Source organism: Budorcas taxicolor, chromosome 11 (assembly GCF_023091745.1).
Source record: "Budorcas taxicolor isolate Tak-1 chromosome 11, Takin1.1, whole genome shotgun sequence".
Lineage (NCBI taxonomy): Eukaryota > Metazoa > Chordata > Mammalia > Artiodactyla > Bovidae > Budorcas > Budorcas taxicolor.
In genome coordinates, this window is record NC_068920.1 from 19,644,687 (window position 1) to 19,716,775 (window position 72,089).

Genomic DNA, 72,089 nt, shown 5'->3' on the forward strand with positions numbered 1-72,089 from the left:
CTTTTCCAATGAGTCAACTCTCTGCATGAGGTGGCCAAAGTACTGGAGTTTCAGCTTTAGCATCATTCCTTCCAAAGAAATCCCAGGGTTGATCTCCTTCAGAATGGACTGGTTGGATCTCCTTGCAGTCCAAGGGACTCTCAAGAGTCTTCTCCAACACCACAGTTCAAAAGCATCAATTCTTAGGCACTCAGCCTTCTTCACAGTCCCACTCTCACATCCATACATAACTACTGGAAAAACCATAGCCTTCAGGCAAAGGTAGACACCTTTATATGTAGTCTGAGGCTGGGAAAAAACTGACCTTAACCATACAATTAAAAAAATTTTTTTCACGTTGTAGAATAAATGAATTTGATTAAACCATGTGAAATTATCATCTGTGACCTTAACAGATTCATATTGCTCAAACTAATATTCTTATTCATCATCATGCTTAGTCACTCAGTCGTGTTTGACTCTTTGCAACCCCATGGACTGTAGCCCACCAGGCTCCTCTGTCCATGGGATTCTCCATGGAGTGGATTCAACCCATGGAGTGGGTTGCTATGCCCTCCTCCAAGGGATCTTCCCAACCCAGGGGTCGAACCCAGTCTCCTGCATTGCAGGTGGTTTCTTTACCATCTGAGCCACCAGGGAAGTCAATATTCCTATTGAGTAGTGTTTAATCATATTGGTTTTACTTACTGCATCAATGAAAGAAAGAGGAACTTGTAAATGTAAACACATCAGATGCAATGGTCCCCAACCTTTTGGACACCAGGAACTGGTCTCTGGAAAGACAATTTTTTCATGGAGCAGGGTAGTGGGGATGTTTTCAGGATAATTCAAGCACATTACATTTATTGTGCACTTTATTTCAATTATTATTACGTCAGCTCCACCTCAGATCACCAGGCACTAGATCCCAGAGGTTGGGGACCCCTGAGTTAGAGGATGTTTCTGACTCAAGGGAATTATTAGTAGAATGACCTTATAAGTTGTAATTGTAAAGTCAGACAAAGCAATACAAAGAATCTGTTCAGTCAAATATAATGTCGTATGGTCCTAAAACATAAAAGACTGAAAGACTTCATCAGTTTCCAAGATCTTTAAAATGACATTTCTTGTGATTGCATTAAATCTAAGGTGTAGAGTTAGAAGGAGAATGACCCTTATTTGTCTTAAGGACTTACCAGCTTGAGTGGGAGCGGCAGGCTCTTAGGGTTGACAGAAGAACAATCTAGTGGAGGGGCAAGTGATCACCCCCCTCTTAAATTTAAGGTACTATTGACAAAACAACTGTAAATAGGTTTAGGCACCTTACCTTGGTGTCACAAGAGAACTAGTCAGCCTTCCACCTAAATCTCTATTAGCAGATATCATCAGTTGCAACAAAACTGGCTGCTAGCAGCCTGAGGCCCTTTCCTATATGCTGACCAAGAGGGCTACCTTTCAAAGAACTCTGGAGCTCAGCCCAGAAGGTTTCAATTCTCTTTTAGCTATTGCCTTTCAACACCTGGTGGGCACACACTATTATCATCAGCATCACTTCTATTCCAAGTATTTTCTCTGCAAAAGTGTGGACTGCCAGGCTGACAATGGACTCTCAGCAACATAGCCTTATGGGCCAGGAGTGCATGTATGCAGTCTTCTCCAACTCTTTGCTAACCCCATGGACTAGCCCAACTAATCTGCCAGGCTCTTTTGTCCATGGAATTTTCCAGGCAAGAATACTGGAGCAGGTTCCAATTTCCTACTCCAGGGGATCTTCCTAAGCCAGGAATTGAACCTGCGTCTCCTGCTTTGGCAGTCAGATTCTTTACCACTGAGCCACCTGGGAAGTCCACCAACCAGCCAGAAGATATGACTACAAAGATTCTGGGGAAAGATTGTCTTGGCCCCAGTGAACTGAGACCTGTGAAATTACCTTGACCATCCTCAAAGGCACAAGCATGTCATTGTGATCTGTTTCTACGCCGCTTTCAGAGACACTTGAATGATAAGCCCCAACTACATCCAATTTACCATCAAACTAGATGGGGCTAGTATTCCAAAATATTCAAAAAAAAAAAAAAAAGAACAATCTGGCCTTTGGTATAAATAGGCTTATTTATTTTATTTCAGTTGAGAAGATAAACTGACACACATGCTACCATTAAGGGGTTAACAAACCCTCCTCAATTTGTAATACATGCTTAGAACATTTCTCAGTAATCTGTGAGGTCCGTACCAACTGGAGCTAGAATGTCCGGCACATCAGCTACCGATTTTGAAATAGACGAGCAATAATTTTGTTAAGGCTTTTTTCGTTATTCCTGTACAGAAAAAAAGATGAGGCTGATTTATACAAATTTTGAAGATCATTTAAGACCTCAGAAAAGTCCCAGAGGATCTTCCACAGCCCTGTGGCAGCTTCAGATAAGAGGCAAAGTGACTGAACAAAGACCATAACCAAACTTTGAAGGACTGGGTAAGAAGGCAGAAGGCATGATCTCAGGGCTATTAGCATGAACAGGAAAATCAGCAAGCTGATACCAGTGGTGGGTGCACAAGTCTTGCTTACAGCTGTAGTTTGCTCTTCCCTACGTGGAGGATCACGGAGAAGGCACTGGCAACCCACTCTGGTACTCTTGCCTGGAGAATCCCTTGGATGGAGGAGCCTGGTAGGCTGCAGTCCATGGGGTCACTAGGAGTCGGACATGTCTGAGTGACTTCGCTTTCACTTTTCACTTTCATGCATTGGAGAAGGAAATGGCAACCCACTCCAGTGTTCTTGCCTGGAGAGTCCAGGATCTACTTATGCACATCCGTGCCTGATTAAATATGCAAGGGGTCTCCCAGCATGTGCAGGGCCACTCAGAGACACACGGTTCTGCTTCTCACTGTTCAGGGATGGCTGCTTCTTAGACAAGCCCATAGGTGTACAATCTGTATATCTATACACATGGCTTCTACCTCTTGGCTTCACTGGCCATCCTGCAAGGATCAAAAACCTGTGTTTTAGCATCAGTCAAGTTGATGGCTCTTTAAGGCCAAACTAGGAGTTCCATGAGAGGTACCAGACCATTTCACGACAGCAAAAGCACAGAGCCCCCCAAAACGTTCAATGTAGTTTTAGACTTACTTGTTTTACATGCATTCACTGACAAGGGAGCCTCTTGGCTCATTAGTTTTAAGTGCTCCAGCTAAATCATTTACATTTCACAGAAAATGTAATGTGTCATTTAAAGTGTCACCAGAAAAAAGATATGCAAAAATATCACCACTGCTGTCTCCTTTTTATTCTTTTTTTTTTTTTTTTTTACTGAATTTAACTACTAGTTTCCTTTATTACCTTTCCATTTTCTCTGCAATACCCTAAAAAATGAAGTCAAAGAAAATGTTTTTAAGGGTCATTGGGTTAAATTTCAGACATGCAAGGAAAACATTGCCACCTGCTACCCTCAGAAACCACCTCCTTGTTTCTCCATGTAACACACCGTCAAATATTCCAGTAGGATTGCTAAGGTGATGGCAGTCTTCTTCGGAAGAGCTGAGTCAGATTCCCTGTCCCAGCTTCTCATCTATGAGCTCTGTGACCAGGTTACTAAGTTACTGAATCTGAACTCCAGTTTCCTGTTCTGTGAGATCCGGGCAGCCTCGCAGGGTTGTTGTCTTAAATAACACATAGAACCCTCAGACAGAGCCAGGCATGGAGCAAGCACTGTGGCTGTAGCCTTGGGGTAGGAATACATGCCAACACAGACTTGACAACCCAAGCCCTGCTCTGCAATCTTTAAGTAACAAAGCAATATGGCTGCTCCCATGGAAGAAAGGGAGCAAGCTGAATGTGGTTACTCCCTTGCCGTATGGCAGGGAATATTCATTTCCTGCAGCTACACTCAGTGGTAAAGAAATTGCCTGCAACGTAGGAGATGTAGGTTCGATCCCTGGGTCAGGAAGATACCCTGAAGGAGGAAATGGCAACCCATCCCAGTATTCTTGCCTGGGAAATCCATGGACAGAGGAGCTTGATGGGCTACAGTCCATGAGGTTGCAAAGAGTTGAACATGACTGAAACAACTTAGCACGCATGCACCAGAAGCACAGACTATCTTTTATAAACATCCTTCTAAGTTAGGAGACTTGATGCTGTTTTGTCAAAACTGAATTGCTCCTTCTTTTAGTCTAACATATTATTGAAATGTACAGCTTTATCCTAAAGTAGGACTGATTAAAATTTAAAATAAGCATTTAAATAAGCATTTAAAAATCTAGGCACTGAGAAATTTCTGAGTCAGATATTTCACTATGGTTAGGGAGTTAAACAGTAGGCAATGAGGGGAAAACATTCCAAGGTAAGTTCCGGGTGATATCTTATTTCCTCATTGGTTTTAAGCAAACGTGTGATGTATAAGGATGAATTTTTTCCGTTCATTTGTTTTCATCATGATAATATTTTCCATTATAGTGCAGGGAAGGGTGGAAGAATGTCTTATTTTGGCAGGCCTAAAATGCCAAATAGTATCTACAGTCAAAACTTGTTGTGGTACAAGTATACAGATCATAGACACACAGTGTGTGGTCTCTTCTATTCTTATTTTGTGTTGTAAAGGAAAATAACAGACTAGACGGTCTGGCCTTTACCCCCACAGATGCTCTGCTAAAGATGTCTGAGACACGCATGGTAGATTAGTTACCTATGTTGTTGTTCGGTCACTGAGTCATCTCCAACTCTGTGATCCCAAGGACTGCAGCATGCCTGGTTCCTCTGTCCTCCCCTATTTCCTGGAGTTTGTTCAGATTCATGACCACTGAGTTGGTGTTACTATCTAAACATCTCATCCTTCTGTCCCCTTCTCCTTCCACTTTCAATCTTTCCCAGTATCAGAGGCTTTTCTAATGAGTTGGCTCTTCACATCAGGTGGCTAAAGTATTGGAGCTTCAGCTTCAGCAACAGTCCTTTCAGGGTTGATTTCCTTTAGGATTGACTGGTTTGATCTCCTTGCTGTCCAAGGGACTGTCAAGAATCTTCCCCAGCACCACAATTTGAAAGCATCAAATATGTTACCTAGGGGTTAGCACCTTTCTGGTGTTCAGTATTTCCCTGTGTTCGTGGCCCTGGGTCTCTGAATCTGATGACACTGTGATCCTATTTCAATCGGTGGATGCTGGGAGTGTCCCAAACTAGAGGTTTTGTGAATTGCCATAGCAGATGGTACATGCCTCAGTCTTCCCCAACAGGGACTGAGTTCATTGCTGGCAAACTGAAAACAGAGATCAATGATATCATCACTGACAAGGAGCTTCCTCCTCATTCCAGCCACTGTTTATTCCAGCATCTGTAAGCATTCGTTTCCTTCAGCAGACTGAGAATTACTGGTTATGGGTGGCAGCAGCAATGATAGAAGAACTTTGTTGACTCCTTTGGATCCCTTAAGGAAATCCAATGAGAGAAAACTCCTATTGTGTCCTTAATCAGTGCTCTTTCTCCCTAAAGAAGCAAAAAAATTCATGCTAATTTCTGCCTTATTGCTGCTCCTAGAGGAACATCAAGTGGATTAAGTATTTTTTGTTGTTGCTTAGTTGCTTAGTCATGTCCGACTCTTTGCAACCCCATGGACTGTAGCCCGCCAGGGTCCTCTGTCCATGGGTTTTCCAGGCAAGAATACTGGAGTGGGTTGCCATTTCCTTCTCCATGATTGGATTATAACTATTTTTTGTTGGAAAGGCACTAGCCTGAGCTGATAGAGTAGGAGGAAAAATGAGATTGATTCTAACATGAAACCAGAGGTTTGCGCCGAAACACACCAAACTTTTGTAATAAAAGGCTCATTTTCAGGGATTTCCCTGGTGATCCAGTGGCTAACACACTGCACTCCCAATGCAGGGGCACGGGTTCAGTCCCTGGTCAGGGAGCTGGGTCCCACATGCCAGAACCGAAGATCCCGCATGCTTCAGTGAAGATGGAGGACCCTGTGAGCCGCAGCTAAGATCCAGCACAGTCAAATACATAAGTAAATATATTTTTTTTTTCTTAAGAAAAAGACTCATTTTCTCATTTACAGCTGAAGCTAGAAATAGGTTCACATTCTGCTACACTGCTAAGGTTGTGCTCAAAGAGGGGGCTTGTACTCACCAGGTACAAGGGAAACAGAGGCAAACTTTGAATGCCACCAGCCATTAGGGCCCCAGCAAAGAGTGGACTAGAGATTCTGTTTCTTGCTGCTCTGTAGGGGGGCACTGAGCATGCAAGGGGGTGAGAGAGGGAAATATCACTGCAGGCACGTCTCAGAAAACACACAGCACTCCTGCAACAAGCCCTAGCTGTGGCTCTGACTGGGTAACTGCTGTGCCACACTGGCCTGCCCCAGAGAGAAGGGGCCACCAGTTTCTGTTTATGGAGTCATTGAGAATGCCACTAACATCCTTTAGGCTTTAATATAGCATTTGCAAGTAAATTAAAGCTACCATTCTAAATTCAAGTGGCCTGGACCAGTTGTTTATGTTAGGGTCACAGGCTTCAGCTAACTCAGGAAAGTCAGCCAACTAAAGGAGGGAAGGAAGTCTGTTACAAATTCGTATTTGTTTGAGAAAAATACAGATTCCCCTACCAGAGTTCCAGGATTCTTCTGCCAAAATGCAGCCTTTACATCCACGTCGTCTGAGTTTCAGTGGACATTTGGAGAGTACCAGTTTCCATGGCAAATCCAAGGAAGATATAGTTTCCCCAACTGTTTACTCTTTGAGTACAACCTAAAAATGGCAGCACATAGGAAAGCCTGACCCACTTATGTAAGAGGCATAAGTTCACTTTCTGATGAAAGCTATAGTAATTTAGAACTTCCTATGCTATAGTATACATAGTAGATAATTAAGATTTGAATTCCTTTCCATAGAGACTAAAGGAAACAGTAGAATATCCTGGAGAAAATTCTAGGAGTGGAAGCCAAGAGTTCTTCTGCTGGCCCCCAAATTTGTTGTGTGATCTTAGGCAAACGGCTTTAAATCTCTGGACCCAGTCCGCACGGTGAATGTTATGTCTGGGCCTCTAAGATCAGACTCAGTGCTAAAACTAGGAATGTCTAGTTGTGCTAAAGCCTAGAAAAACCATTCAGCATTCATTTTCAAGTCTTATATCTAGAAATACACCTTCCAAGTTTCCCTTACTTGCTGAATCAATATTTGCATAGGAGAACTTCCACAATAATATTTCAGAGATAGTCACTCTATGAAAAATTGCAGAACTCTTTTAAGTGTTTCTTCATATTACATGTTTGTGTGTTTGCATTACATTTTTCATAAGACTGTTTCTTCTTTTCACTCTTGAAGATTAAAATATTAATAACTGTATCAGCCACAAGGCCACAACTGTGAACCAGAGTGGAGTTTACCTTCATGAGAAGGGGTTAATGTTACCCCTCAGGAGAGAGTGTTTTACTCTCTGCTGTCATAATATTGTGAAGAGTTGACTCATTGGAAAAGACTGATGCTGGGAGGGATTGGGGGCAGGAGGAGAAGGGGATGACACAGGATGAGATGGCTGGGTGGCATCACTGACTCGATGGATGTGAGTCTGGGTGAACTCCGGGAGTTGGTGATGGACAGGGAGGCCTGGTGTGCTGCAATTCATGGGGCTGCAAAGAGTCGGACACGACTGAGCCACTGAACTGAACTGAACTGTCATAATATTTGGATTTTTCAACAAGGTAGGATTAAGTAAACATTTTTAACCACCATGGGATATTAAAATACACACACATGTATGCATGTAGGCACATAAATATATATTGGGTTAGCCAGAACTGTTGTTCAAGTTTTTCAGTAACATCTTACAGAAAAACCCAAATGAATGTTTTGGCCAAACCGAAATGTCTATGTATGTATAGAACCATGCTAATTTTCATCAGAATTTAAAAGCTAATTACCAGGTTTCACTTAAATAATGCTCTAGAAATATCTATCAGGCAAAACATAAAATATTTACAAAAAGAAGCTTTATTGAACAAAGTTCATAAGCCACAAGATATCATATTCAAATAAAGACTAGAAGTACATTTAAATCTCTACTTGTCTCATTTCAGATCACAGTAAACCAGCTTTACTCTCGCTGGTCTTTACAACTTGCAAAATGATTTGGCTTAAGTTTCCTTGGAAATTCTGTCCTGAGAAATCTCTCCATGGTCTCACCATTACTGTGAAAGTCTCACATTTTAGAAGGCTGCTGCAAGCAAGTCTCCTTCCCCAAACTCACACAACTCCAGACAGTTTTTAAGGGTGTTTGCATGCACATGTGTTTCCCCCTCTCCTTTTAGCTTGAGGAAACAAAAGCAATACATGCCAACTATTTATTTACAATTCCAACATACCTAAATAAGATTCAATAAAAATATTTGAACCTGTTTTATCACAATAGCTATAATAACCAGTCTTCAAATTGTATTCAGCATCTGTCACAAATTATCTCAAATAGAAGTTGAATTTTACCTACATGCCCATAAAACAGAACCATTTTAAATATTTATGGTAGTATATTTATGCACTAAGCAAATATTTATGTAGCTTTTTGTTTATGCTAGGTACTTTGCTAAGGATTGAGCGCTCAAAAAGCAAAAATCAAATAAAATAAAGATACTATACTAAAGCTATTACACATCCTGACCCTGGATCCCTGGCTCAGGAAGATCCTCTGGAGAAGAAAATGGCAACCTACTCCAGTATTGCTGACTGGAGAATTCCGTGGACAGAGGAGCCTGGCAGGCTACAGCCCGTGCGGTCGCAAAGAGTCGGACATGACCTAAGCACACACTTAGAGGCATCATCTCACAGATGCTCACTTCATCTAGAGCTTGCTTCTCATCCCCTTCAGAAACAGACCTTTAAGTGTATAGGATCCAAGCAATGCTTAAAGTTCTAACCATATCTCTTTCCATGCCAGGCTACTTTAAAGATATGCAAACTGTGTTGAGAAATATAAATAAGCTCACAATCTATTCAATGGGATTCCAATTTGCAAAACTAGAAACTTTACTTTCTTTACTGGATCTTATCTTGCTCTTGAGCTCAAAAGTGCTCCATGTTTGGTCAATTAAAAAGTAACAGATCATTATAACATACTGTTCAGGAAGAGTTAATGTGGCAAGACTGAGACTGCTCTTTAGAAAGGATAACTTGCAAGGCTAGCCCTTGGCTTGGGTCTGGGAATTTGGATTTCAGAAGGGTTCCCACCAGTCCTGGGTTTCCCCAGTGGCTCAGCAGTAAAGAATCTGCCTGCCAATGCAGAAGATGGAGGTTCAATCCCTGGGTGGGGAAGATTCCTCTAGAGAAGGAAATGGCAACCCACTCTAGTATTCTTGCCTGTGAAATCCCATGGACAGAGGACCCTGGTGGGCTACAGTCCATAGGGCCAGAAAGAGTCAGACACAGCAGCGACTAAACAACAACTCACCAGTACTAGAATTGACAAGAATGATTCATGGTGCCCAGGCTGTCTACACAAACAACTTGGCTTATGCTGCACACCTGCTTTGCTTTAGGGAGTCTGAGATTTTAAATTTTTTTGCCATGCCGCACAGCATGTGGGATCTTAGTTCCCCAACCAGGGATGAAACCCACTCCCCTACAAGGGAAGGATGGAGTCTTAACCACTGGACCTCAATGGAAGTTCTGAGTCTTTGGCACTTGCCAGGCAGAGAGTCGGAGAAGGCAATGGCACCCCACTCCAGTACTCTTGCCTGGAAAATCCCATGGATGGAGGAGCCTGGTGGGCTGCAGTCCATGGGATTGCTGAGAGTTGGACACGACTCAGTGACTTCACTTTCACTTTTCACTTTCACGCATTGGAGAAGGAAATGGGAACCCACTCCAGTGTTCTTGCTTGGAGAATCCCAGGAACGGTGGAGCCTGGTGAGCTGCCATCTATGGGATCACACAGAGTCGGACACGACTTAGCAGCAGCAGGCAGAGAGTGCTTATGTGTTGCTGCTGTTTAGTCACTAAGTCGTGTCCAACTTTCTTGCGATCCCATGGACTGTAGCCTGCCAGGCTCCTCTCTCAATGGAATTTCCCAGGCAAGAGTACTGGCATGGACTGCCATCTCTTTCTCCAGGGGATCTTCCCCACTCAGGGATCAAACCTGCGTCTCCTCGATTGACAGGTGGATTCTTTATCACTGCGCCACCAGGAAAGCCTGTGCTTATGTGACCAACTTACAATAAAAACCCCTGGCCCTGAGTCTCTAATGAAGTTTCCTGGTAGACAGCAGTGTGCATGTGCTATCATGACTCACTGCTGGTTGAATTGTGTTCTGTGTGACTCCACAAGGAACAGACCCTGGGAAGCTCGTATCTGGTTTCCCTAAACTTCATGCCCTGTGTTTTTTCTCATACTGAATGCACCAGGTAGCCTTTCTCCGTAAGCAGTCTCAGCTGTGAGTGCTGCCAGTCATTCCAGAAAATCACAGACCTGGGAGTGGTCTTGAGGGCCCCCAACACACATGAAATTAATGAGTATCTCCTCTCCGCCAAGTACTTTCTAACAGCTGAGGATATTTCAGTGAGCAAAACAAAAGCCCCTGCTCCAGGGAGCTTACATTCTATTTGGAGCAGTTAGAGGGAAGACAGGGAGAGGAGGGAGGAGTCAGGCAACTGAAAGAACAAACAAGCAAATTATATTAATAAAATATGCTTGATGGCAAGAGGTGCTATGCCCAACAAGAAAGCAAGAAAGGGCTTCCCAGGGGGTCCAGTGACACAGAATCTGCCTGCCATTACAGGGTACACAAGTTCGCTCCTTGGTTCAGGAGGATCCCACCCACCACAAGGCAACTAAGCCCAAGTGCCACAACTACTGAAGCCCACACACCCTAGAGTCTGTGTTCTTCAACAAGAAAACCCACCATAATGGGAAGTCTGCAAACTGGAAATACAGAGTAGCCTCAGGTCGCTGCAACTAGAGAAAACCCCTGAGCAGCAAGGAAGACCCAATGTAGCCAAAAACAAATTTAATGAAAGAAAGCAAACAAGAAAGAAGGTATGGAGTTTAGTCATGGAAGGCTTTGAGTTAGGAGAGAAAGGAGGTATGGAGCAAGTCATGGAAATATTCAGGACAGAGCTTTCTAAGCAGAGGGGATCGCTGGTGCAAAGGCCCTGAGGCACGAGCATGTTCATTTCAGGAACAGCAAGAAGGGCAGTGCAGCTGCAGGGCAGTGAGCAACCCCCAGGAGTGGTAGCAGATGGGCTGGGGAATGTGAAGGCCAGACCAGGTGGGCCATTACCAGCTTTCTGGCTTTTATTCGGAGTCAGACAGGAAACCATCAGAGAGTTATGAGCAGAGGAATGATTTGATTTTAAAGCATCATTGTGGCTCTTTATGGAGGATACACTGTAGATTACTGCCAGAATTTGTGGACGACTTAGATGCAGAGTGTGTGAAAAAGAGAGGAACCCGTGATTCTCGGGCTTCAGTTCGTGAGGTTACGGTGTACTGAGGTGGGAAAACTGAGGACGGAGCGGGTTTGGCAGATGTAGTTGTAGGTCCGAATCAGACATGTAATTCTCTCCTCCAAAAGGAAATTTTCATTTCTCTTTTGTGCAGACCAGCAAGGGAGATGGCAGAGCTTCCTTCGAAAGCCACTGATGTTTCGATGGTCATCACACAGAGATCTGGCAGCAAGGATCCCATGTTCTACATGACTCTTATAAGAAAACACATGTGGCTTGTGATATCATTGCACAGCACATTGTTTTTATAATTTTATTTCCATTATGTTATATACTTTAATCCTTTGGACTTTAAGAAACAGAAAATTAAGTATATCTCCGATTGTACATAAAGGAAAATATATCTTGCCTCATATATTAATAGTGCTTTTATGTAACTGATCTCATTTAAATCATATAACAACCCATTGTGCCCAATGACACAAAGTCTTACCCCAACTTTACAGCTCTGAACACACTGAGCCTCGGGATGTGGCTTTGATGTGATTTACAAGGTCAGCATTAAAATTCGCATGAGTATCATTTTCTAGCCTATCAGTCTGAAGGCGGGTGATCTTCACTGACCATGTTTCCATTTTGCCTATGTGGATGTTGCATAAAGGACTCTGAATGAAAACTTAGAGCAGAATGATCTTACAGGGAGGAAGAGGAAATATTAGAAGTTGGTAACAAATGACCTACTGCTTAACTTAGCTCATAAGCTTTTAGAGACAGCATTGCTTTATTTCTCTCTGGAAGTATCTCAGACATTATCATATTAAAATATGTACTTGGTATATGTATATACACATAAAGACACTTCCTTATGAAAATCTCTTTGGTGTGGTACAGCTTGTTTCTCGTGTTAGATTGGCTGCTTCCTTCCTATCTGAAGCTACATGTTGGTGTTACAGGAAGCACGATCGGAAAGGTCTGCCTTAATAGTTGTCCTAGAGCAATGAGATAATATTATTATAATTAACAAGGTTCAAAGGACTTTCAGGTAATGAGAATGTACAGAGTTTTAAAAAATAAGAAACATGGGCTTCATAGAATTTAAAGACTGCAAAAACTCCCTAACTTCTTTTCCAGTAACCTACTTGTCCAAGCATACATATCCGCTAAACAGTATTTGGGGAAATAGCCTGAATAGTTAATGAGTACCTTGAATTGACAGAGTGGGTAGAATAATATAAATATTTATCCTTTGAAGTGTAACTAATGGAGCTTCAGTGTATTCATAGTGGAGCTCCATATCAAAGTTCCATTTCTTTGGTTAGTTTAAAATACCTCATTAATATTTTGAGTAATGCTGAGGAACTACAAGACTATTTCTAATACTATTTTTAGACAACAGAAACAGTGGTGACTCATTTATATAAAGTTCTAAACTAAAGAAAATTAGGTGGTTCTTTTACATCTCTTTTTATAAAATTCTTGCTAATTGAAACAATTGCAGCCAACACTTTGGTATATTTCCTTCCAGGTTATTTCAGTTCGTAGGTTTGGTGTGTGTTTTGCATTCTAGTTATATTACCCCCTGGGTTCTTTATTTATGTATTTATGTTTTTGGCAGTGCTAAGTCTTCATGGCTGCACGGGGGCTTTTCTCTAGTTGCAGAGAGCAGCAGCTTCTCATTGTGGTGGCTTCTCTTGTGGGGAATGGGCTCTGGAGCATTCAGGCTTCAGTGGTTGTGACTTATGGGCTTAGTGGCCTTAAGACACATGAATCCTCCTGGACCAGGGATTGAACCCATGTCCCCTGCATTGGCAGACAGATTCTTAACCACTGGACCACCAGGGAAGTCCCTCCCTAGTGCTTCTTACACTTTACTCAGCAGTGAAGTAAGGAGGAAGGGGGGATCCTAAAGGCTCTGCCACCCGGACAGATTCTGTCTGCCCTTTGTTCTTCTATTAATTTTTGCTAGGTATGGTGGATGCTGAGCCCCCAGTTGTTGGTCACCCTCAGAGGCCTGCAGAAGAATCTTCCCCTGGGGTGAAATATGCAGACAGAAGTTGAGAGTACCTTGAAGGTTAAGCACCTAAGGGCTAGACAGGACTGAGGTATGTGCTAAACCATTCACACAGGACTTGCCTGCTATGTGCCCCTTGATGCTTGCATACTTTTTCTTCTCCCAGGTGGACAGGACGCTCATTTTCCATTGCCACAGCGACGGGAAGGAAGGCTGAAACCAGGAGTGCCGGCGGGAGAGCTGCAGGGCAGGACGCAATGCCATCCAGTGCCTGGGGTCTCGTTATTAGGAAATGTGAAAAGGTTACTGAAACTGGTAAGCAGCCCACGGGAGCTGAATAGTCCCAGTGATGAGGGAGGCACTGCTGAACACTGAACCCTTTTTCATAGTTTGATTACTTTTGATGACAGCATCCAGTGAAGGCATTATAGTTTTGAAAGACCTCGAAATGAAGGTGAGTCTGGCAAGGGATAGCCAACCCCTCACAAAGCTATTAACCCATCTAATTGGAATTTGATCATGACAATTAAAGGCACATGTCAGTCTTTTCTTTTTATAACCTTCAAATAAGATCTATGTCTGAAAGCCCCATCTATGACGACAGTTGATTTAGAAAACCGAAAAGTGTGTGAGGGGCATTAAAAAGGAGGTCTGGCCTTCAGTAAACCTTTTACCCTTCTTTGGAACAAGTGTGTTACATTGTGTTATCTTTGCTTTTACTTTTAAAATTATTATTCTCAACTTGAGGCATAATCTACAAGATCTATGCTCTTCAAAATATCAATGTCATAAAAGACAAATAAAAGCTGATGAAGTGTTTCAGATCAAAAATGGGTAGAGTGACAAATGAATGCAAAGAACAACCCCAGGTTTTTCTTTTGCTATAAAAGACACTAATGGAAAAAGTGGTGAGATATGAATAAGGCCTAGATATTAGATAATCGTATCACATCAATATTAACTTGCTAATTATAATTGTGTGTGATTCTGTAAGATAATACCCTAATTTGGGACTATGTGGATATTCATTTCAATTAATACTTATCCTTGAAGTATTTAGGGTTAAAGGTAGCATCGTGTATGCAACTTACCCTCCAATAATTCAGGAAAAGATTACACACACAAAGAGACAGAAGAATAAAGCAGTGTGATCCATATTTGAGGATCTGGTGTGAAACTGTTTTGAAATCATTGTATTATTCTTTCCTGTAAGTTGAAAATTATGTCAAGTAAAAAATTTAAGTAATGAAAGATAGCTTTTAAATCTTAAAGCATGTTTAACATGGTCTCATTAACATTATATAAATATTGCAAGGCACCACCATACACACTTAGGATAGTGTTTTTCCCAAAGCTTTTTATTTTGTATTGGGGTAAATCTAATTAATGATGTTGTCATAGTTTCAGGTGAACAGTGAAGGGACTTAGCATGCACAGTCATGTCTGCATTCTCCCTCAAACACCCCTCCCATACAGGCTGCCATATAACATTGAGCCGAGTTCCATGTGCTATACAGTAGGTCCTTGGTGGTTATCCATTTTAAATATAACAGTGTGCACATGTCCATCCCAAACTCCCTAACTATCCCTTCCCTCCATCTTCCCCACCACCACCACCCCCTCAGCAACCAGAAGTTCATTCTCTGTTGGTCTGTTTCTGTTTTGTAAATAAGTTCATTTAATTACTGATAATATGTGTTTTCCTTTTCATGACATACACTAAAATCCTAATGGTGAAACATGATTTTGCATTTATAGTAAGAAATGAGCTAACTAGTCTTACTATTATATATATATCACCAGGAGCAGCAAATCCTGCCAATCATCCAACAGCAAGAATTGTCCCCTAAGAGAGCTGATTTACACAGCAGGACATCAAATAGATGATAAAGGCACAGAATATTGGTGAGCAATTTAAAGGAATACTATCATTTTTACCACTGTACATTTGAATATCACTTTTATTTTTTTCTAAGTATTTTTGCCCATATTATCTCATTGTATATCCTGCCTTATATTTAAAACTTGCCATTTTTCAAGTGGCCATTTTCACAGCTAGATGGGATTTTTAAAAAATCTATGTATATTTGAAGCTGGTTAAAAACAACTGTAATCTGAGAAAGACCTTATTGACTGGAGCTAGAAAAGGAAGAGGGGATTTTATTATTCTCAAAACACCTGGAAATTTGATGTTGCTTATTCTCAGTCTATATCACAATGCTGGTCTAGCACTTGCCTTGAGCAGTCTGTATATGATAAATAATTTTTAGTCATGAAAAGAATGGGCTTCCCTGGTGGCTCAGACAGTAAAGAATCCTCTTGCAAAGTGAGACCTGGGTTCAATCCCTGGGGTGTGAAGATCCCCTGGAGGAGGGCATGGTGACCCTCTCCAGTACTCTTGCTTGGAAAATCCCATGGACAGAGGAGCCTGGTGGGCTATAGTCCATCGGGCTGCAAAGAGTTGGGCACGACTGGGAGACTTACACTTTCACTTTTACCCTCACCAAGTTCTGTCACACCCATCCACACAATATATCATGTTAGCTCCCTTTTTCTTTTTTTCACAGAAGGGCATGTCCAGACACGGTGTGAAAGGCTGGGAAGAGGGGTGTCATTACAGATCAGCTGGTTGGAACACCTACCAGTTAGGGCAGGTTTGTGAGTATGAGCCTCAGGCACACTGGATCTGTTCTCTGTTCCACGGCTCCCAACTACATCCCCAGCATCTACCTACGCAAACTCAACCAAGATTAGAATGACTATATACCTTGTTGTGGGTGGATCAGCCCTTGCATATCACCAGACTTGAGAAGCAGTTGCCTAATCATCTATCATCTCCATAAATAAAGACATGTATCCAAAGAATGAACAAATAATTTTTGTTGTTACACAAAACTTGCCAAATTGGAAATTATCTCCCAGTTCTAAGCATCTCTCAACGAAATGATACATGCAATTCAGGGTATACTAGGAGTAAGAAGGAAAACAGAAGAAAGGGTAATATTTCAGAAAATTTTTTAAAAGGAGAAAGCTGAGAAAGAGTAGTAATTGGAATTTTTCATGGAGGTTATTCTTTCTGTTTATGAAAGTGTCAGTCGTTCAATTGTATCTAACTCTTTGCGACCCCATGGACTGTAGCCTGCCGGGATCCTCTGTCCATGGGATTTCCCAGGCAAGAATACTGGAGTGGGTAGCCATGCCCTTCTCCAGGGGATCTTCCCCACCCAGGGATCAAACCCAGGTCTCCCACATTTCAGGCAGATTCTTTACCATTTGAGCCACTTATAATTATTTATAATTTTCCTAATATTCATAACACTAGGTTTAGATTTGGAACTCCCCACCACAAGTGTCTCTTGATCTTTCTCCAGAACTTCATATGCAGTATTTGATTATACAACAATCAAAATTTAGAGCACATTGCATGCAAAGTACAAAAGTAAAACAGCAACACTAACTGGAAATGCCTGATAAAATACAGGTACTTCGTTCTTCCCTTGTACTTTTCAGTCTTTTCTAAGAAGAACACCATAAACATAAACTACTGTCACAACTAGGGAAAAAACCATTTAAACCACCTGCTAGTTAAGACAATGCCATTTTATATGTTCCAGAGTCTAATATGGGTGTTGCTTCTCCTGTCCTTCTACTCTTCAGACAGCCAGGTTTGGAGATGAGATGCTCTGCTTTGATGGCAGGCCAACATCAAATTAAACTACTCCTGAATTTCACAAATCTAACATTTCAAATGAGAGATTTCAGCACACTCCACACAGTTTAACACACTTGTGCTCGATGAAGCATTGATGATAGAATAATTAGCTTGAATAATGTGTGAGAGGGTAAAGACAGCTTTTTAGGCAGTCGCTCACACTATTCTTCCCTCTTGCTCTTACAAACAAGCATTCAAGAGGTAAAGAGGGAGAAGGGCCTTTCCTTTGACCCAGCACAGGATCTCTGCAGCAGTGTGTGCAGTGTTTAGAAAGGAATGCACACGGAGGGGTAGCCAGACAGCCAGATCAAACCTCGTGCTCATCCAGAAGCAATATTTTGAAGCCAGACTACCATCGTATCTTACAAATCTTACCTAGTACTCCGTCTTTAGCCTTCGTACCTGTGACAGAAAGAAAAGGTGTGGACGCTGGGTGTACTTGAAGAGCCATTTAAGCTATGGTTTCTATTAGCATTTTTAAAATCGACCTTCTTGCAACCAATCCTTTTACTCTGCTGGTTAATTTTAACACCATCTTTAAGAGGTTATGGCTAATGGAGAGCATAAGAGATCAGACACAAGTAAAACGTAGCACTTCTCTGGCTAATCCGGAACTGCCAGTCACAGCTCAATCCAATACAGTTACCACCCCCAAGCCCGGGTGTGCAGGCTTATTTTGGAGTTAGACCCAGCTGGGGCTTGAAACCGGCTCCAGACGTTTCATAGCATTGCCAGATGGTGGGATCCTCTAGGAAGCAGTTCTACTGTGGGCTTTTTACTCCCTAACCAGGTCTTTGAACATAATCTGCCTTCTCACCCAGGCACCAGCAAACTTAGCCTTCTCATTCCTAACTAATCTGCTCTCTATATCTCTACTCAAGGAAGAAATGAGGAAAGAGAAAAACCAGGGAGAGAGAGAGGAAGAGAGGGAAAGATTAAGGTCTCCTATTTCCCGGACATGCTGATAGAAGCCAGTATTCTTTTTCTTCTTGGTCATCATGATTTCTACCCCCACCCAAAGTGCTGCTTTTCCCATTTTTAGCTTTGTTTTGTTTTAAGAAACCCTTCTCCTCTTCAGTCTTATCTGATGATTCAATTTCAAAACCCACTGACATCTTTACCAACCATCCCACAGTCAAAGCATGGTCTGGGTTTGTATTAAGAAATATCCCTGGCAAGCCAAAAATATGCTATTTTTAAAGTAGTTTCTCCACAGCATGAGTATTTGGTTTCAGTGTTTGGTTGTTTGGGGTTTAGGTTTTGGTTTTTGATTTTTGTTTTTGGCCAGTTGATGTCTCCCTTTCCATTCATTTTCAAGCCTTGTCCCCACTGATTCTGTGAGCTCCCCCAAATTTTGTGCACTAAATTCTCTTTTGCTTTAGTTAGACAACTTTTGGTTCACTGGCATTGGTTTAGCCAGCGTGGTCACTCAATAAGCAAAACTGTTTACCAGTATACTTGGCCTCTGTCTTGCCCCTCACCTCTTCTCCCAGTTCTAAAATTTCTACAGATTAAGCACAGATTAGATGACAATTACACAAATGTTGTCTCCTAGATAAATTTCCCAGATCAGTAAACTGAAATTAAGTGAATCAGGAACAAGAGTTGATACAAGACAGGACTATTTCAGCAGCATATCCTGAGATGTATTATATATATATATATGTATACATATATATATATATATATATATATATATATATAAATATGGCTGTGTTTGGTCTTAGTCACGGCACAGGGGATCTTCCTTGCATCACATGGGATCTTTCCTTGTGGAGCAGGGACTCTCTGGTTTTAGCTCTAGGGCTCAGTACTTACAGGGCTAGGCAGCTGAGGTGCACTGGCTTCTTAGCTCCCCAGCATGTGGGATCTTAGTTCCCCTACCAGGGATGGAACCCATGTCCCCTGCATTGCAAAGCAGATTCTTAACCATTGGACCACCAGGGAAGTCTTGTGAGGTGTATTCTTAAGAGACACAAGGAAAGATATGCATGTGCGTGCCCTTCTGCAGCACTGGAGGTTGGGACGTGGTTTAGTTTTAGCCATCGTGAGCTTTAGTGAAAGACTGTGGTGGGATCCTAACCAGTAGTCTTCTCTTCTGATATTCTTACTTCTTTGTAAATAAATGTCAGCGGGACAGAAATAATTGGAACTCCAGGAAAGGGATAATGACAGAAGTCATCAGCAGGTGGTGACAGAGCTGGCAATATAGATCTCCTTACATATACCATAAACCGGGTCATTCAAATGCTTTCTTGAAAACTACCTCTGCTGCTCTTGCCAGCAACGCTGGGGGAAGGCAGGACAGACACTAGAGTCTCCGTCTGCCTGATGAAACACTGAGCTGCAGCGAGAAGTCAGTTTTTAAGGGTCCAAGGCTGAAAGCCACATCTCTGGCTTCTCCTATAAAGAAACCAAAGATGTAGGCTGAGTAACGTGTTGGCTAAGAGAAACAAGTGGTAAATGAGGGAAGAGTTGGAGACTTTAAAGTATTAATAGCTTCTATAGAGGTTCTGAGATGAGTCCCTTACCCTGAAGTTGAGGATAACACCTGGTTGTCTGAGAGAAAGGGCTGGCACTGGAGCAGGTGCTCAATTAATGTTTAATGAACAAATGAGACAGGGCGTGAGACAAAGATGCGCAACCTGAGAGAAGGTCTTAGTGCCCTGAACCGTGTTTTGATTCAGCACAACGGGTAAACAGAAGCCTTCGGAGAGGGTTCATAGAGAAAGCACTAGAGGAGAAACTCCTTGCCTTATTGAAGAGCAACTGTACAAACTTTTATACTCAGATTTTGTTTATTTTTGATTTTGTTTATTTTTTTCAACGACGAGATCTAAAATAATGAACAAGAATTCTGCCTTCCAACCAGTCACTGTGGCAAACCCCAGAGACAAGAGTTTTTTCAAGCTTTGGAGCTGCTCTGCCTTCACCCCTGAAACGTGCTATGGAAGCGACCCAAGGCTTCTAAAGAATAGCAGCAGCTTGCAGACGATTAATCACTGTAAATTCAAGCCCGTCAAAAAGGCTCGGGAGCTCCAGGCGGTCGCGGGCTCGGAGCAGCGTCGCCCAGCGGGCAGACGCAGCGGCTGCGCTCCGGGGCCTCTCTCTTCTGCACAGCGTTCTGGCGCCCGCGAGCCGCCAACTCCGGGGCGGCCGGCGTGGGGGGCGGGGGGACACTCCGCCGGCGCTGGGAGGGCGGGCGGCGGCTGAGCGGGCGCCGCTATTGGCTGGCTGGGCGGCGGCGGAGGGGCGGGGCCGCCGTGATTGGCGGGGGGGCCCAGCCGATGGGGGCGGGGCCGTTATATCTGAGGAGTCCCCCGTCGCGGCGCAGGCAGTCGGGCTGCTGGAGTGCGGCGCCGCCGCGGGACCCGGGAAGCCGGCTGACGCGCGGGCTGGCGAGGCAGGGGGGGGTTGGTGTGCGGCGGCTGCGGGGCGTAGGGCAGGGGTCTGCAGGGCTGCCGTCTCCCTGGGGCCAGCCTTGCCGATCCCGGAGCTGAGTCTGAGCCCCGCGCACACCAAAGACGAGGCGGCTGTGGCAGCAGCGGCGGCCCCAGCCATGCTGTGCTATGTGACGAGGCCGGACGCAGTGCTGATGGAGGTGGAGGTGGAGGCGAAAGCCAACGGCGAGGACTGCCTCAACCAGGTGAAGACCGGGGGGCCCTGCCGGCCCCCTGAGACCGGGGTCGGGGGGCCTCGCGTTGGTGCCGGCGGCGGCGGTGGGGAGTGCGCCTCAGGCGCCCGGCCTGCGCCCCCTCCTTCCCGAGGCCGTAGGGGCGCGCGGCCCCCTTCCTGGCGCGCGCGGGGGTGGCCCGTCGGTGGGGGTGGGGCGGGGGCGCGACGGGCCGCGGGCCTGCCACCCGGTCCCCCAGCCCGGCACTCTGCCGGAAGAAAGCGGCCCGGCACACCTGCTGCAGGTGGTGTGTGCACGAGGCTGCCTGTCGTCCCCGCGGGGCCCGGCGGCGCCACCTGCGTCCCGGGATGAGGTGGCCGGAGGCGGTCGCAGGTCCCTCAGGTTGCTGGCCAGACAAGCCGGGCCCCTTGCCTCTCACTGCTTCTCAAGCGGCCGGTTCACCTCCCTGCCTCTCCCGATTCGCTGGCGACGGTGGGTTTGGGTCATAAACTCCTTGGTTGTCTGTCAGCACGCGCGTTTCCTTAGGAGTAAAAACCGTTCCAAACAGCGCCTAGCGGTGTGGCAGACGTCAGGATTTGCTCTCAAGTGAAACGCTGTGCCTTCAACCCACCTCGACCTGAGATGTTTGGAAAGCCTTCTGTAAAGCTTAGCAGACACTTGTGGCGTGTTTCCTCAGTGTGTTTATTTTTTTGGAACCCAGATGGTTAAAATTGTCCAGATAATAAGCTGCCAAATCAGCTGTGCAGATTGTGCTGGTGGAGGGAATTCCAGTGATTGGAATAAGAAGGAAAATACCCCGTGGATTCCCCTCCTCAGGCTTTCTGGAAGGCTGCATTTTGAGAACTCCTTTTGTGCCTGCCTCTATACCACGACTAGTGGTTTAGCATCACTGGAGCCTTAGAACTTTGTTCTTATAGCCTACAACAGGAATTGTAACACCGTTGTTGAACTTTGTGGTTGTTTTTTTTTTTTTTAACATATGCAAGAATCTTAGATGGAGTCTTGGTTTGCTTTGACCACATGGACCGCTTTCTTATATATGCTGCATTCATTTTTGTTTTAGGTGTGCAGGAGATTGGGAATTATAGAAGTTGATTATTTTGGACTGCAGTTTACGGGTAGCAAAGGTGAAAGTTTATGGCTAAATCTGAGAAACCGGATCTCCCAGCAGATGGATGGGCTAGCCCCTTACCGGCTTAAACTGAGAGTCAAGTTCTTCGTGGAGCCTCATCTCATCTTACAGGAGCAGACTAGGTAAAATGATGCTAAAATAAACCAATGTCAAATAGACCTTTGATTCCCTTTAGGGAGAGCCACTGCACCTTCCCAGAGATGCTCACAGGCAGGTTTGTTTTGATACAGAGGTTCATAACTTAGAAGTTTTCCATAGCACAGTTCTTTTGTTGAGGTGAAAAGAGAGCAGCATAGTTGCCCAGGGGTACATTTTCCAGCTCTTGCGGTATTTTTCTTGTCTTTATAAACGATGGGAGAGCAGGGATGAATTCTTACAAACGTTTGAGATCAGCGACACAACTCAAAAAAATTCTTAAAAAGAAAGAAAGAAGACCCAACTGACTTCCTGATAACAGCATCTACTGCCCGATAGTAACCTCTGCCTCAGCAGTGTTACTGTAGGTCATTGCAGACTGTTCTAACAGAAAGCAGGAAACAGTTCCTCTTGGGTTACTTAAACTTGGTCAACTTCTTCAGCCTAGTGTCAGATTACAGTGTGTAGCAAAGAGCTCTTTTTCCGAATTTTTTAAGTTTTTCAGTTTCTTGCAAATGCAGTTAAGAAAACTGGTCTAACACCAGTAGTAACATGCTACCCCACAAACACATTACACATGATTGTTGAGTTTAGATTGCTAAATTTCTGTCTCTACTTCTAGAAAGCTACCAGTAGTACGAGACAATTGGAGTGTGTGGTTTCCTTTTTCAAACAGAAAATGGATTCTCCCCTGGACTAGACATAATACTTTCCTCAAGGATGAGCTAAGCTAGGAAACTGGTGTTTAGTATTTATTGCTGAAATGCAGGAGACCTAAATCTTATAGTGGTATATTTATTTTTTTTAAAAATGGAAAATGACTACTTTTAAACACAGCAAACTTTGGATCTTGGTTTTAGTGTTTTCCTACTTTGGCTTGGAAATTTGCCACGACCATAAAAAATGTGAGTGTGACAGTTTTGAGTAATGATGAGTGAGCCATATTCTTTAGCAATTTTTAGCATGTCATTTTATTTTTTTGGTCGTTTACCAGAGGATGGCTAGACACACATTTTGAAGTACTGTTTATTTGAGTTTGAAATCTCTGCTTTGCCTTGTTATGGAGCTTTAAAGGGTGAAGGAAATGTTCAATTTTGTATCTGAGAGAAGCTAGTATATTGAGTTCTTAGTGCTTCTAAAAATGTCTTGCAAAATATTCAAGTAATTCCATGTTTAAGAATGTCTTAGCTGTCTGTATGACATCAGGATAGGTTGCACTTTTTCTTTTTTAACTTAAAGCTGGTTTGTGAATGCTACTTTGCAGTTCAGTTTGATAACTTGCAATTGAGTAAGAAAAAAATATATGTAAATATATAAAACACAACCTCTTGGAATTTTCATTGTTTAGTTTTATCCTGATTTTGCAGTTATTTCAGGGCCTCCATTTACAAATCTATTTTGATGACACAAATTTATTTTTTTAATCTGCAGAAGCTTGGAGGACTAAATACATCATTAAATGATAGCAGTCATAACAGTGTAACATGTGCATTTGTATTATAAATGCTTACAGATTTTACAGTTTGCTACCAGACATTCTTTACCTGTGTTTTCTTATAATAGAGTTAATAACTATTATCAAATCCATTTTATTCATGTAAGAAATACATTTTATGAATTAGAATTGGAATTAAATTTCCTACTCTATTGACTCAATTGACTTTGACTCTTGAGATTCAAGCCTAATAGCACTCAAAGAATGCACATACCTGGTTAGACTCAGTAATTTTAATTGATTTTCATTCCATTTGAAATCATACCAAAAAATTCAGGTGATCAAAACTTTTGATTTTTAAAATATTAGTATTTTACTTTTCTGTGGGGTTGTCTGAAGTAACAGAATTTTAAGGAAATGCCACCTAAATTGTATATAGCATTCAGCTTTATAGATAAAGTGGTTTATAATTAGCTTTGTACCTTTTCATTAGGAACATAAGTTGTGCTGGGCCCAGTTTTGCTATAGTTAGCATTGTGTTTATGTGCCAGATACTACAGAACAGGAACACTTATTTCCCCTAATGTTAACATAGTAAAGCTGGTGATTAATGTTTTTGATGTTTAATCGTTTGTTATAAAATATTGGTATAAAATGCCATGGAAGTAAAATAGATCTATTTACATAGTGAGTAAGCTCAGCTTTGCCAGTCCAGTTATGAGAGGTGATATTTTAGCATCTCCCAGTCAAGTCATGAGGGTGCACTTAGTATACTGGAAGTGTCTGGACAGTTTATTAAATGGTGCTGAAATATCCTACCCAAGCTGTCCTCCATGGACAATTAAAGCAGCCTGCTTACAGTAGAGCTGGCCTAAGGGGCGGCAGTTCATACATTACTTTGCATCAAATTAGGGAGGCTGCTAGAGAATGACAGGTGGAAAGGCCTGTCTGATAGAGTCCTAGAGGCCACACGGAAGCCCTGCATTCTAGGTTGAGCTCAGCCACCAACCACTGGCGTAAACAGCCTTCTAAGACTTGAGACCTGCTGAATACCCTGAAAGAGTTTCTTTAAGATCCCTTCTAGCCGATTTTCTTTTTTTTCCTTTGGCTTCTATTTCTCTTCATATCACTTCTCTAATGCTTTTTTCTAGATAACATTTCTCTGAAGATAGAAAAAACATTTCCAGTGTCTGCTTAGACAGGGAAATAGAGTTAGTCTGGTCTCTGATGTGGCCTAATTTTAGATTTGATTCTTTACCCAGACTATTTTGTTTGCTCTTGAATGAGGAATTCTGGAAAGTAACCGGAGAGGTTTGTTTAGACTCAGCTGGAACATTTCAGAGAGGAAGACAGCAGGTATTTTCAGCAGATGTTTGCCATTCTGTGGATTAAAACGAAACGTGAGACTAATATATTCTGAAAATGGATCTGAAATCTCAGTGATCTTTGAAATTCTTACCTTTCAGAGGCTCTTGGTTATTCACAGCAATTCCGACCAGATTTTGTCATTATTTTCAAAACCAGAGGTTAGAGAATTATATGCTTCAAGGATAGTAGGTATTTATACCATCCACTGCCAATAAAACCTTTCTGTTTCTCCTGACTTTGCCACGTTTTAGCAGAGCTCTGTGTTCTTTGCTAGGGGGCACCCTTCTTAGTTAAGATTCACCAACACCTGAATCCTTTATCCCAGAGAACAATCCTCATACAAGCACTCCGTGAGTGCTAAAGTACATGTTCATGGAAATGTTGTAATCCTGAATGTCGCATCCCATTAGGGTCTTAAAGTTGTGAGCAGTGATGAGTGTGATTGCAGGCCCCAGCTCACTCATCACTCCTTGGAAAAGCCTTCTCTAGGCCCACTGAGGAGACTGAACTCTCCTTAATATATCATGCCACTTTCCTTTACAACGTTTAACGAATGTGTAGCACTCATTTACTTTTGTGACCATTTGCTTATCATCAGCTACTCTAATAATCTAAATTCCATTAAGAAGGAGCTGATCAACCATATATCCCCAGAGTCTAACAAGTACCTGGTGTGTAAATATTTGCTGAATCAATGAATTAAGAACTTGGAAGTCAGTAAAAATGGGGTTAACTGATACTGATAATACAAATTTTCTTGTAGATATTGACATGTTTTGCCAGTTTGCTTCTATAACCTGAAAAGTTTGAGATGATCTAAAAGAAATCTCATCATTAAACGTTTTCTAGCGGTTCTTCTTGATTAATAATTTGCTCAGTGTTTGGCATTCTTCTGTTTGCTTGCTTCCTTCGCCCCCTCTTCAAAGCCATTTGTTCATTGTAGCTGTTTGTTCTTATCAAGGATGAACTACCACCCACCTGGACCTTTTATGAAGTTGAGATAGTTTTCAAGCTGCAGGCCGGCTTTATCTAATTTCAGCAAATTTGTAGGTCCTTGATACTTATTAAATTCAGTTTTTCTCCATCTCCCAACAAAAATCACTTAGACATGCGAAAGTTCAGGAACGATGGCATCACTGAAACCCACAAAGCAAATACCACATATAAACTATAGGCAGAGATGAGGTGATAAGCTCAAATCAGTCCACAGCTGAATCACTTGACCCTAGCCCATGCCTGTAATCATGTTCAGAATCTTATAAAACATTGTCACGAGGGTAAATGTTGATTACAGAACTTACCTTTGTATGATTCATGATGGGTAAATTCCATAGGATGCATTGCAGGAATATTATGTTTTTTAAATCAGTTACATGTCTAAGAGTGGAACAACACATTCTTTTTTTTTTGATACACCCAAATATAACACTGGCCCCAGGAAAGTAAAAAAGGTTAAAAACAGACATGTATATTATTTTCAAAGAAAGTATTAATTACATTTCTGAATGCTAATTTATTAAGTCTTTCTGCTCAGAATATGGGATGTTTGTGTGGTTTTCTGTTTATTTTAGCCACAGGATGCCCACCTGGGCACCTTCATCTCTTTTTGAACTTCTGATACTTATATATACATATAAAATATCAGAGAACATTGAGAAATTGATTTGTAGCCAAAATGAACTTTTCATTTTGAATGTCATTATAAATAAAATCTGACTATTTAGAGGGCACTAAGGGTCAGACCCTGGAGAAAGCAATGGCAACCCACGCCAGTGCTCTTGCCTGGAAAATCCCATGGACGGAGGAGCCTGGTGGGCTGCAGTCCATGGGGTTGAGAAGAGTCAGACATGACTGAGCGACTTCACTTTCCCTTTTCACTTTCATGCATTGGAGAAGGAAATGGCAACCCACTCTAGTGTTCTTGCCTGGAGAATCCCAGGGATGGGGGGAGCCTGGTGGGCTGCCGTCTATGGGGTCACACAGAGCCGGACACAACTGAAGCGACTTAGCAGCAGCAGCAGCAAGGGTCAGACCCAGGGTGACCAGTGGGATTAGGTTCCAGGTATATTTATTCTGAGTTGTGTCCCTGATTCCAGGCTTCTAATCTAGATTGCTGAGGAAGAGATTGTAGTTGACACTCTTAAGCTCTGCGATTGCCTGGATTGTTATTTTCCCAGGGACAACTATCTCCAGTGAGTGAGTAATCATACCTTTTAGAAGTGAGATTTAATGCTTCGAGGTACTTTTTCTGGAGTGAGTTGTAATCAATTTGAAGTGAGGAATTTCTCTCACCTGTACCCTCCTTACCATTTAACTGCTTTGGAGCCTGAGGAGGAAGCAAATTTATCAGTGATTCCCATTTTACATTTTGGGCTTTGAGAAAGATTTCCTTAAGCCTGAATAGAGACCTGACTTGGTAATTACTGGCTGTGACAGTTTTCTCAGTTGCAAACTTTCCATGAAATGTGTTAGAGTTGATGGTTCATTTTAGTTATGGCTCCTCATTTGAATTCTGAACCTTGACCCTATTACTAGTATTATGTTCTCAACCTCTTAACTATAAAGATTTTCAAATGTACAGATATGTTGAAGATTTTTACATTGAACACCAAAAACACCTAGATTCTGCTATTAACAGTTTGACATTCTTGTTTTATCACATATTTATCCACTTATTGGTCCCTCTACCCATCTATCAATTTTTTTTAATACCTTTCAAAATAAGTTGTAAGTAGATATCTCCCTAAATACTTCACTATGCATATCGTTAACTAGAACTCAGTCTTTGCCTATAGTTCTTTTTTCTTTCAATATAAAATTTCATATGATGAAATGCATAAATTGTAATATTCCACTTGGTGAGTTTTGGCAAATAGATGTACCTGTTTAAATGAAACCCTTTTTAAGATTTAGAATATTACCATCACTCCAGAAAGTTCCCTCATGACCTTCTGCAGTCATTCTCTACTCTCCTTCCCTACTTCCACCTCACTCCACAACCAGGTTGTATGTTTTTCCAACATAGATTAGTTACGCCTGTTCTACCTCTTGTCAGTGGAATCACACAGTAGGTATTCTTCTGTGTCTGGCTCCTTTTGTTCATCATAAATTTTTTGAGACCCATCGTCTTGTTGTATACATTAGTGACTTGTTGCTGTTGATTGCTGAATAGTATTCCATTGTATTATGTACTGCTGATTATTTATCCATACTCCATTGATGAACACCTGTTTTCCAGCTGTCATGAAGAAAGCTGCTATAAACATTCAAGCACAAGTCTTTTTTTGTAGACATGTGTTTTCATTTCTCTTGAGTAAATAAGATTGAAATAGCTGGGTCATAGAGGAGGTAATTGTTTAACTTACAAGTAACTGCCAGACCTTTTCCAGAAGCAGTTGTACCATTCTGTGCTCCTGTCAGCAGTGTGCGGGGGGGCCAGTTTGTCCACATTCCTGCCCGCCTTCTGCTGGGTTTGCAGTGCTAGCGCATTGTGGTTCTAATTTCTACATCTCTATTGATTAATAACACTTTCTCATCAGCTTATTGGCCTTTCAAACATCTTTTGTGAAATACCTGTTCAGGTCATTTGCCCATTTTTACTTTAGTTGTTGCCTTTATTTTTGAGCTGCACACTTTCTTTGTATATACCAGTTTTTTGTCAGATATTTGTTTTATATGTGTACCTTTTTCTTGTGATTTGGCTGGTGTTTTTTTTAATGCATTTTGACTGGAAGAAGTCTTTAATTTTGGTTAAGTTTCACTTATGCACTTTTTTCTTTTATGATTTTTGCTGACTGCATTCTGAGAAACCTTTGCCTGTCTCCAAGTCATGAAGATACTCTCCTGTGTTTTGTTCTAAAACTATTACCATTTTGGCTTTTATATTTAGGCCTGGATCCATCTTGAACTGATTTTTGTTGCTCTGGAGTTTAAGATACAAAACAAACGTATAGCAATTCTGTTGTGGTTAGATAATTTTAAAATATAACCTGGCAGTTAGAGCTTGTGGTTTAATGACTCATTGAACTGAGGCTCGCGTTCAGGTGACCTCAGTGGGTGTCTCACTCTGTGAGGGACTAACCAGCTGTTAAAATGGAGAGCCAGGTTCAGTCAGTCTCTTGGGGAGAAATTCACTTCAGTTATTGGGACCGGAGAGTTTTTAAAAATAACTATTTAGTAGTTTGCCTGCAATGCAGGAGACCTGAGTTCGATCTCTGGATCTGGAATATCCACTGGAGAAAGGAATGGCAACCCACTCCAGTATTCTTGCCTGGAGAATTCCATGGACAGAGGAGCCTGGTGGGCTAACAGTCCATATCCGCAGAGCGTCAGATACAACTGAGCGACTAACACTTTCACTTTCAGCCATTTTAGAGATGTTTTAGTTGGTTACTTCAGTTTAATAGTGAATGTGGATATAGTTGTCTTATATTTGTGTCATGAAAAGCTTTTCACAATTACATAACCGGCAAGATAACCGGAGGGCAGTAATAGAGAGTAACTGTCCGTGATGAACAGATCCACAGCTCCTGATTGGTTTGCAGAAACTTCTGCTTTGATTATTAGATGATTTCTGTATGAGACGAGGCATGGTTTAGAGGAGAGTATTCTGATTACAGTTCTTAAAAGATAAAAGACCTAATTTTATGGCTTAAAATTGTGGAAAGGAATTCATTTTAAAAATAGAGGAAATTCTAAGTACATATTTCTAAACAAAACGTATTAAGGATGTGTGGCTCTTTTTTTTTAATTAAAATATATATCCTCATATTTATTCCTATTTTCTTTCTTTTTAATCTTCCCTAATGCTGCAGTAAGTGTGAATTCATGAATGCAAAAACATGAGTTAGCTGGTAATTTTTCACTTTGGGCTTCTAAGCCCCATCCTATGCTGAAAGTATCCAGTTTCTTAGTAACTGAGTAAAACTGGAAGAATCATGAATTTCAAGGTGCAGCCAAAGGAATGTTTAGAAAATGAGCTTGTCTGTTAAGATAGATTCATAGACATTTGCTTAAGACATGATTTTGTTCAAAGGCTTTCTTTCTGTTTATGCTTCTAGCATGTAGCCTAAATTGAATTAGATATGCCAATCACTTTTGATCTTTGGGGAAAAAAAAAAAGGCAGTTCACTGCAGGTCTGACTTCTTTGAACACATCTACTTATTTTGAGAATATTGGTAACCTTTAACCCAGCCTACGAAAAGGGAGAGGGTGAAATCCATGAACCAGTCAGTTACAGGCCAAATAGTTCAAGGGAAAATAATAGAAGAAAATACTTCACTCAGAACCACCCCTAACTGTTGAGCCATCCCTGGATTCCTTGCTGTCAATGGTTCTGCACGCCCTGTCATCCTCCATCTGGGAAGAACACATTAAATAAAGTCTGCTGATGGCCTGCCGCCGCTGTGACCTTTGCTATCGCTGCTCCACGTGCTCTTCTGGAGAGCATAAACTTGTCACCTAAGTGCCAGTTTGCAGCCTGAGTTATTTTGATAGGATACTTTCCTTCACACCAAAAGACTGTAAGTTCCATCAAAAGAGGAACTATCACATATATTCACCCTTGAACCCCAGAACTCCAGCACAGGGCTTGGCACAGAGACGATGCATGACGGACTTGTTGACTTGAAAAGGTTGCTTGATTGCCATGAAATGGCAAAATGCATGAAGCGCCCTACCAGAAAGGTTCTGTAAAGAGGGGGATTTTTGTACTTAAGAGGGTAGCAGTCGCAGTACAGCCTAGAATGTGGAATATATAGAAAAGGCTATTGCCCTCCACCCCCTTTTTAAAAATTCCAACTCACATGCCGAGAAAGGATCAGCGTTTCTCTCAGGCTGCTGGCCACCTGTTAATATTTTGTTATTGCTTCTCTGCCTTTGATTTTGGCAGTTGTCTGTCTAGAAGTTGGCATGGATAGTTTAGAAAAAGAAATTGGACTGATTTTGAACCTCTTCTTTTGCCGGCTATACTAGTCTCTAACTTAATACCTAGGAAATCAGTTAAAAGACACTTTCACATAAGCAGTGATTAAATCGAGAAGACTTAGTTGGGCTGATACCCTTGAAAATATTTCAGCACATGCTTTCTTGTTTAATGTAAGCATATACTGAGATTTTTGTTTGCTGCTAGCATGTCCTCTGATGACTGCAGAGACAGAGGTACATAAACCAAGATGAAGTTTACCGAATGGTTGTCTAAAAAGCCTTCTGGGGACTGAAGCAGTGTCGCAACACCAAGATTTTATGGGGCTGCTAGATCTCAGTCTTTCGATATTTCAGAACAAGTTATTTTTGTAGTCATTTCTTTCCCCAGTACGGACCCCCTTTTCAGTTTAGCAGTATGTCAGAAATACTTTAAAGACAAGCAGATGTTTGGTTTAATAAAAACCATGCTTGTGTTCTCTCAGTGCTATTATGCATTCTTACTGTGATTTCTTCATAGGGGGCTTTGAATGAAAAAAAAAACACTGCAGTGTTTGGCAGAGTCTGATAATTTTAAACATTTCTTTATCGTTGTAGAAGGCACAAAATGTTGAATTTAAGCATTTTTTAAAGGAGGATTAATGGCTCTTGTCAGCCCAAAGTTTTGAGACACTCAGCAGTGCCCCTCCTTGTTTTTTCTAGCCTCAGGTTCTCCTGCCTTGCATTGTTCTCATACCTTCTACCTGGATGTCAGACACAAGACTAACATAAATAAAAGTGACTTGAGGACTCGAATAAGGATATCCAGCTGAAGGGGGAAGCTGAGTTTAGGAGCCCTGTTCAGAGCTTTACAATGATGATCACAATTCATTTGTTAATTGAGGGAGTAGTGTGGCATTTCAGCATGTTGGAAAGGATGTATTGAGTCATCAGGGAAAGTTATACTTCTGCATTTGCCAGAGACAAATTTCATAACCCTGGCCAATCTGTCTATGACAGTTTAAACACTCTGTTCAGAGTCTTAGGCAATACAAATTGTCAGGTAACAACATCTGAAGTTTTCAAGGATTCTAAGTTTCACTTACTTTTTGGTAAATGTGGAATGCAGTGTTGCGAACAGTTAGGACAGGGTCAGATGGAATGAAACTAGGATGGGAATATAAACTAATTGCAGACAGTGTGTAGTTTTATGTACATTTATAGAACTCTTTGATGTTAGATGCACTTAGAAAGTCAGTTTACATGCAGCTAAATGGTTTGTGTGTGAATTAGACAGAAGGGTATCCAGATGAGGGGATAGGAAGAGTGGCCTTCAGGACAGAGGGAACAGCAAGACCAGAGATGTGGGAGTGTGAATATGCTTGGTTTTTCCAGAAAAAAAGAATTGTCCCTTTCCTGGGGCATAGTGGCTGGAGGGAATGACAAGAGTGCACGTGTGTTAGCTCAGTCACTTCAATTCTGTCTGACTCTCTGTGACCCTGCGGACTGTAGCCTGCCAGGCTCCTCTGTCCGTGGACTCTCCAGGCAAGAGTATGGGAGTGGATTGCCATGCCCTTCTCCATGGGATCTTCCCGACCCAGGAATCGAACCCGGGTCTCTGATATCTTCTGCGTTGGCAAGCGTGTTCTTTATCACTAGTGCCACCTGATATGGCTGGAAATCTGGGGCAAGACGTTGAGAAGTCTGGGTTCATGCTGACAGTGTGCTTCCTTGGCAAACAATGGGGATGTCTTGAAGGATTCTGAACAGAGGAATGGCAAGTCTATATCAGAAGCAAGCAGCTTGGAAGATGGATTCATGCAGAGTCTAGAAGATCAGCCTAGGGGATATTGTAAATTCTCTGACAGTTGAGAGCTACAGTAGGACAGAGGAAGTAAAAACAGGGAAAACGGAACTAGATTTAAAAGAATTTTCAGAGATAGAAATTAGGCAGAAAGAAAATGAAGAATCAAGATTGAGTGTGTGGTAAAAATAGCAAATCAGTCTCTTGTTTCCACTGGGAGAAAAAGTGGGTTTGGGGAGGAAGACAGTTTGGCTCCGAACAAGGTGAAATTGGGATACTGAAGAACACTGAGGGGCGAAGTCTGTAAGCTCTTGCACATTTGCATATGAGCCTTAGCAGAGAAGTTCAGGTGAAAACGAGAGATTTGAGTGTCATTTGAATAAGATATTAATTACACATCAAGAAGAAATTTTCTGATTAAGATCATTTCTTTTGAAATGTATAATGCAGAAACATGTATATAATTATTATGTGTGTATGTACTCCTTAGACTTATTTTGCCTTACTCATAATTTTAATAAAAGGTCTGTAAGTGTAAGCATTTCCCAGGTAGCTTTCTACCCTGCTCTGTTTTTCTTACTTAAAAGGGATTATGGAATTGCCATGCAGTGCGTCTGACAACCATGTTAGTCCCCCGGCATAACTTCATTCTCATATTGCTTTGCAGGCATATCTTTTTCTTGCATATAAAGGAAGCCCTCCTAGCAGGCCACCTCCAGTGTTCCCCAGAGCAGGCAGTGGAACTCAGCGCCCTCCTGGCCCAGACCAAGTTTGGGGACTACAACCAGAACACGGCCAAGTACAGCTACGAGGAGCTGTGTGCCAAGGAGCTCTCTAGTGCCACCTTGAACAGGTGAGGCCTCACTTCAGGCTCCTGTTTGTTGTCATGGATCTAGCAGATTTATAAGAATCTCCAGGAGAAAGATCAAACTATGATAGATACAGATAATTTGTGAGGTTGAGACTAGACCATTGCCCACTCTAACCAACTGTTTTCAAAAGATTCTTATCCTTTTCTTTGAGAAACTTACAAACACAAAATATAATCCACACAAATAAATGCCCTTATACAAAATGCTGTGTAACAGAAATTATAAAGTCTCTGGCCTTTTAAGAATGTAAGTCTCTTAGAGAGTCTATTGGGTATGTTGACCTTTCCTTCATCCCAGAAAGGATTAAATCAAGAGACCTAACATAGGTGTTTTAAGTATCTATTCATGGGTAATGAGTTGCCCTCCAAAACTTAGTGGCTTCAAACAGGAAACATCATCTCACAGTTCTCTGGGTCAGGAGTCTGGCGTGGCCTGCCTGGGTTCTCTGGCTTCGGATCTCTCAGGAGGCTGCAGTCAAGCTGCCCATGGGGTTCACCCTCGTCCGAGGGCCCAGCTGAGGGAAGGATCCGCTTCCAGCTGGGCTCAGGTGGCTTGTTGTTGCCTGGCCTGGGCCCTTACCACATGGGCCTCTTTCCATAACATGGTGACTAGCTTCCCCCAAGACAGGCAGTCCGGTCAGAGCAAGAGCGAACACCCAAGATGGAGTCTTTATAAATTAATCTCAGAATTGAGTGACAGCCCATCCCTTTTGCCATAATCTGTTCATTAGAAGCAAGTCATTAATCCAGCCTATACTCAAGAAAGGCCTCCTGGTGGCTCAGATGGTAAAGCATCTGCCCGCAGTGCAGGACATTCCTGGGTTGGGAAGATCCCCTGGAGAAGGAAATGGCAACCCACTCCAGTACTCTTGCCTGGAAAATTCCACGGACTGAGGAGCCTGGTAGGCTACAGTCCATGGGGTCGCAAAGAGTCAGACACGACTGAGTGACTTCACTTTCTTTTTTTCATACTCAAGGAAGTTATAGAGGGGTGTGGATACCAGGGGGTGGGGATCTTTAAGGACTATATTGGAGGCTGTTCCACCCCAATAGATAAAATAAATCCTGCATATTTAAGTTCCAAATGACCTAATCAATCCCATATAATGCTATATTATAATGAAACTTAGAAAGTAAACTTAGACAAATACATGAGCCATTCCTAGGTATAAATTTCTTACATATATTTTTAGAGATTTTCTGTTCTTTTAATTTATCCTCATCTGGCATCCCCAGTAGTTTTTTCTACTAAATATTTAATAGTTGAGATCTTGAACAGTGTCTTAAAAGTATTTTACAATAAGGTTGCTAATTAAATGAAACATCAATAATATATAGCTTTAAGTTTTTATGATTCGTAAATGACAGTGTCAGTCTAATTCACTAGTGGAAATAATAGATTTCTCTCTGAAGACTGCATCAGTTAACCTCTCTGTACACTCTGGCCTTTTGGTGTCTTACAGCATTGTGGCAAAGCATAAGGAGCTGGAGGGGACCAGCCAGGCTTCAGCCGAATACCAAGTTTTGCAGATTGTGTCAGCAATGGAAAACTACGGCATTGAATGGCATTCTGTGAGGGACAGCGAGGGGCAGAAGCTCCTCATTGGGGTTGGACCTGAAGGAATCTCCATTTGTAAAGATGACTTCAGCCCAATTAATAGGTATCCCAGGTCTTAAATTTGTTTAGGGTGGCTCAGACGGTAAAGCGTCTGTCTACAATGCGGGAGACCTGGGTTCGAGCCCTGGGTTGGGAAGATCCCCTGGAGAAGGAAATGGCAATCCACTCCAGTACTGTTGCCTGGAAAATCTCATGGACAGAGGAGCCTGGTACGCTACAGTCTATGGGTCGCAAAGAGTTGGACATGACTGAGCGACTTCACTTCAAGTGTGTATATACTCTTATAGCTCTGATCATGAAAATAGAAAGTGGAGAGGGATTTACTAAACAGTCATCCTTTAGGGATAACATGTTTCATTTGGGATAGGTACATTAATTTTATTCAGGTCTTGATAACCATTCCATTATTTTTTTTAAATGCAGGCTTAAGTGTACTGATGTGGCAGAGTTAATATTTCTCAAATGTCATTCATGGCTATAAAAATCTCATTTCACCTACACACAGTCCCCCAAAATTCCCTCTAGAGCTCCTCTTCACTTACCCCAAGTGCTTTTCAATGAACCTTTATAACTTGCAAGCAGAGTGCTTATCTGATGGTCTTATCTGAGCATCTGGTTTTACGGCTGGGCCGCGGCCCATGGGCACCTCACTAGGTGCCTGCGCAGTGGCGGACCTCCCCTGAGTTGGCTTACTTTTCTCTTCCCCCGTTTTAGGATCGCTTACCCCGTGGTGCAGATGGCCACCCAGTCAGGGAAGAACGTGTACCTGACCGTCACCAAGGAGTCTGGGAACAGCATCGTGCTCTTGTTCAAGATGATCAGCACCAGGGCGGCCAGTGGGCTCTACCGAGCCATCACAGAGACACATGCGTTTTACAGGCATGTACCCTTCCTGTGCTCCATGACCCCAGGGTCTGCCTCGGGGCTGAGGTTTCCAGGTGACAGCAAGCCTCCTACAATTCCTGGGATCATTGTGTCAGTGAACCGTGTACAGAGTTTAAAAAATCGGCTATTTGTGAGCCCTTCATTTCTGCCCTAGCAGGGGTCCTTCTCAACATTGTCCTGCTTTTCTTTCAGAACATGTGCACGTGGCGTGGAAGGTGTGAGTGTGAGCTGCACAGACTCGCTCCACTGCTCATCTCTTAGCCCCTTTCCTCCCCACCCCCACCCTCCCCACCCCCTGACCAAGGTAACTCTGAGTGAGGGCTTGTTCAGGGAGGGCTTGTTTTTGCCCTTGTTTTTTGCCCTTTCCCTGCAGGATCACCCAAGTTGTTTTTCCTCCCTGGGAGAGTAGCTGCTCTGAATCCTCAGTGTGTAATGAGGATCCCTCGATAACCATATTGATTCCCTCATTTCTGAGGGTGCTTTAGTGTTGTGATTTGACTCAAATATTTGGAAAATCAAAAGCTACAAAATGTAATTGGCAGGCAACTGAACTATTTTATGTTAAAATAGACACATTGCGAAGCAGAATGGAAAATTTGTAGAAATTTTTATCATAAATCCAAGGTTACAAAGAAAAACGTCCCTTTTCTCGCCATAAGCTGCCTTCGACTGTAGCTACTGTCCGTGGAGGTGGAGGTGCCCTCTGTGTTCACCGCTGCCCAACCAGAGGTCCTTTCTCAGGAGACATTTGAGAAGCATAGAGGTGGCATCATTGAGATGCTTAACACATGCGAGACTGGAAGGATTTATTTTCATGCATGCTGACAAGAATGTTAGATGTCTGCGGACATGAGCCTCCCTATTCACGGCAGCATTTAAGGTCCGGCTCGTGGGGACACCCAGGCCTGTCAGCACTGAGGTGGGTGTTGCATCTCTGTCCGTAGGTGTGACACGGTGACCAGTGCCGTCATGATGCAGTACAGCCGAGACCTGAAGGGCCACTTGGCTTCTCTCTTTCTGAATGAAAACATCAACCTGGGCAAGAAGTATGTCTTCGATATTAAAAGAACCTCCAAGGAGGCATATGACCACGCCAGGCGGGCTCTATATAACGCGGGTGTGGTGGACCTCCTACCCAGAAGCGACCCCAGCCCCCCAAACTCTCCCCTGAAGTCCTCAGAGAGCAGCACCAGCTGCAGCAGCTGCGAGGGCCTTGGCTGCCAGCAGACCCGCGCCCTCCAGGAGAAGCTGCGCAAACTCAAGGAGGCCATGCTGTGCGTGCTCTGCTGTGAGGGTGAGATCAACTCGGCCTTCTGCCCCTGCGGCCACACCGTGTGCTGCGAGGGCTGCGCCACCCAGCTCCAGGTGAGGGGGCCGCCTGGCTCCAGGTGAGGGGGCTGCCTGGCTCCAGGTGAGGGTCCACATGGCTCCAGGTGAGGGGCTGCTGCTTAGCTGGCGGCCCCGGGCCAGGTGCTGACTTGTGGAGGCACTGATGGAAAATGTCCATGTCCACCTGGGGAAGGTCTTTGTATTTGGTGACTAGGAAGGTGTGGCCCTTAGAAAACAGTATAGATTAGCACACTTTTCTCGACAATGTAATTACTAAACTACAGGCTTCTTTCCAGTCCTGGAAACGAGGATCAGATTTACACGGTAAGACATCTCGTTGGGCTGGACCTTCCAACAAGATCTCCCAAAAGAAGGCTGAACTCCTTTTCCATTTCATGTTTTCTCTGCTTCCTGACACTTAGGAGGATGGTGTCTTTTACTTATTTATTTGGGGAAGAATTCTTAGAGTTTTGGGTGATAGTTAACTCACAGTAGGTTGTTGCCTGATTATTTATGATTCATTTCCTTTTATTACCAACTGTGTTTCTCAGGTCCCCTTGGATTGGCTCTCAGTTAGCAAGTCAAACTACTTTTAAAGTTTGTACACAAAATAAAGTACCTCTTACATAGTAGGTTTTCCTTTCTTGCACCTTGCATTTCCTTTTACAAAAATTTTTTCAGTTTGTTTTCATCCCCTAGAACTGTTAGCTACATGTCGCTGTGGTTTTATGTAAAATTAGCCCTAAATAACTTCTAGTCCTTAAGAAGCTGCTAATTTCAGAACTATTTTTAGGGCTACACATGAGCCAAGAGGATGCCTGCATTCTTCCTTAGACTATGCAATACACTCTTTCCCCAGGAGTGGTCGTGAATTTGCCTTTTTCTGTCCACGTTGTCTGACCCTCACACCTAAGGCTCCCCCTGTGATTGAGGAGGGGATCTGCTTGCTGAGAGGCCAGCCCAAGGGTGGGGGTGGGGGTGTGTGACTGTCCTGTGACTGGAGCAACCATGCTCCCTGGCCATGTGGCATCCACCCAGTGATGTTGTCCAAGCCAACTAGCCAAGGACACAGTCTCTGGAAGGGTCTCTGCATCTCCTGCATCCCTGCCCGAGGCTTCATAGTCAGCGCACGTGGGGACTACAGTCTCATTTCACAGCAAAAGACCGTCAGTAATCATTTCACTCACTGTGCCGTGTTTAGAGTCTGACTGAAAACCTGGTTAATTTCCTTTAGTTTATACTTTTTCATAATCTTTAGTTTTATTTACTTACTTTTAAAACTTTTTATTTTGTGTTGGGGTTTCAGTTCAGTTCAGTTGCGTCCGACTCTTTGCGACCCCATGAATCGCAGCACGCCAGGCCTCCCTGTCCATCACCAACTCCTGGAGTTCACTCAGACTCAACGTCCATCGAGTCAGTGATGCCATCAGCCATCTCATCCTCTGTCGTCCCCTTCTCCTCCTGCCCCCAATCCCTCCCAGCATCAGAGTCTTTTCCAATGAGTCAACTCATTGCATGAGGTGGCCAAAGTACTGGAGTTTCAGCTTTAGCATCATTCCTTCCAAAGAAATCCCAGGGCTGATCTCCTTCAGAATGGACTGGTTGGATCTCCTTGTAGTCCAAGGGACTCTCAAGAGTCTTCTCCAACACCACAGTTCAAAAGCATCAATTCTTCGGCACTCAGCCTTCTTCACAGTCCAACTCTCACATCCATACATGGGGTATAGCCGATTAATAATGTGATCGTTTCAGGTGAACAGTGTAGGAACTCAGCCATACATAGACATGCATCCTTTCTCCCCCAAACTCGCCTCCCATCCAGGCTGCCACACAACATTGAACTGAGTTCCCTATGCTATACAGTAGGTCCTTGTTGGCTATCCATTTAAAATATAACATTGTGTACATGTCTATCCCAAACTCCCTGACTATCCCTGCTCTGCATCTTTTCCCCCTGGCAATCAGAAGTTCATGGTCTAAGTCTGTCTCTTTCTGTTTTATAAGTAAGTTCATTTGTATCATTTCTTTTGAGATTTTACCTATAAAAGATGTCAGGTTTCCCTTGTGGCTCAGATGGTAAAGAATCCGTCTGCAATGCAGGAGACCCAGGTTAGATCCCTGAGCCGGGAAGATCCCCTGGAGAAGGGAATGGCAACCCCGTCCAGTATTCTTGCCTAAAGAATTCCATGGACAGAAGAGCCCTGGTGAGCTGCAGTCCATGGGTTGCAGAGAGTCGGACACGACTTTGCAACTACACTTTCACTTTCATAGGTGGTATCATATGATATTTCTCCTTCTCTGCTTGACTTAACTTCATATAACAATCTCTAGGCCCATCCATGTTGCTGCATATGGCATTATTTCATTCTCTTTAATGGCTGGGTAATATTCCATTGTATATGTGTATTATCATCTTTATTTTTAATCCTTTGTCAAGTGCAAACTTACAAACTGGTCAGAAAGCAAAGATCTCTCCCAGGGAAAAGCTAGAAATAATTGTGACCACAGCGTATTTAGAAAATGCGCTGTAACAGGTACCACAGGTAAACACTGAAGACACAGATCCGAGAAGGTGTCCTAACCTGTAGTGCCGCTTCTTTTCTAGTCGTGTCCCGTCTGCAGATCACGGGTGGACCACATCCAGCACGTCTACCTGCCAACGCACACCAGTCTTCTCAACCTGACTGTGATCTGATCTGCTGTGCACTTACAGGACATGCCATGTCTCCATGAACTGCACTAGTATAAGCTATAAAAGAGAGATTGTGGAGAGAAAAAATACTCCAACACCCATCTGCCATGCAACGTATAGGGGAAGAAAAACCAACAAGGAAGAATAGAAAGAATATAACTACTTCTCACCGCCAAAATGTACCATGTGTAGAATCAGCACCTGCTGGGTGGTGACCAGGAGGAGCTCTGGGACCCAGATACATTCCTTGGACTTTCCTTCTTTTTATGATCAAGTAAGGAATCAGGAAAAATCTTTGACATCAGTTAAGTGGCAGCCTAACCCTAAAGTGGGTACCTTTTAGAAAATGATGTTTTAAGTCTCCTTAATGTATCCCAAGGTAAGTTTCCTACCTGCAGCCAATTTTGTAAGAATTTGTTTTAAGGATTTACTTGGTTCTTTTTGTACGGGTCACGGAGCTCTGGACATTTTTAATAGGAAAATTTTTCTTAAAGAGATAGTCATTTTAATGTCATTTCTGTTTTTTCTAACTTGTTCAAAATGATTGGGAGGCAAGCAGATTTAAAAATCGATTCGGGAACTTTTTTTTAAAGTGGGCAACAAAGTTGTCAGATTTAAACCAGTCTGGCCAGTGGAAAGCAGATCACTCCACATGGATGGATTCCTGTCCCTTCCGTCTCCCTTCTTCTTAGCACATCCCCAAGCCTTTCAATGATAGAATGCTACCAGTTTAGTTAGACGATTTCTATGTAGTAGTTGGCACTCCTTGGGCCTCTTGAGTTGGGGGAACATTTTAAGATTAAAAAGGGAGTGCATGTTCCTTGGAAGGGAGAGCATTGCTCGCCGAGATGATGCTTCATGGCATACAAATGGGGTGGTTCGTGAATTCTCCGATGCACCCTGCTCCAGCTTCACCCGGTGGGGTTGCTTTTGCTTGATCCATCAAGCCTTTTACAGCCTTATCATAGATGTCCTAGATATTATATGCTTTTTTTCTTTTTTGGTAGTAAATGCTTAGGTATTAACTCTTTGTTGTCCCTCTATGTTATAGAGGGGTTTCGGGTGTTTTGTTTTGTTTCTGTATTCTTAATCATGTTTTTCCACTCCCACTTGGGAATTTTGGATGCTGGTCAGCTTGTGGGTTTTCTAGGATGTTGGGAAACCTAGGTGACCTTATTGGGTGCAATACTAGCTACGTTAAAGCTAGAAACCTACACTGTCACTTTACTGAGATTTCTGAGTATACTTTCCATATTGCCTTAATGTAGCAGTAATGTGTTTATGCATTTGTTTCTTTGCACAGACATTTTGTCAAATATTAAAACTCTACTTTTTTATGGCACATATTAGCATATAAGCCTTTATTCCAAGAGGTATTTATTTTTTCACTTGTAAAAAATAATGTTTCCACATAAAGAACTCTGTTATATCCTAGAGGACTTCTGTCTTTTATATTCAGGATAATAAAGACTTTAAAGCAAACATGGGTGTTTGTATCATCATAGTGATTGTCATTTAAGCCAGTTTTTAATCATTTAAAAAGAACACAGATAACATCCTGGTTAGTATCTACTGTGGTCCTTCATGGAAAGTTTGAACATGTTCAGAGTATTGGCTCTAACTGTGGAGAATGTTTACCAGTTACTCATTCATCTATGTTTTCTGGTTTATAGGATTGGAATGTAGGTGACAGTGGGGTCATATGCACAAGCAGAAGAGAAGTTGGGAAAAGGACTGTAAAGTACTGGAGAAGGAAGGGAGTGGCAGAGTTGAAAGTTAAAAATATAAACCTGGGTGGTACCACTAGTGCGTGGCCTAGTCAGGACAGCTGAGTGTCGTCCCGGGTCCCAGCAGAGACAGCCCCAGGCTGCAGACATGACAACTGCCTTCCATAGGACAGCTTGCCTGCTTCTGCCAGTACCTCGTTGCCCTGCGTGTGCCAGTGTGTGCTCATGAAGTACGTTGTGGAGCAGAGTACAGTGCACGTAATATAAAGAACTCAGAACTATCTGTGGCAGTTGTGTAATTTCAGCTGCTGCAGAAGTTCAGTACAAGTGCAGTGACTTTAAGTAAATAATTTTCTAAAAGTCAAGAAAAGCAAGATTTGTTTTCCACAAGTCAGCCCACCGTCAATTTCTAGGAATTAATTCATTTGTTCAATCAATACATTTATTGAGCACCTGCTAGGTTATTATGCAGCACCGGAAATTTAATAATGACCATGACATGAATGATATAGGACTTAACCTATAATTTACACTGTTTTCTCTATATATAGAAATTAATATTCAGAATCATAGAATATTAACACTGGAGGGAATCCTAAGGGAGATGGTCTCAAAATGCTGGCCAGAATAATGGATGGATGGATGACAGGCCAACAAATGGATGAGATATTGTTCACTCTTCTAGACCGTGGACTCCTAAAATTTAATGACTAACATAAAAACTACTGTATTACAAGGTGACTTAATAGAGCTATAAGAAAAGTGCTATGGAGGCACAGAAGTTGATGGTTGGTTCTCCTTAGGAGCCAAAAACCCTGTAAGCTGAGCCTCAACATTATAGAGGAATTTTGCTAGGTGGTAAAGAAAGCATATGGTGCACAAAGGGTTAGAGCGCAGTTTGGGGGTCTGGACCATCTGCTGTTGTCAATGACGTGGTAAGAAAATGAAGCTCAGAAGGGAATGTGGCTAGAGTTACAGTAGTGGACGTCCTTGAATTCTAGGCTTCATTTGGACTTGGTTCTCCACTGCGTTCAGAACCAAGAACTTTTGAGGATGAGGGGGTGGCAGTCAGATCTGGTTCTTGCACAGGGAACTCCTACCTCAGAGGAAAGGACGCACAAGAGCAGGAAGAGAACAGAAAACTCAGTTTTGATCATCTATTGACATTACTTTGCCGACGAAGATCCGTAGAGTCAAAGCTAAGGTTTTTTCAGTAGTCATGTGTGGATGTGAGAGTTGGACCATATAGAAGACTGAGCATTGAGGAATTGATGCTTTTGAACTGTGGTATTGGAGAAGACTCTTGAGAGTCCCTGGAACTGCAAGGAGATCCAACTGGTCAATCCTAAAGGAAATCAGTCCTGAATATTCATTGGAAGGACTGATGCTGAAGCTGAAGCTCCGGTACTTTGGCCACCTGATGCAAAGAGCTGACTCATTAGATTAAAGGCAGGAGGAGAAGGGGACGACAGAGGACGAGATGGTTGGATGGCATCACCAGCTTGATGGACATGAGTTTAAACAAGCTCCAGGAGATGGTGAAAGACAGGGAAGCCTGGCATGGTGCAGTCCATGGGGTCACAAAGAGTTGGACGTGACTGAGCGGCTGAACAACAACAGTTGACATGGAAATGAGACAGATCAAGAGACTTCAGGAGTATGATCAGTATTTAGTGAGACAGATGAGTCATACACCAATTCTAATTTGTATAAAAACTTGGGTTGGAACTTCCAGAGGATGGTAATGATAAAGAGAAGCATTTGATGGCCATTACATTTAATTGATACTTGAAGACGTGACAATTCTAGCAGTCATGCATAGGAGAGCCTTAAAAGGAGGAAAGAAGAAAGCTGGAGAGGACCCTGAAATGACCCAGATCTAAGGTGGACAGTGAGACTAGGAAGGAGTCTGAGAAAGACAAAGGGATGAGGAAAAATCAAGAGATTGAAAGCCACACCTGGAGACAACTTCAAACAGGACTGCTACATCCAAACAGGCCAGCAGAGTCAAGGAGCTGGGGGACCGAGAAAGGTCCATACAGATGTGGCACTGTTAGGTGGTCCCAGGTTTCAAGAAAGAATTGGTGCATTGTGAGACTGAGGAGAGGCTCCAAGGTTGCCAAACTGTGGTGAGCTGAGTACAAATGTGAGATAGAGACATGGCAGAATACAGTGAAGCCAACATGCGTTGGTGGAGAGGTGGAGTCGGTCAAGGTGGTACCATGGGACATAAACAAGACTTTATAAGGGAGTGTGAATCAGCGATGCCACATGAGAGGATGGTTGGTCCATAGGTTTCTATCCTGTCACTGCTATTTGACACTCCAGTAGTGCAAAAGCAGCATACCACTCATGCTTCACTGGGTCGTGTGCTTTGAAAAAAGTTTCAGCATGCTATTTCCTTTAGTGTTATAAAGCATATAGAAAGCATTTTTTACAAAATCTAGGAAGGGTCCACTTTAATTTGGAATTCTGTGTGAGCTAAGAGCCAAGTTACTGGCTCTTTCCAACTTAAAATTTTTTTATTGTTAAAACACCTTGCTTAGAACATTTTAAATATTTATGTCTGGAACAGTTTTCCCAAAATAATGAACTGTGCAGTTCTTGACATTAAAAAAAGAAAAAGATGTTACCATAGGAGGAGGCAGGCTCAAGAGAAGCACTTGGGTTTTGCATTTTAAATGAGAGGGTGTGGAAGGCATAGAGGAGAGGGCCCTGGAGAGGGTGAGTCAGAAGGTGCAACAGAGAGGAATCAACTTTGGAACTCTGGAGAAGCTGTGGCTGTTCTGCCAAAAGTCACAGTTTATGAGGCGTTGAAAAAAAAAGCATTATTGCATCTTTTTATTAAGGGCTACAAAAATTAGCAGAGAAGCTAGACCCTACCTGACCCCATTCCAGTAGGCCTGCAGAGATCCTGTTGCAGATGTGGAGCTCAGATGCAAGGCGGGTACATTCTGGGGTTGTCCCCTTAACCCTGCCATTGAACACTAAGGATCAGAAGCCCCACAGGTTCCTGCTGCTGGGCAAGGCATGAACTATATTTCAAGAAAAATATGAGAAAGAAATGCCCCGTAGACTGGAAGTTTGAGCAATTTCCAAACATGGGGAAAGTGCATATTTAAGTTGCTGCAAGTATGCCTAAAGCAGGATGGTGCAGAAGATACTCAGGTGTTGAGAGAGCCCAGAACAAACCAGGAAGTCAGCATTTTAAAGGTAGTTTTATCAACCAATAGGAAACGAAGCCTAGATGGAGTCAGCACAGTCAGAATTTAAGACAAAATGCAGCCATTGTTGCCTTTCTCATTGCTTTATCGTATTTAGTGCCTTCTCACAGAAATCCTACAGCATTGCAAATTACTTTTATTCATATTTGCAGAATCTCCTTGAAATGAATTTTAAAACTACAAGATGTTAAAGACGGAGCCCTATGCCTTTTAAAAGCAAAACTATGTCAAGACCACACCAATTACACAGAGTTAACACACCTGCCAGAGGTTTATGGAAAAAAAATTCACTTCAGGCACAAGCTGAAGATCTGTTGCTCATAAACTTGTGCTAATGCTAAGGGGAAGGAAAATCTCAAAGGCAGAAGCAAGCGAGCCATTCTTCTAGTAGAGAGGAAAATTCCTGGTCATGTGTGTGAAACAAAAAGAGGATAATAGTTATAAGACCAAAAATACTGCACATAGAAGTATGTATATATGTATGCATATATATGCATATGCGTATAATTTTTCATTGGTGAAATGAGTCACTGTGGATTAGGTGCACTTGGGGAGGCTTTTTGAAGTAGATTAAGTTGTTGTCTGTCTTGCAGTCAGTACAGAATTTGGATTGGCGGGAAGGAAAGCAAAGCGTGAGGATCTGGAAGTGCCTGCAGGTGAGGGACAGAGGATGTGAGAGATGAAATAGGAAGAAAGTAGAACCAGTTCATACAGAGACTTCGGGAACAAAGATCTTAAGTTTGATTTGGTGAGTGTGTCAAAGATACCATAAGATTCTTCCTTATCTGTGGTTCGCTCGGTTTCTATTCATTAATTTGGACGTTGATTTATTAACTCAACAAATATGTATTAAGCACTTGGTAGATATCAGGCCGTCTGTTAGGGTCAGAGCTGTGGTTCTCATCCGGCCTGATTCTCTCCCCCAGGGGGTGTTGAGAAGCCTCTAGAGGTGGTTTTTTGTCACCACACTGAGGATGACATGTTACTGGCATTTAGTGGGTGGAGACCAGGGATGATGCTGAACATCCTGCAGTGCGTAGGACAGCCCCCAAACCAAGGCGATTTTCTGGCCTGAAATGTCAATATCGCCGCTGTTGGGAAACACTGGGCTGGAGAGTTCAGATATCCCAGGGAAAGTCCTTGCCCTTTCAGGATCACAGGGAGAGCTGACACTGTGAAATATTCATGATAATCCTGCTGTCCTAAGTGCCACAGTGAAGTGGGTGCTGGGTGCTATGGAAGAGCAGAATAAGATGTCACTGACTGTGCTTGGGGTTGAACTGATTTCTGGAAGAAAGACACATTGGAGATCAGTCTTAAAAGATAAGTTGAAACTTACCAGGAAGTTTGGAAGATAGGAAGTGTGGGTGGAAGGAGAGTGTTCAAACATGGGGCACATTTGGGACCAGTGGCTGGTGTGGCGTAACTGGCATACAAGGTATATAGTTGGAGGTGATGGTGAGTGATGGGGCTGGGCAGTTAGGTTGGGACTACATCCAGGAGGGTGCTCTATGCCCTCTCTTCCCCAGTGTCCACCAAGGTCACGTAAGGTAACCTAGAAGGTGCTGGGTTCCACAGTTCCCTTCACGGCACTCTTGTCTGTAGATTTTATTTCCTCATCTGGGCTCCGGTAAGCGTGCGTCCTCTGAGTTTTGAGTAAAAGTAATAGAGAAATAAAACCCTTGCTAATAATTTGCCCTAAAGATGGAATCTGTCAGATAATCATTCAGAATTTAAAAGCTCGTCTCAGTATTCCTTCAGATGAAGAAATTGGTAGGATAAAAATATAGCAGAGCTTATTAGTAACATCTTACCCATTTTTTCCCTAAATGGTTAGAACATACTGCCTTTACCCGCTCTTTACATCAACGTTCCTGTTATTAAAGCTGTCTATATTTCAGTTCTAAATCCTGGGAGGATTTTCCCCATGAATTTAACATGACTAAGGAAACTTGCTCCAGGGTAGAACCTTGCTGCAAATTATCTAACTGAGACTAGGCTGCTTAATAAAGAGACTAAAAACGAATCACAGCCTTTCTGTAGCTTCAAATGTGGAGTTGCCTTTCTCCTTTACCCTCAATTTCATGATTATTCGTAATAGAAGGAGACCAGCTTTATACAATGACTGCATGGAACAAATATCCTTTGTGTTCAAAACCGGATGCTGCCACTGATATGGGCCAGGAGGGAGTATGTGGGAGAGAGTTAGGGGTACTCTCTAGTTCTAGTTAGGGGAGCCACCATTTCTAAGATGCTTAAAGGGGGCCATGTATGACACCTTTAGTGTCAGGCAGTGTCTTCTGAATGACCCTCAGGTTATCTGTTCAAGCCCAAATCTCTACTCAGTTATAACCGTGACTTTCCCGGGTTTAGGTATTATGTAAGTTCTGCCAAGAGTAAGTGTATGCAGATAACCCATTATGCTGGAAAAGGAAACTTAAAGCAGTGTTATAAGTGTTTCTCAGTGGCCCCCCCTCCTGCGCTCTGCATCTTTGCAGGAGTAAATGTAAGGTACACCCTGCCCTCCAGTCTGTGGGAGCTGTGAGCACCGCCACCATTTCAGTCATTGATTCTGGAAAGCTTTTCCCTCTTCATATCACCCCGATGCTTGAAAGGTGTTTATCCTTTGGAGCAACCACCAAGCTTCCCGTCTCCCCGCTAGTATTTAACCTCAGTTTATGTACAGTATCACCTAAGACTCTTTGGAGGGTGTTAGCACAGGTGTCAGCAGCAGTCCAGTGTGCAATGCTAGACTGTACTAATGGCTTTAGGGGAATCAACTCGTTTTATCCTCACAACGTGCCTGTGAGTAGGTACTCTTTTTGGCCTAATTTATAGATGAGAACCCGAGGTCCAGAAAAACGAAGTGACTTCTCAAGTTCACAGAGCTAGAAAGACAGAGAGCCAGGAGTCAAAGTGTGATGTTGTGATTCATAATAAAAGTATATATTTGGTCTTCGTCACCATTTCTGGCACAAAGTCCCCAAAGCCCTTGCTTGGGATTTCTTCAGTGATGAGAGCAATAAAGATGTCTTTGGTTATGTTAATGAGGTAACGTTGGAACCGCGCCTTGCCAGGGGCCCCAACCTTGAGGTTAGAGGGTCAGAACTTTCAGTCCCATCCTCCAGCCTCTGGGGGAGCTGGAGCTGGTATCAATGGTATCAATTACCACTAGCCAATGAATTGATCAAGCTTGCTGATGTAATGCCAAATGGAGAGCTTCTGGTGGTGAACGTGGAGATAAGGGAGATTCACAGTGCCTAGAGAGGGCATGGAAGCTTGGCACCCCTTCCCACACACCTGGCCGTATGCACCCTTTCCATTGTCTTGTTCCTGAGCTATGTATTCTTTTTTTATAATAAACTGGTGATCTGGTAAGTGAAATGTTTCTTAGAGTTGTATGAGCTGCTCTAGCAAATTAACCAAACCTGAGGAGGGGGTTATGGGAGCCTCTGGTTTGTAGCCAGTTAGAAGCATAGGAAACAACCTGGGCTTTCAACTTGCATCTCAAGTTGGGGAGAGCAGTCTTGTGGGACTGAAGCCTTACCTTGCAGGATCTGACGCTGTCTTGGGGTAGATAGTGTGAGAACTGAGTTGGATTCTTGGACACTCTTGCTGGTATCTGAGAATTTCTTGATGTGGCGTGGGAAGCTTTCCTCCATCCCCAACACCCACACTGGAATTCATGCCCAGATTCAGGCCAGGGGAGTTCTGAAGCGCCACCCAACACTGCTGCAAAGGCACACAGGGCCTCAGATGCTCTCTCCCAGAACATCTGAAAGGACTTAATGGGCAAATAAATGGTTTTGTGTCTCTGTTTTTATTTTTTAATGAGCATGACTAACAGTCTAAATTCTGTCTACCCCCTTAAGTTTGAGGGTACAGCTGTTGATTGCAAGAATCCTTACTATTAATGGTTCTTATGCTTTGAAGCAGCCTAGTTCCATCCCATGAAGCAATGTTTTTTTTCTTTTGAACTTATTTTGTATTGGAGTATAGCCAATTAGCAATGTTGTAATACTTTGAGGTGAATAGTGAAGGGACTCAGCCATACATATACATGTATCCATTCTCCCCCAAACCCCACTCCCATCTAGGCTGCCACATAACAGAAAAAAAATTTTTTTTAAACAATCCTGTGTTTTCTAGGAAATAAAACTTTTAGAAAGTATACAGGTAGAATCAAATGGGATTAGGAGTCTGGGATTTCCAGCACTGTGTTTCTTGACCAACCGAAAGGATTGTTGCAAACAACTGAAGGACTTAAATCTTGGCTCGCTTTTTCCCTTTCAAAATAGCAGTGTTAATACCCATTTCTTTGCCAGCCCTCCTCTACTGGCTTCATGTTACCCCCACTAATCCCGAGGAAAGAACAAGAGCCTGGGCATATTAGGCCTTCCAGTTGGAGGAGAGAATGTGTGCATTGCATCCTCTTTCTGTAACCAGCACAGTGGACCCCCGGAGGGTCACCCCTATTCCAAATCCACACCCACCAGGGGAAAAAGGCCAGCATACTAGAGCCAACTCCACAAAGCATTCCTGAGAAATGGATATATCCCTCAAGACTGAGGAAAAATGGAAAAAGACTCTCATCACATACACAGTGTGGCAAAAACGTCTACAAATCCTCATGCAATCATTACACCATAAACGGCAACAAAGAGAGGAAGTAAGTAAACGGGTCTCATAAATTTAGGGAAGGAAACTGTGGAAGAAGAAAGAACAAAGAAATGAAAAATATTTTTCTTTAAACTCAGGTGAACCAAATATGTTTGTCTGAGTTAGCAAAGGGGAGTCAGCTGGGGGGCGGGTGATAGTGACATAAGCTTATGAAATGGACGTACTGGTTCCTTCTGTTTGCGTGTGTGCTGAGTCACTTCAGTCATGTCTGACTCTGAGTCTTATGGCTCCTGCATTGGCAGGCAGGTCCTTTACCACCAGTGCCACCTGGGAAGCCCTTTCTTCTCTTTAGGGCTCCTCCTCATTACTTACGAACCATGAGGCTCAAGTGCAATGTCAGGAGAGTGAAAATGGTAGAATTAATTCCTTATCATATGTCTCTGACCATCGACAGCCATCCCTCAGTATCCACAGGAGTTGGTTCTAGGACCCTCCACAGATTCCGAAGTCTGCACATACTCATGTTTGTTATGGTGACTCAGATGGTAAAGAATCTGCCTGCAATGCAGGAGACCCAGGTTTGATCCCTGCGTGGGGAAGATCCCCTGGAGAAGGGGATGGCTACCCATTCCAGTACTCTTGCCTGGAGAATTCCATGGACAGAGGAGCCCAGCAGGCTACAGTCCATGGGGTTGCAAAGAGTCGGATGCAACTGAGCCACCTTCACTTTTACGCACACCTTCCTGTGCGCTTCAAATCCTCTCTAGATACTTATAAAACCTAATATGAAGGCGACGGCACCCCACTCCAGTACTCTTGCCTGGAAAATCCCATGGACAGAGGAGCCTGGTAGGCTGCGGTCCATGGGGTTGCGAAGAGTTGGACATGACTGAGCAACTTCCCTTTCACTTTTCACTTTCATGCATTGGAGAAGGAAATGGCAACCCACTCCAGTGTTCTTGCCTGGAGAATCCCAGGGACGGGGGAGCCTGGTGGGCTGCCGTCTATGGGGCCACACAGAGTCGGACACGACTGAAGTGACTTAGCAGCAGCAGCAGCAGCCATGTAAATAGTTGTCAGCACACAACAAATTTCAATTTTACTTTTTAGAGTTTTCTCGAATTTTTTTTCAAAAATTTTAAAGTTTCTATTTTATATTGGAGTATAGCCAATTAACAATGTGTTAGTTTCAGGTGGACAGCAAAGGGACTCAGCCATACATATACATATATCCATTTTCCCCCCAAACTCCCTTCCCATCCAGGCTGCCACATAAATATTTTTGATTCACAGTTGGTTGAATCTTACGAATATGGAATCCACAAATATGTAGAACTGACTGTATATGCAGTTTGTCAAGAGAGATACAAGCCACATCCTTTGTTGCAGGCCATCTCAGAGGCTTGGTGTAAGTAAGAAATCATTAGGTTATCAGTAGATCTCAGCTTTTCAGCTCCCTAGTTGCTCAACTACACTGTAAAAGGAAGAAGCTGTGAATCTGTCAGGGCCTCAGTGTACTGCCCTTAAACTTGAATATCAATGGCTTAGGAATGAAGGAAAGATCATGTTTGAATGTAAATGTCTAACTTGTTATCCAGAACCATCTGAGTCATAAGATAATGTCACCTGTTTTTTAAGGAAAGCCAAAGACAGCTTGTGCTTCCCTGGTGGCTCAGTGGTAAAGAATCTGCTTGCCAATACAGGAGACATGCATTCGATCCCTGGGTGGGGAAGATTCCCTGGAGAAGAAAATGGCAACCCACTCCAGTATTCTTGCCTGGGAAATCCTATCATCAGAGGAGCCTGGTGGGCTACAGTCCATGGAGTCGCAAAGAATCAGACACGATCTCAATGTTACTGGGTTATCAGCCACCCGGCAGGCACCAGCCCAGGTATCTCCTGCACCTGGTCAGTGCATCTAGCTGATATATCACTGTCTGACACATTGCTATCTGTAAACACATTAGCTCAGGGTTCTCTCCACTGCCAGCAGAGCTCAACCTATACTCCCTGAAAGTCAAAATGCTTCATCACTTGGCCTCTACATACTTTTCCAGGCTGCGTTCCTGTCCCACCTGTTATCCCACTGGTGCCGAGACTGGACTAAACTATTCAGCTCTTCTAAATGTGGTTTGCATCCCCTGTCTTCTCATGCCTGGACCTTTGCTGAAATGTTTCATAATGTCTGAAAGCTTTTTCTTCTTGCCTCTTTGCGTTGTCGCTGTATTCACTTGGTCTAAACTTTCTTCCAGGTCCAGCTTAGATCTCCTCACTTGCACAAAATCTTCCACAAATCTCTCCTCCTCTGTTAAAGTGAATTTCTTCTTCCATTGTAATTGAGAGCACTGTGCATCAACACATAGCATCAGGGGCTTTTGGTTGCTTAAATGCCTGGATTACAATAGTTCCCCCTTTGTACTTATCATTATCTAGCATGCTATATGTTTACTTATTTATTTCTTCACTGTCTGCACCACCAGAAAGTAGTGGGTCTTTATCGGCTTTTTAATTGGCTTTTTAAAATGCTGTATCCCCATTGCCTGAACAGTGCCAAACAGATAGTAGGTGCTCAATAAACATTTATTAAGTTAATAAGTGAATGAATCATAGGAGCCTAGAGGTCCCAGATTGCCCCCATCTTTCCGTCACCTCAGAGTGGCTGGCAAAGTGCTTTGCACATGCTTCTCAAATCCAACTGCATTCAAGAGCCAGCCACCTGGATCTGGCTATGTATATCTCTTCTGCTTTGAAGAGAGGATGTGGATTTAACTGCAATTATACAGCTGTGGTGCCATGAGGCAGGCAAACACAATGGAGGATGAGTCTTTTATAGGAAAATTCTAGGTTAATGGGCAGCCCTAATTGCAAAATCTAATTAGGAAGAGGAAATCAGTTAAATTAAGAATCCTTCATGTAAGAGAACCAAATAAGCTGTTGGGCAAAATTTTTCATTCCTCATTCACTTCAATCAGCTTCCTCAGAGAAGATGTCAAGACAGCAGGACTTCTGCAAGAGGATTTTATTGGCCCCAAAACTATACTCTCATGACTACAGAAACCAAGAAGGAAAGAAAAGCTGGCCTTTGGTCACCAGATTCCTCTTTGGCATGTGCTCAGGAGGAAGCTGCCGTGTCGCCTCTCCTAAGATCGAAAGGATTATCACTGTGAAAGCCCAGGCTCTCATGCTTGAGTCGCTGCCAGCATGCTTCCTATTTGAAGAACTAATCCTCCTAATTGGTCACAATCACACCCATCCTCACTGAAGCAAGCAACACAGAAGCCCCATGCAATTCACCTCTATTGCTGAAACAGTTACTTGTCTTCTTCAGTCACTGGTCTGAAAAGACAGCTTTTTTTTCCCCTTAATATTTGCAAGTATAAAGTGTTTATACCCTCATCTTCTGCAGCACCTTAAGAATCACAGAGTCTATTCCTTTTTTTCCTGAGAAATCCAATGGAAATACATTAAAATAAAGAGACATGATAAGATGAATATAAGAATTACCAACATCAATTCCAACAGAATTATTTTATATAAATATATGTAGTCAGAAGCAGAGTGATAACCTTAATATCAGCTCCATCAAAATATCACCTTTATCACTAATGGTGTGAATTAGGGCAAGCAATAACTCTGATTTTTGTCATATGTAAAGCAGGGATAAAAATGATACCTGTTCACAGTTGTTCTGCAAAGATTAAATGAGATGATGCTCATATAGTGCTTAGCACTGCACCTGGAATATAGTAACCAGTCCATTAGAGCTGAATGAATAGATTAATAAACCTCTAGATATCCTTCAAGCCACTGATCCAGACCTGCTATGTTTCTGAAACAAGACCTATTCTTATGCCCCAAACAAGTAGATCCCAAGGCTTCTCTTTACAGCTGTGCTACTTGTAACTTAAGGGGCACCATTCAAAGTTCATACCCCAAGGATTTGTATATTGACTGTTAAAGTTTACTGAATATTACAGTGCTTTTCTAATAGATGGGAAAGTATTGTGAGGAAGAGGAGACTTTTTCTACTTTGCACAAAGGCACTGTATGGACAAGGGCTGGCCCTGGATAGTAGAGACAAGCAGTGGCGCCAGCTCCCTGGATGAAAGCAAGCCGGGTTAGATGACTGGTTTTAGCCACAGTTGGGCTCATTCACAGGACTCTAAACACTGTAAGTATTGTTGCGTAGAGCTGAAAAGCTGCTCTTGCTGGGCAGTCATTTGGTTTGTAAATGTTAGTTAATGTGTTTGCTGTCCTTATTATAATCATCACTTCATCTTACTGTATGATTTATTACGTTCAAATTCATCCCTGGGTCGGGAAGATCCCCTGGAGAAGGAAATGGCAACCCACTCCATGCTTCTCATCTAAAATAGTCTGCCAGCATCATCTATCTGCCATATTGAAGTTCAAAAGGCAAACCCAAGTCAGCATCATATTGTCCTGAAACCAGCCATTCCTCTCTGGAATTAGACCCTCTGCAGATCCACTTCCCTCTATGAACTGAAAACAGGTCCTGAGTCTGGACAGAGTACTTGAACTAATCCCAGCTGCCTAACTGGTTGATGACAAGTTCAGTTCAGTCACTCAGTCGTGTCCGACTCTTTGCGACCCCATGAACCGCAGCACGCCAGGCCTTCCTGTCCATCACCAACTCCCGGAGTCCACCCAAACCCATGTCCATTGAGTCGGTGATGCCATCCAACCATCTCATCCTCTGTCATCCCCTTCTCCTCCTGCCCTCAATCTTTCCCAGCATCAGGGTCTTTTCAAATGAGTCAGCTCTTTGCATCAGGTGGTCAAAGTATTGGAGTTTCAGCTTCAACATCAGTCCTTCCAATGGACACCCAGGACCAATTTCCTTTAGGATGGACAGGTTGGATCTCCTTGCAGTCCAAGGGACTCCCAAGAGTCTTCTCCAACACCACAGTTCAAAAGCATCAATTCTTCTGTGCTCAGCTTTCTTTATAGTCCAACTCTCACATCCATACATGACAAGAAGGATGGGCAAAATTAAACGAGGGTTGAGTTCTGGCAAGCAAAGTTAACCAGGACAAGCACAGGGCAGCAACCAGAGATGGCCTTCTGAGCGGCTACCTGAGCAAGGTGTCCTGGGAATCAGAAATAGTCACAAGGACAGAACAGACTATAGCTCCAGAACCAGGAGTCTCTCCCTTCTTTAAGTCCCCATAACATGCTATTTGTACCTCCTTATATTAGACTTGTACATTGCCTGGTCATCTTCTTGGAAGTGTGTTCATGAAGGACAAAGGTGGGAAGAACCATGACTCCTCCCTCTCCTTGCTGCTGTCATGATAGCAAGTCCATGCTGGTTGATCAACCCACTTTTGTAATACACTTTTCTATACCTAGGGCTTGCCTGCTGGCTCAGAGGTTAAAGAGTCTGCTTGCAATGCGGGAGACCTGGGTTCGATCCCTGGGTCGGGAAGATCCCCTGGAGAAGGAAATGGCAACCCACCCCAGTACTCTTGCCTGGAGAGTCCCATGGGCGGAGGAGCCTGGTGGGCTACAGTCCACGGGGTTGCAAAGAGTTGGACATGACTGACCGACTTCACTTTCACTTTCTATACCTTGATTGTCATGGTGCTGGTTACACAACTCGATGCATTTGTGAAAACCCATTGAACTGTATGTCGCAAAGAATGACTGTTACTGTGTGTAAATGAGGAGAGGTGATGACAGACACCATTGCTGCCTACCCAGTAACCTTTCTCCCACAGCCTGCTTCCTTACTAACTTTGTTGTTCAGTCGCTCAGTCGTGTCTGACTCTTTGAGGCCCCACAGACTGCAGCACACCAGGCTTCCCTTACTAACAAACCCTGATTTTGTTCAAGTATCTCCTGGATTTAGAGGAGGCTGGCCTCTCCCAACCTCTCTTGGAGATAAATTTTGATTAATCTAAAACAACTGGTATTCAAATACCTCTTGTCGTTGGTTGGTTGAAGAATGACCTTTGAGAATGAAAACACTATGTCAAAGAGATATTTGCATCTCCACATTCACTGCAGCGTAATTTACGATGACCTAGACATGGGAGCAGCCTAAGTGTCCAGCAACAGATGAATGGATGAAGAAGATGAGTTTAGCCATAAAAAAAAAGAATATCCTGCTATTTGTGACAACATGGATGAACATCTTGAGAGCAAGATGCTAAGTGAAATAAACCAGATAGAGAAAGGAAAATACTGTGGCATTTGACATAATTCCTAGCAATCTACTATGTGAAGCGCTGTAAGCTTCTGCTTGAGTTCTGCCTTTTCTTTAAAAGGGGGGTTTAGGGTGCTCCTGTACCCTCTTTTGTGACTTTCAGTTGTGTGAGGATGTGATGCTTGGAGCTGCTACTGCAATCTTGTGAAGATGAGAACTAGCGCACAGGCAAAGGATGGCAAATCAGACAGATGGAAAGAAGCTTGGTCAACCTGACAGCATTGAGCAGCTGAGTTCACGGCTCCTGAAGACCCAGCCCACCCCTACCACCCCCTGACTTAACCACTGTGGAAAGTAATACATTTTTTTTTTCTTATTGTTAAAGCTGCTTTATTTGGTTTTCCTATTACCTACAGCCAAAAACATCGTGATTAATACACTGGTGCCATGCTGCTAGAAATGGGTCAGGAGTTCTCCTGTGGGTTGTATCCAACGATAAACACACGTCAGGTGTCTGTTACACCATCGCCAAGATACCTTGTTTGTTTTGTTGCAGAATTGTCTCTTTGATTACAAGTTGGCTTTTGCTACCTGGGAGCCACTTGTAACTTAATTCAACCAATGACAAATGCTAGAAACTAAAGCCAATAGCACCTTTAAAGCTGTTGAAATTTGTCTTTATTTCTATGATGATCTTTTTCTTCTTCTTTTTCTAGGCCCTTTCCTGTTGGATAGAGCATTTTCAGCCCTTCACATGCAGTTTCTGACTGAGTCTGCTCTCAGTGAGGCTTTCTGAGGACTTTTTATTGTCTTCTGTCTAAAGCTTCATCATTCTTTAGCATTTATTTTCATCTAAAAATTCTATATTCTTCTTTTCCCTCTTTTCTCAGCTTTAGATAAAATCAAGGTGGTCCACTGAAAGTAATGTTTAAGAAATAATGTGAAGAAAGCAATCTTTAAATCCTTGATGTCTTTTTTTAAAACCACTTTATTCATCACCTTATTATTTTTGTTTTTCATATTCTTCTCTTGGTTGAAAATGTTTATTATCCAGGAAACATTTTTATTCCTATTGAACTCTTCCAGATTCGACAACTTTGTCCTTTATTAACTCAGATTTGATGATTGCCTTATTAATCCAACAGAAAGGGCTCCTCCCCTATCCTTCCAGCCCCACAATTGCAAGATAAAAAATTATCTGCTGCTGGCATCTTTCAGGCAGTATGCCAAGCAAGCAGCCGACATTTTTCATCAGAACTCAGAACTATTTCATCAGAACTATTTCATATATCTCTCAGAGGTAAGAAGGAATAAACACCAAGAGATGAAAAGGCTATATGGTCTCATACTGCAATAACAAAATATAATAAACTGAGTCGACATTTTGAGAATCTTCATACAAATTTCATCCTACCTCCTTCCACATGAAGGCTAAGATCCTAGGTATTGTAATTCCAACATTCCCAAATCTTTACTATTAGGATCAGACTCCTGGCATCTAATTAATTAATTTATATGTTCTAGATATTTTATAATAATTAAAAAAATAATTTTTATTACTTTATGGCTGTACCACACAGCATGTGGGATCTTTGTTTTCCAACCAGGGATCAAACCTGTGACCCTAGTGCAATATGCCTAGTGTAATAATTTGCTGAGTAGATGCTCAATAACTTAAATTTTTTTAATAAAACAAAGTTGAATGTTTATAGTCACTACTAGATGACAAATGATGTGCATGAATTTTGGCTGTTTTGGAACACATAGTAAAGGACCTCGACACTGGCAGCATCTTGAGACCCCAATATAATTCAAGCAATTCAGGACCACCAAGGTCTGAATGTTTATGATGTGAATTATCTAGTTCTAGTTACTTCACCTTCTGCTTGCTGACACCTCTCGCACATTTTATTCTAATATTTAAAATATCATCCAGACTCCCCGGGTGGTCCACTGGTTAAGACTTCATGCTTCCACTACCGGGGTCACAGGTTTGATCCCTGGTTGGAAAACGAAGATCCCACATGCCATGTGGTATAGCCATAAAGTAATAAAAATTATTTTTTAAATTATTATAAAATATCTAGAATGTATAAATTAATTAATTAGATGCCAGAAGTCTGACCCTAATACTAAAGATTTGGGAATGTTGGAATTACAATACCTACGATCTTAGCCTTCATGTGGAAGGAGGCAGGATGAAATTTGTATGAAGATTCTCAAAATGTCAACTCAGTTTATTATATTTTGTTATTGCAGTATGATATCATATAGCCTTTTCATCTCTTGGTGTTTATTCCTTCTTACCTCTGATGGCAGCTGGATTTCATTTCATTCATTCATTTTTGTCCATTCATTCTTGTCCATTCATTCAGCAGTTATTTTTGTGCATCACCGGGGGTACCAACCACAGTTCTGGGTGCTGAGTATATAACAGTGAATAGACAGAACCCCAGCACCACTGGAGCTTACATTCTAGTTTTGCAGACAGTAGAATGTAACACAACCATAAGCTCATGAACCCAGTTCTTTTCAGATTAATGAGACTGAGTAAGGAATGGAGTGATGGCCTCTCTAAAGAGGTGCCATTTGAACTAAGGCCTAATTTTAAGAGATTTCTTGTTTTTTGGATACTCTTTCGATAATGCCTTCTTTTGTCTCTATTAAAAGTATCTCGCAGCAAGGAATAGAAAGACTAAAGTCTAGTGATGTGATATTCTCTGGTCCCATGACAGCAAAATAAGGAGCCTGGATCATCCAGAGCCTCTTTGCAGCTCTGAAATAATAGCGCTTTGTTCCCATAGAACACACCCAAGAAATCCATCTCATTACTTTTTCAGTATCAGAAATCTAAGTGGCCAATACTCTTTTAATGGCTTTATCTTTGGGATCACTTTGCTTTGTAAAGCGTGTAACGACAAGTTGGTACAACCCTAGCATTTTCATGAAATAGGAAGCAGGATTCAGACATGCTGGCAAGATACCCAATACCGGGGACACGTCTTCCTTTGGGGTTTGGATTGTCAACTAACTAAACCAGAGACGTGTCTAAAGAGGTTCTGAACTTGTCTACTTCTGTTTGCTCTATTCTTTTAAGGGATAAAAAGTTCAGAAAACTCAGGAGAAAAATAAATGAAGAAATAAATATTCAAATCTCTTAAGGCAGCTGTTTCTGACCAGGAAAAACCACCACTAAATGTTTGTCAGTGCAGGGGTCAGCAGGGGGTGGGGAGGAGGGAACAGTGTTGCTATTTACAGACCTCTCCCGCTCATTTTACCGGGGGGAACTTTATGGACAGCAGATGCCAATACTCAACAACAGTCATGACTGCCTGGGTAAAAGTCAGGTCTCATTATCTCCTGGATAACAATTCACATTTTGAAACAGACTATCTAGACTCAAATGTAATCCTGTCTTCAGGCTTGAAGGGAAGTAAAACACTATTTTAATCTAATACATAAGTAAAAGCAGGAAAATCCTCACCGGAGAGTGGAAGAGGTTCATGGTTCTATTGTACTTCCTGACTGTAAATGTGTGAAAGAAACCTTCAGAAGATGTTCCCCAAAGCAGCCTTTTAAAATGTTAAACCACTGCACTTTGGAAACCGAGATAAAGAGCTTTGTACTGCGAGCTGTTTCTCTGTTCCTTTCTCCTGAGCTAAACCTCCTGTGTAATAGCGTCTTCAGTGTGCTTTGTTCTGCAGAGATGTTTCATATTGCTGCAGTGCCTTCTGTCAGTAATCAAAGGCACACTGAGTCAGACTTGGCCTTTGAAAAACAACCAGGATAATGACTGCCTGTAATTATATAAATGTTTAAATAACAATGGGTTTTTAATTTAATTTAATGAAGGCAAAACAGCATATTCTAACACAATGCCTTTCCTTGTAAGTGGCTACCTTGTCCTTTGGGAAACCTTAGGATAGAACCTGGTAGCACAATTAGAAACATAGTTGGTGCTTTAAATATATATATTTTTTATGAATAAATGAATGAATGCTTAATAAATGTGCCTGGTCTGATTCTAAAACACCCTTATCTTCCCTTTAGAAAACTGGCCTTTTAGTCATCACTTTTTTAAGTGTTTACCTCAAAAGCATATGAATATTGAAGAATAATTAACAACTGAAAGTAACATACAATATGCCTTCTTTAATGTTGCTGCACCTTCCCACATAAATTCATGTGAGATGACTCTCCAGAGATTTTTGTTGTTCAGTTGCTCAGTTGTGTCCAAATGTTTGCAACCCCTTGGACTGCACCAAACCAGGCTTCCCTGTCCTTCACTGTCTCCCAGAGTTTGCTCAAACTCATGTCCGTTCAAGTCAGTGATGCCATCCAACCATCTCATCTTCTATCGCCCCCTTCTTCCCTTGCCCTCAACCTTTCCCAGCATCAGGGTCTTTTCCAATGAGTCAGCTGTTTGCATCAGATGGCCAAGGTATTGGAGCATCAGCTTCAGCATCAGTCCTTCCAATGAATATTGATTTCCTTTAGAATTGACTAGCTTGATCTCCTTGCTGTCCAAGGGACTCTCAAGAGTCTTCTCCAGCACCACAATTTGAAAGCATCAGTTCTTCAGTGCTCAGCTTTCTTTATGGTCCAAGTCTAACATCTAGAAAAGCCATAGCTTTGACTATACAGACCTTTGTCGGCAAAGTGATGTCTCTGCTTTTTAATATGCTGTCTAGATTTGTCATAGCTTTTCTTCCAAGGAGCAAGCGTGCTCGCCTAGGCAGCACCTATACTAAAATTGTAATGATACAGAGAAGACTTTAGGGGTATTAGTTCTGTAAGAAAGAGAAGCAGTCCCTGACATTTGAGAAGTGGCCTGCCACAGCTGGACCTCAGAGCTACCAGGAGTTTGCCTGGTACTGATGGCTAGATGGGTGTCCCCCCATTGGATATAAAAATCACAAAGAACACTTGCATCAGATAGGGTCACTTTGCAACCATGATAGACAAAGCAAACCAAAACAAAACACCATTTGAGAATCTTGTCTAAGCACATACAAAAACACGATTCCTGTGTAAACCACAGAAAACAAAACAAAACCCAAAACCCACGGTCATCTTCCTATACTGGCTAACACGAGTAACTGCTGCTTCTCTACCAATTATGGCTTTAGCCTTGATTAATTTCTCCTGCCCTAGAGATAACGTTTAATAAGATATTCAATAATAGATTTGCTACTGTTTCCTGACAGGATCCAGTGCAGAGCAAAGCTCCACTTTCTTGAATGTTCTCCAATGATGTCTTACCAAAGCCCAACTCCTACAAAAAGTCATTTTCAAGACAGTCTTCCTGAATCCCACTGTGGTGGCCTCTGGCATACAGTCACCATTGCTACAGGGGGCTTAAATCCTAACTCATTCATCTGCAGGTGTGTGCTTGGTGGTCTCTGGCTGGAAGGTATTGATTACATTTTGTGATTTCAGTTACTGATATTTTCCCCAGTTTGTCATTTTCCATTTTATTTTACCAAAGTCGTCTTTTTCACTATGAAAATTTGTATTTTTTAAGAAGTAAAAAATAATTTTAATTGCTCTGGATTCTGAATCATAGCAAAGGAAAATTTCTCCACCCCCCAATGTCAGCAAATTTGGAAAACTCAGCAGTGGCCACAGGACTGGAAAAGGTCAGTTTTCATTTCAATCCCGAAGAAAGGCAATGCCAAAGAATGCTCAAACTACCACACAATTGCACTCAGCTCACACACTAGTAAAGTAATGCTCAAAATTCTCCAAGCCAGGCTTCAGCAATTTGTGAACCGTGAACTTCCAGATGTTCAAGCTGGTTTTAGAAAAGGCAGAGGACCAGAGATCAAATTGCCAAAATTCGCTGGATCATCAAAAAAGCAAGAGAGTTCCAGAGAAACATCTATTTCTGCTTTATTGACTATGCCAAAGCCTTTGACTGTGTGGATCACAATAAACTATGGAAAATTCTGGAAGAGATGGGAATACCAGACCACCTAACCTGCCTCTTGAGAAACCTGTATGCAGGTCAGGAAGCAACAGTTAGAGCTGGACATGGAACAACAGACTGGTTTGAAATAGGAAAAAGAGTATGTCAAGGCTGTATACTATCACCCTGCTTATTTAACTTATATGCAGAGTACATCATGAGAAATGCTGGGCTGGAGGAAGCACAAGCTGGAATCAAGATTGCCGGGAGAAATATCAATAACCTCAGATATGCAAATGACACCATCCTTATGGCAGAAAGTGAAGAAGAACTAAAGAGCCTCTTGATGAAAGTGAAAGAGGAGAGTGAAAAAGTTGGCTGAAAGCTCAACATTCAGAAAATGAAGATCATGGCATCTGGTCCCATCACTTCATGGGAAATAGATGGGGAAACAATGGAAACAGTGGCTGACTTTATTTTTGGGGGCTCCAAAATCACTGCAGATGGTGATTGTGGCCATGAAATCAAAAGATGCTTACTCCTTGGAAGGAAAGTTATGACCAACCTAGACAGCATATTAAAAAGCAGAGACACTACTTTGTCAACAAAGGTCTGTCTAGTCAAGGCTATGGTTTTTCCAGTGGTCGTGTATGGATTTGAGAGTTGGACTATAAAGAAAGCTGAGCACAGAAGAATTGATACTTTTGAACTATGGTGTTGGAGAAGACTCTTGAGAGTCCCTTGGACTACAAGGAGATCCAACCAGTCCATCCTAAAGGAAATCGGTCCTGGGTGTTCACTGGAAGGACTGATGCTGAAGCTGAAACTCCAATATTTTGGCCACCTGACGCGAAGAGCTGACTCATTTGAAAAGACCCTGATGTTAGGAAAGATTGAGGGCAGAAGAAGAAGGGGATGACAGAGGATATGATGGTTGGATGGCATCACCAACTTGATGGACATGAGTTTGGGTAAACTCTGGGAATTGGTGATGGACAGGGAGGCCTGGTGTGGTGCAGTTCATGGGGTGGCAGAGTTGGACATGACTGAGCGACTGAACTGAACTGAACTGAAGCTATAAAGGAATTTATTCATTTTTGCTTCTAGTACCTGTATGGTTTCACTTTTTACATTTAGATCTTTGATTCAGTTGGAATATATCCAGATATGTGGTGTGAAAAGGATATTATCTTTTTCTAAATAGTCATTCAATTATCCCAGTACCACCAATAAAAAATCCAGCTTTTCTCTGATTTGAGAGGCCACCCTCATTACATCCTACATTTGTGTATGTAATTAGGTCTATTTCTATATTTTCTATTCTTTTCCATTGGTCTATCTGTCCATTCTCGTGCAATATCACATTGCTTTAAGACAGAAGCTTCATAATATATTATTTCTGGAAGGGCTAACCCCATGCTCTGCATTATGAGGTTTGCCTACTAGTCTTGGTTTTTTTTTTTTTTTCCCCTTCTAGATGAATTTATAATCAAGTTGTCTTGTTCTAGGGGAAAGCCCTACTGTTAACTTTATTGGGATTACATTAAATTTACAAACTAACTTGGTGAAAACTAGCATGTTTATGCTGTTGAGTCTTCCCACCCAAGACCATCGTGTGCCTTTCCACTTTTTCAGGTCTTCTTTTATATCCTGAGCAGTGTTTAAGAGATGACCTCACATGAGTTCTAAGTGTAGGTTCATATCTAGTTCTTTTTGTCTTTTTAGTGTCAAAAATAGTGTTCTCTCTTCCATTGTGTCTTATATTGGATTTAATTAGCATATGACGAGGTTATTGGTTTTAAATGTTAATTTTATAACCTGAAACTCTATTTTTATTGTTTAGGGTAGTTTTTCAGTGGATCTTTGGAATTTGCACGTATGTAAAATCATATCACCTGCAGAGAGTTTTCCCTCTTCCTTTTCATTTTTCACCCTTCCAATTGCTTTTTCTTTTCTGATTGTATAGGCTAGTACCTCCATCCCAGTGTAAAACAGTGGTAAAGATAATGCATCTTTGTCTTGTTAATCATGTTACTGAAAAGTTTTTAGTGTTACCATGGTACTAGAATTTTGGCTTTCGATCATAAAAAGGAAGTATTCGTCAATTTCTCTTCTACTGAGTACTTTTAACAGGAGTGAAATTTCACATAATCAGATGCCTTATCTACCTCTGTGGAGATGATTATATATAATCTTTCTTTTTAGGTCTCTTAAGATAAAGAATTATATTATTGAATTTTCTAATAATGAATCACCCCTGCTTCTCAGAATAAATTCCAGTTGCTTGTTATATATTTTTAATGAACTGATATATTGTGTGTTTTAATATTTCATTTAAGATTTTTTCCTATGATATTCATAAGTGATATTGGTCTGCAGTTTTCTTTTTGATGCAATCTAGTGTACTTATTAGTATAGTCTTTCCAAATCTGGAAGATACAAAAACAGCACTGGGTAACAGTGTTAAAGATAAAACCTGATTCCTGTAGCAGTTAAAATTAAAAATGGAAAATGACACAAATTATCTCAGAAAAAAAATCCATATCCAATATTTGACAAGGAAAGAGAATTTATATACCATTCATGTTTGTGACTAAAATAATCCAATGCTACTTTAAGTTTTTAACTCTCCCTGCACAGAAACTATAATTAGAACTGAGTTCTATACACACCCTGTTTTTTTTTTTTAGCAACTATCGCCAAGCACATCCCCAATTTCTAAAAATGCTTTTATTCTTTAGCTAAGTAAACAGCAAAAAAGTGCTGGAAGGCAAATAATAATAAATGTTCAGGGCACAGATCAGCAGCTGCTCAGGGTAAGTTTCTTGCTGTGTAAAACAGTTTGGTTTTGAAGAGAGTTAAAGAAACAACCATCTGATGTTCAGAAGTTAAGACGAAAAAGTTAAAGAGCTGCGTCCCCCAAACCCATAACCCCAGTCTAAACATAAGTAAAGCATCAGTTGAATCCTAACTGTGGGACAGTCTACAAAATTCCTGACGAACACTCCTCAAAACTGTCAAAGTCATCAGAAACATAGCAAGAGGTACTTAAGGAGTACTGAAGGTTAAATATGACCTAGGTGGGTTATTGGAACAGAAAAAAGACATTAGGTAAAAACTGAGAAAACACGTAAATTATGGGCTCTATTCAATAACAATATTATTGCTTCACTAATTGTGGCAAATGTGCTATAAAAATGTAAGATGTTAATAGTAGAAGAAAATGAGTGTGATGTACAAGGCAACTTGCTGTACCATCATCATAATTTTTCTGTAAAGCGAAAACTATTCTAAAGTTAAAAGTGTATTTTTTAAAATGTTAAAGGAGCTTAAAATATAATATGCTGCTGCAAAGTTGCTTCAGTCGTGTCCGACTCTGTGCGACCCCATAGACAGCAGCCCACTAGGCTCCTCTGTCCCTGGGATTCTCCAGGCAAGAACACTGGAGAGGATTGCCATTTCCTTCTCCAATGCATGAAAGTGAAAAGGGAAAGTCAAGTCGCTCAGTCGTGCCCGACTCTTAGCGACCCCCTGGATTGCAGCCTACCAGGCTTCTTCATCAGTGGGATTTTCCAGGCAAGAGTACTGGAGTGGGGTGTCATTGCCTTCTCTGAAAATATAATATAGGTGTGCCTTTTCTCCTGCTGCCAAAAAAATACAGAATTAGACCAACAGGTACATGCAGAGGTGCTCATCACTAATCATCGGGGAAATGCAAATCAAAGCCACAATGAGATATCACCTGACACCTCTTAGAATAGCCATCATTAGAAAGACAAATGATAAATGTTGATAAGGATGTAGAGAAAAGGAATGCAAATTAGTGTAGCTACTATGGATAACAGTAGGAAGTTCCTCCAAAAATTAAAGACAAGACAAAACTACCATATGATACAGCAATTCCACTTCTCGTTATATATCCAAAGGAAATTAAAACAAAATCTCAAAGCAGTATCTGCATTTCCATATTCATTGCGGCAATATTCCAGTGTGTGTGTGTGTGTGTGTGTGTGTGAGCCATGACAAAGAAGGAACTCCTACCATTTGCAACAGCATGGATGGACCTTGAGAGCAATGTGCTAAGTGAAATAAGCCAGACAGAAAAGCAAAATAAATGGCATTGATTGCATATGGGATCCTAAAAAATAAAAGCAAAAAACAAATCAAAGCAGATAACAGATTAGTGATTGCAGAGGCAAGAGGTCACAAGGTACAAACTTCCAATCATGAAGTAAATAAGTTTTAGGGATGTAAAGTACAGTTTGTTGACTACAATTAATAATACTGTTTTGTATTTTTGAAAGTTATTTAGAGGATACATCTTAAAAGTTCTCATCACAAGAAAAGACAATTGGCCACCATGTGAAGCAGTGTTTGTTAACTAGCCTTCCTGTGGTGACTACTTTGCAATATACAGAGGTATCAAATCATGGTGTGGTATGCCTTAAACAGATACAACTTTATATGTGCAGTATATCTCAAAAAAGCCTGGAAAAGTGTAGAATCATATTCTCCAATTCTCTATCAGACTTTTCAAAGTACCTGCTAGTGTCAGCTCAATGTGCAGTTTGCTTTTTCACTCAGAAGTATATTTAGGCTTGTTATGGTGAAGATGAACGGTGGGTGGAATGAAATGGGGAAGTGGTTTGTTTGGAAGAAAATCAAGACGCAGAATCAGAGTCCCAGGAGGGACAGATTCACTGCCTTCCTTTTACAAGAATTTGCTGATCAACAGCGCTCTTTTCTTTGCTCTGATCCTTTTCTGCTGCTCCTTTCTTTTTTCATTCTGGGAATTTGTTGGGTCAAACCTGCAAAGTAAAACAGAAACAGTTCCCTCTCCAGGCCTTGCTAGCTTATGGTCAGGAGAATGTGGGAGCCTGCCTTGAGGCCAGTCTGGTGGCTTCAGGTTACGACACACTTTTCGCATTCCTGTTTGTCATTGGCTCTTGTTTTCCACAGTCTGTCCTAGAAAACAGTCAGTCCTTAACCGTGATCTCTGAGTTAGTATTTTCCAAGACCCTTAGTTTTGATTGTCCTTCTATCCTGTCCAACATAGAGATAAAGCTCTCTTATTCTTTTGGAAGCAGCTAGAGTCACTACCCAGAAGATACAACTGCGTCTTTTTCAAGATGTCCATAAAGCGGAACCAGGCCCAATTCCTCAAATGCATTTCAAAGACACGCAAGCCACTTTAGCCCTAAGAGCCATTTAAGTATATGGTGCTTGTTTAGGAAACCTGGGACAAAATCCATTGCAAAGTTCATTATTTTAACTAGGAAGCAAAACTATCCTGAGTTTTGTGATATATCAACGTACACAAGGAAAAAGATACAAATACGAGGCGGGCCTAGACATCACCCACAACGGCTGTTGTCCAGACAGCTATGGGGCCTGGGGCATGGCCGGCTGCCCGGGCCAGCTGTGCGCTTCAGTCCCCTGGGGATCTTAACCTCGGCCCTAGAACGTCCTTACTGTAGTTCAGTTCCCTTTCCTTTGCATTCAGATTCCATTCAGTTCCTTTTTTATCATATTTTCTGTGAGTAGAATTTTAAAAAGGACTGTTTGTGGTTTGAATCCAGAGCAAGACAGGGAATTTGCTTGAGTTAACACAAAAATGACATTAGAAGGGGAACGTTCTCTTAGTCTTTGGGGATACCTGCCCAATACCATCAGGCTTTTAGAGAGGATGGCTCTAGTGTTCAAAAGATCATAGCATGATATAACGAGTTTTTGCCATTAATATTTTATTATGGAATATTTCAAATACATACAAAAATATGTATGTTTTGATTGTGCTGTTATCCTGCCTAACATAGAGATAAAGCTCTCTTGTCCTTTTGGAAGTCATACCTATAAAGAACCCCCAACCTCAACAGTTGTGCCCTTAAGGCCAGTCTCATTGAACATACACTTTCAATCACTCCCTGGATGCCTCCCTGCCTCTCCACCTGCCCCAGTATTCTGAAGCAAATCCAAGACTATAATCTCCTCTAGAAAGAGTAGGGCTCTTTTTCAAAGCATAACCACTATTCTGCTATCACATCTCACACATGGACAGTAATTCCTTAATACGATCACATATCCAGTCAGTGCTCACTTTTGCCCATTGCCTCATAAGTATTTTTTGAATTATTTAACTCATTTATTTTAATCTGGATCAGAATAAGGTCTATACTTTGCCATTGTTTGACATGTCTCCTGTCCCTTTGATGTACAAAATTCTCTCTTTGTACCTCTCTTGCATTGGGCACAACTTTTTTTTTTCCTAAGAGAAACCTGATCATTTCTTCACAGTCTGGACTAGCTGGAATTTTTCTACAGTCTAGATTTTGTTGTCTGACATTGTTTAATATTTTACTCCTTCCCCTTGTAGACTCCCCACCCCTACCCCCCACCCCCACTCCTCCCACCCCCACTCCCCCCATACCTGTTTCTTCTTTTTTAACTTGGATTCAGTGAAGTAAAGCTTTTGAGCTTAAACTCAAGGACAATAGATTGCACTGAATATGTTCTCCTTTTGAGAAAGGCAGGGCTTCCCTGGTATCTCAGCTGGTAAAAAATCTGCCTGCAATACAGGAGACCCCAGTTTGATTCCTGGGTTGGGAAGATCCCCTGGAGAAGGGAAAGGCTACCCACTCCAGTGTTCTGGCCTGGAGAATTCCATGGACTATACAGTCCATGGGGTCGCAAAGAGACACAACTGAGCCACTTTCAGTTTTGAAAAGGTGTTTCACTTTTTTCCCACACACCCCACTGGTCTACCAGGTCACCTCGTAATTTGTCTGGAGGATTGAAAGCAGAGCAGTAAATCCCAGAACATAAACAAATCTATTTATTTTTCTAGAGTTTTAAAGAGAAGCACCCAGGTCCTGAGTTTCAAGCAATCAGCATTTGTCTACACAAAGTGTACTCTTCTTTATGGCAGCATTTGGTTTTTCAAAATAATCTGTTTTAACTCACTCCACCCCTCTCCTGCTTGCCATCCATCCAGCCACAAGGGGAAGAAAAAAAGAAGAAAAGTTGAAATATTTAGTATGTTGCCACCTGAGTCCATTTTCGTTACATCACACAAACTGAACACAAGCAACCTGCGATGCTGGCCTTAAAACAGCACAACAGGGTCCTTCAGGACTCCATGCCTCTCTTTCCCTTTCCCTTCCTGTTCCATCTGACCCCAATCTCCAAACGGTTTCATGGGAAAGCAGTGGACCAGCACTGTTGAGAAGGAAATGCCGAGCTCCTTCCCAACTTGAGATTTAATCCAGATACCTGGTCTACACTCCCTGACCTGATAGAACACTGACCTCAAAAAAGTAGGACTGCTGTCCAAACACCCAAGGTTTTCTGTTCCATTACAGACTGATTATCATCAGTTCAGTTCTCTAAAACTCCAGGGAATGATTTTTTTCTTCCTTCTAAAGCAGAGTCTGGCTGGAAGAGGAGCTTTTCTAGAGCACTAGGCGTAGCCTTTAGTTATGCTCACTGCAAAGCAGGCTTAACTACATCCTCTCCAAGGAGCCCCACCTGGGGCTTCTGTTCCCCCACCGCCCCCCCTGCCCCCAGGGGACTGCACTCTTCCTCCCCACCTTCCTCAATACCCGTTGTCTCTTCCCTCCCTCCCCACTGGGCTGCACTTGGGATGAAAGATTCTTGGTTAGTTGAAGGAAAATAGTAGCTGGTCAAGGAATCAGCCCTCATGGCGTTTCTTCTAAAAGAGAGAGCATCTCTTGAATTAGAATAGGGGAGACAAAAGAAATGGGTTTCTACTAATATTTGCTAGTTCAGGGCAATTGATTCAGTGAGGGGTATGATCCCCACTCTAGCCTGCCCTATTGTGCTGGGGATTCCAAGACCTTTGTGATCAAAGCCCTGACTACTTTTGTACTGCGTCAACGCCTCTCACAGTACAACGGTGAATGCTGTATGTGATCTGGAATCTTAAAAACCTGAAATCAAATTCTACCTCTGCTATGTATGACCTTTCCTACTTTGGGCACCTTTACCTCTCAAAAGTTGAAATTCATACCTCATGCCTACTTTTTGGAATCTTCAAAAGTTATACATGAGCTGGAAAGAAAACATACTCTAGTTGACATATTGCCATAAAAACAACTTAAAATAGATGTTTAAAGCTTTCAGCTAATTTTCCTAGGCAAATGAATCTTTCATATAGCAAATGGCAATATCAAAATCTTATGGCTTGAATTGGCATAGCTATACCTGGTTTTCTTCGGGGGCGGGTTGGGGGGGGAGTTAACTCTCCAAAGGACCATCTCTGAGAAGGAGCCAGTCCAAACTTGAGGATATGTAAAGTTGCACCCTTCAAGCAAATAGAGGAGAAGGGAACTAACCCAAGTTTATTTCCATGAAAGTAGAAATATGTTGGAATCGAGTTTACTGTAATGGTTGCAACTACCATTTAGTTTATGTCATCTCATTAGAGCTGTAGATTGGTTGTATAAAACATACATATGGAACCTATAACATCTTCTAATTCCTCATCAGCAAAAGGAAATAAAAACAAAATTGAATGCCTCTTAAGCACTCGATTCTTCATACAACAGTATGGAATTAGACTGTGGTGAGAATGCTATTTTTCAGCCAAGGAATCCTATGTCCAAGAGCAACTTGCCTGAGGTCAGTAGGTTAGTAGGCAGCTTAACCAGGAGTTCAACTCCAGCGTGCCAGTTCCAAAGTCCATGCTCATTTTGTTGCAGTGACACAAATGAGCAACATACCAGAAAATTGTTAGTAGGCATTTAGTAAATGTAAATGTGCAATAAAAACACATTCTGCTGAGAATCAGGGGGAATAAAGGTGATACTGAAACCACGAGAGAGCAGTCCACTTCCTCCAAGTCCTGTCAATTAACTTTTTAAGACCCTGTAGAGCAGAGAAGGCAATGGCACCCCACTCCAGTACTCTTGCCTGGAAAATCCCATGGATGGAGGAACCTGGTAGGCTGCAGTCCATGGGGTCGCTAAGAGTCAGACATGACTAAGCGAATTTACTTTCACTTTTCACTTTCATGCATTGGAGAAGAAAATGGCAACCCACTCCCGTGTTCTTGCCTGGAGAATCCCAGGGACGGGGGAGCCTGGTGAGCTGCCGTCTGTGGGGTCGCACAGAGTCAGACACAACTGAAGCGACTTAGCAGCAGCCGCAGCAGTAGAGCAATATGAGGACAGCCATTCAATCTGGTCATAAAAACTGGTTGGAACCTTTACCACCACCTAGAGGTCATTGGACTGAACTGCATAAACAAAGGGAAAATGTTATTGAAGTGACTGTAAAGTCCCGTGCATATTACGGTTTTTCATTACCATGTTGAACTGACATAATATTAGATCCCTGGGAGAAACAGATGATCCTCAGAAAAGAGAGAGTTTCCAGCCTCCTGAACATAAAGTAGGTCATGGAGTGGGGAAGACCATCTGGAGAAAGAGGGTGTTCCAAGAATATTCCTGCCTTAGTTTAAGTTGCCACTTCCTGTACCAGCAACTACATTTTGAAGAACATATGTTCCTCACGTGCTACGGAGAGGCAGCCATTAATACCATCCTCTTGCTTCCTGGGAAGGATGATGTAAGGGGCAAAGAGAAAGGAATATGTGAGAATCCAACCTTTCACATTCTTGAAGCTGGACTCCTGGTTCATTCTTGGTGTATTTAGGCAAGATCAGAAGAAGCAAATTTAATATGCAGTCCATGATTTTATTTCCTTGAAAAAATAATCATTTTTATTTTAATATTTGTGGAACAGATCAAAAATCTCCCATCTGAGACACTTGAGGGAAAGAAAAGGAAAAGGAATAAGGAAGGGTCTCATACTACTTTAAAAGAAATACGTCTTCTACGATTCAGACTTTGCCTCTCAATAAGGGTCTCAGTTCATCCTGTATCTACACAGCCAGTGTGCTGATGGCTCTGAAACCACCTTACATCTACTCTGGGTTTGGGTTGACTTCTTCTCTATGGCACACCAGTGGAAAGTTTGGTTGTGAGTCATTGCATACCAAGACCCTTCACACAACCAGACAGACCTTCTGGTAGAGGTTCTGGAATTGACTTCTTCTAGACTCACACCTATACATTTTATAATTAAATTGTCAAAAGCTAAAGCCAGGGAAAGACTTTTAAAAGTAGCAAGGAAAAAGCAACTTACTCATATACATGGGAATCCTCATAAGACTATCAGCAGATTTTTCATCAGCAACTTTACAGGCCAGAAGGGAGTGGTATGATATATTCAAAATCCTGAAAGAAAGAAAAAAAAAATACTTGCCAATCAGGAATACATTATCAGACAAGGTTTTGCTTCATGACTGAAGGAAAGATAAAGAGTTTTCTAGACAAACAAAAGCTGAAGACAAGTTCATCACCCTTCAACTAGCCTTCAAGAAATTGTTAAAGGGAGTTCTTCAAGCTGAAACAAAGACACTATTTAGTAGCAGGAAAACAAAACAAAGATATAACTCATCTGTAAAGGTAAATATATAAAGTCCTGATTAT

At 42.2% G+C, this 72,089-nt stretch overlaps 1 protein-coding gene across 1 annotated transcript; it reads left to right on the forward strand.

The window, feature by feature from the left end:
• The first annotated feature begins 20,476 nt into the window (after positions 1-20,476).
• MYLIP (myosin regulatory light chain interacting protein) lies at positions 20,477-41,347 on the forward strand. The gene is made up of 7 exons (XM_052647784.1): positions 20,477-20,771; positions 21,823-22,013; positions 33,203-33,388; positions 34,870-35,067; positions 35,739-35,903; positions 36,854-37,274; positions 39,844-41,347. Exons 1-7 carry the CDS (start codon positions 20,685-20,687, stop codon positions 39,931-39,933), a joined length of 1,338 nt encoding a protein of 445 aa, XP_052503744.1. The 5' UTR covers positions 20,477-20,684; the 3' UTR covers positions 39,934-41,347.
• The last annotated feature ends 30,742 nt before the right edge of the window (positions 41,348-72,089 follow it).

Bases quoted from the DNA above. Each gene is read 5' to 3' on its own strand.
- MYLIP (XM_052647784.1), top strand. From the start codon at position 20,685: ATGCTGTGCTATGTGACGAGGCCGGACGCAGTGCTGATGGAGGTGGAG. The intron at 22,014-33,202 runs GTAAAATGATGC...ATTGCTTTGCAG, and splicing joins ATCTTACAGGAGCAGACTAG to GCATATCTTTTTCTTGCATA. The intron at 37,275-39,843 runs GTGAGGGGGCCG...CTTCTTTTCTAG, and splicing joins GCTGCGCCACCCAGCTCCAG to TCGTGTCCCGTCTGCAGATC.